We start from the raw sequence: 72,089 nt of genomic DNA on the forward strand, positions 1-72,089 counted from the left end.
CTCATGGGGGCCAGCAGCACCTCCATTGCAGCCCACTGCCAGCACTGCGTCACCAATGCCCACCATGTTCCACACCACCCCCTAGTGGTCAGCGCACGTCATAGCGAGCAGTCCAACTCCTGGTCAAACTCCCTCTGGAACAACCATCTGAGAGGACAATTTGCATATTAGGCTCTTATTATATACTAGAGACCCGGTGCACGAAATTCGTGCATGGGGGGGGGTGTCCCTCAGCCCAGCCTGCACCCTCTCCAATCTGGGACCCCTTGAGGGCAATCGGACATCCCTCTCACAATCCAGGACTGCTGGGTCACAACCGCTCACTTGACTGCCTGCCTGATTGCCCCTAACTGCTTCCGCCTGCCAACCTGATCACCCCCTAACCTCTCCCCTGTCAGCCTGAGAGACACCTAACTCCTCCGCTGCCGGCCCAATTTCCCCTAATTCCCCTCCCCTGCAGGCCTGGTGGCACCCAACTGCCCTCCCCTGCAGGCCTGGTTGCCCCTAACTGTCCTCCCCTGCAGGTCTGGTCCCCCCAACTGCCCTCCCCTTCAGGCCTGGTCTCCCCCAACTGCCCTCCCCTGCAGGCCTGGTCACCCCTAACTGCCCTCCCCTTCTGGCCTGGTCACCCCTAACTGCCCTCCCCTGCTGGCCTGGTCCCTCCCAACTGTCCTCCTCTGCCAACCCAGTCACCCCTAACTGCCCTCTCCTGCAGGCCTTGTCCCCCCTATCTGCCCTCCCTTGCAGGCCTGGTCCCCCCTATCTGCCCTCCCTTGCAGGCCTGGTCCCTCCCAACTGCCCTCCCCTGCTGGCCTGATTGCCCCCAACTGCCCTCCCCTGCAGGCCTGGGTCCCTCCCAACTGCCCTCCTCTGCCGGCCTGGTAACCCCTAACTGCCCTCCACTGCTGGCCTGATTGCCCACAACTGCCCTCCCCTGCCGGCCATCTTCTGTCCACATGGGGGCAGCCATCTTGTGTGTTGGAGTGATGGTCAATTTGCATATTACTCTTTTATTAGATAGGATGATATGCACTCATACTGCGGATACCAAAACTGATTCCTTTTTAAAAGCTGGGCATATGTAGAGGTGACCCATAGTGCCTCCACAACTTCCCTCTTCCTCCCAGAGAGATGGAAGGAGGAGGGATGCTCTTTGTCCTCTCAAGAACCACTGGGGATTGGCCATTAGGGAAACAGACCAGAAGAAATATTATGGTATTATGGTGGACTGTTAAGGGTTGGTAAGACAGACGGAATAAACAGGAAGGTGGGCACAGCAAGAAAGAAGACCTGTGATCATTTTATGCATAAGTGGCTGTTTTTAACACTATTCCATCTACTGCCTCCACACCCCATGCCTCAGATACTACTAACTATGCTCCGAACCGCAGTATATCAAAGGTTATGGATGAAGCCACATTTACAGAAGAAACCGGATGACGTCTATATATTTAGATTTTTCTTAAGTACAATTCCTTACCACTTGCCCTTTAAAAGTAAAGGTTGAATTGCTAAGTAATAACCCAATGAGATTGTTACTGCCTTTCTGGTCTTTCTATAAAAAATAACAAGTCTTTATAAATATTCAGAAACTTTGACTATATCAAAGTGACCAATAGAACATGGCAAATGAGAAACAGAAAATGTTTGCAAGACAATTGGCATTTCATTTTTAGAGAAAGCTGTTTGCTGACAGCAATGGTTTAGTATTTCTGCTTTCATTTTATTTAAAAGCAGACCCAAATGGAGAAACTGTAGTTCAGAAGAAAAGCCAGTATGAAAAGGAACCCAGTTCCCCCCTCTCATCTCCATACATAATGTATGCTTGTGGGAGAGCTCCCTGGGGGAACAAACAGGCAATTGATTGCAATGACTATTCTCTATTTATTCCAGTGATAAAATGAAAGACAGGACACAACGTTAGATTTTTTTTTATTAAGAACTTAAAGAAAAATTGGTTTATTTGATATCTTATTGCATCTCAAGCAGTAAACAACTTTGTAAGCATTTCTTTTATTTGAGGGTAATACCACTACTTAGTGAATTGATTTTTTTAATTATAGTAAATTCAGCTATTTATTTTCAATCCTGAAATTTTCTACTTCTACAGTTGCTTTTGCCTAGGGTAAAAATAAATGTGACAATCATAAATGGAGTGGGGAGGTAATTTATGCCTCCATATACATTTAATCAATCAGTCACAATGCTCATTATATATGTGCATTTGTATCTACTTTTATCTGTTAAAATGCTTTAGGCTGCTAGGAACGGAGAAGGCATTCGTTTTCTTATATAACAAGACTCAAAGTGGGGTGCCTCCAGGGTTGGACAGTTCCATGACTCAACTGTGTCATCAAGAACATAGTTTCTTTCCTTCTTTCTTCTGTGCCTTCTTGGGCATATGTAGAGGTGACCTGCACTGGCTTCTTTAGGGTTGCAAGGTGATTATCATAGGTACAGGTGTCTCATCCAGGACATCACCTGATTTCCAGCGGTAGAGAACACCGGATCTTCTCCCTGTGAAAGGAAACCTTTCCAGAACCCTCATCTCAGACCTCGAGTCTTATCAACAAAGACTGTGCAACCCAATCAAAGTGAGGAGGATTACTCTGACCAGTTTAAAGGACTCGGATCAACCCCTAACTTCCTCAGGAGGAGAATAAACCCAACAATATTTTGGATTAGTGAGCAGGAAAGATTGGGGTGAGATGTGCTCTAAGGTGGGAGCTGGCTGTTGAGGAGGCAACAATATTGAACATACATTGATGTAGGGTAGATCTATGAAGTGTGAATTAGTTTGCAAATGTTCATTGTGGTCCTAGGGATTCTAGCGTTTACAATAAGCAACGTAGAATTTGGGCATCGTGTTGTTTTATTTTCTTAAGAACTGTCAGAAAATATTTTATGTTATAAAATTGTTTTGCTTTCTCTCCTCCACTAGCAGGTAGGTACCTTGAGAGTGCAGACTGTGTTGGTCTTGTTCACAGCTGTATCTCTGACATCTAGAATAGTCACCAGCACATGGTGGCCACTCAGGAAATATTTGTTGAATAAATTATTTAAATTACAAGGAAGATATTATAATCCCTTTCCAGCCACACTGTACAAATTATGATTTAGAAATTATATGTTTTGATATTGCAAACCAAAAGTGTAAAGTGCTCCACTTTTCTATAGCCATGTGGTTCAGGTCCACCCTCTGAAATGGGAGAATAGCACCATAGTTACTGTTCATCCTTTCATTAGGATGGTTCTGTGACATGGTACAGAGAGAAGAGGTTTGAGGAGAACCTAAAGATGGAAGAACACAGCTACAAAAACACACCTGTGAGCACCACAGCCACATAAAAAGGCAGAGTGGTTACCTACAGTGGACCAAGGCTGTCAGAAACAAAACAGAAAAAATGCAAGTGCAGGAGACATTCAATTTCAGGCTAGTACAGACTAGTTTGAAAACTCTAAGTTGATTCATTCTCTAAACTTTAAACAATTTCTGATGCTCCTGCAAATTATGTCATGAATAATTGGAGAATATTGGGGAGAAATACCTACTCTAGCAGGGTTTTTTTATATGAACTATTGCAATTTACTTTGGAATATATATATATATATATATATATATATATATATATATATATATATGGAATATATGATATATATATGGAATATATGATATATTTTAGATATATAACCCCTGAAATTAGATTTAATAGTAATTTAATAGCATTAAAAATTTTATTTATCTATTTTTTTATAAAACATATTAAGTACCCTTAAATTCTAAGAAGCAAATTATCCCAAAAAAATCACAATTCCTCTTTTTAAGTTTCTTATGTTCTAGAACAGATGGTAAGACATGCATGTGAACAATTATAATTCAAGGTAATATGAGATAAATGCCTCAAGAATACTACAAACAAAATATTACAATAAATAAGGTAGAAGGAAAAGAGATATTTTGGCTGAGAAGATCAGAGAATGTTCCATGAAAGAGTGGCTTTGGGTCTGAGCTTTTCTGATGGATGCTGGGAGCCAGATAAAAGGGCACTCCCAAAGTAGTCCCAGCCACTGGATGAGACCAGAGTTCAGTTAGCTAGAGACATTAACTTAGTTGGTCTTCAAGTAGTGTTTGATGTTCCGCCAGCCTTTGCCCTTAGTTCTGTCCTGTTCAATGTTTTTATCAACATATTAGAAAAAGAATTGTAGTCTTTAATAATAAATTTATCAGTCCTTAATAATAAGTATAATTATTCAGATTTATTTGTAATACAAAGCAGGAAGAAATGGAGAAATAGAGAAAAGATCCAAGAAAAATTTAACTGGCTAGAATGATGAGATCTAAGAAGATAAAATTTAACAAATCAATGGAAAGCTCTTCACTCTGATTCCAAAAAATTACTGCCCAAGTATAAGATGAGAATTGCCATGGCTTAACAGCAATCTACAAAAAGAGAGTTGAGGAGGATTAGTTGGTTATATGTGAAACTAGAGGCCCAATGCACAAAATTCATGCAAGAGTAGGCCTTCCTTCCCCCGGCTACCAGCACTGGCTTCCCTCTGGCACCAGAGACCCAGGCTTCCCTCACAGAGGGAGGCCCCGCCCACCTGCCGCAGCCCGTTGGTCAGTAACCTGGGCCTCCCTCTGCAGGGCGATCATGGGGCAATGGCCAGGTCCCTGACCAATCACATTGCACCCGCCTTGGCTGGCCTTGTGCCAGTGGGTGTCAGCGTTGTCCCAGATGGTCATCCGGATGGTCGTTCCACTGTTCAGCCATTCAGTCGATTTGCATATTATGCTTTTATTATATAGGATGTCTACCCTAAAGCTAATGCAAACTACATTCATTTAGCCTAAAATTTGTCAATACACATTTTAATTAAATATTCTTCACAAAGTTCTATAAAAGGAAATGGAGATATTATGATTAATAAATATGATCCCTGTCCTTAGGGACATACAGCTTATGATAGATACAAACAAATACAATTACAATATAGTGCTGTAAATGTATAAATAAAGTGTAGGCCTCAGAAATAGCAAACAATCCCAGTGAACAAATACTGGTCAGATTGTAGCTGAGTTTTGTGCTAAATTTGTATGCACATGTTTTAAAAAGCTTTATTGGTCTATAATTCATATACTATATAATTCACTTTTTTAAAGTGTAAGATTGAATAGTTTCTAATATATTCACAAAGTTGTACAACTATCATCACAATCTGATTTTAGAAAACTTTCACCACCCATAAAAGAGACTCTATAACCATTAGCAGTCATTTCCTATTTCTCCCAACTACCAACTCCATCCCCACAGCCCTAAGCAACCACTAATCTACTTTCCATCTCTATAGATTTACCTATTCTGAATATTTCATAGAAATGGGATCATATAATATGCAGGTTTATTTCTGGATTCTCTCACTTAACAGTGTTTGCTGGTCCATCCATTTTGTACCATGTAACAGTATTTCATTATTTACATTGTTGAATAATATCCCATTGTGTGGATATACCATATTAACTGATCCATTGCTCATTTGATAGATATTTGGTTTGTTTTCATATTTCAGCTATGATGAATAATAATCTATATTCAAATTTGTGCCGATGTATATTTATTTCTCTTCGGTAGTCCTAGGCATGGATTTGTTAGGTCAAATGGTAACTCTATTTAACATTTTGAAGAACTGACAGTTTTCCAAAATTGCTACACCATTTTACATTCCCACCAGAAATGTATTAGTTTTTCAGTTTCTCTACATTCTTATCAGTATCTGTCGTCATCTTTTTTTTTATTATAGTCATCCTAGTGAGTGTGAGGTGATATCTCATTGTGATTTTGATTTGCATTTCCCTAATGACTAATGATGCATTTTTAAAATATATTTGTATTGGTTTCAGAGAGAAAGGGAGAGGGAGAGAGAGATAGAAACATCAATAATGAGAGAAAATCATTGATCAGCTGCCTCATGCATGCCCCCTACTTGGGATTGAGCCCACAACCCTGCTATGTGCCCTGAGTGGGAATTGAACCTGGGACCCTTCAGTCCTCAGGCCAACGCTCTATCCACTAAGCCAAAACGGCTAGGGTTGTGCATTAATTTATATACTCATTTCCTTTTGTTTGTCTTCTTTAGAAAAATGTCTACTTGGATCTTTTACCCAATTTTAATTTGGTTATTTAAGCTTTTACTATTGAGCTTAAGAGTTTTTTTATATATTCTGAATACAAGTCTCATATCATACATAAGATTTGCAAATATTTTCTTGTATTCTTTGGATTTTTTAAGCTTTCTTAGTATTGTTTGTAACACAAATATTTCTAATTTTATGAAGTCTGAGTTATCTTTGTGTGCTGTTTCAGTTGTTTCTTCTTGTGCTTTGGGTGTGATATCTAAAGAACCATTACCTGACCCAAGATCATAAAGGTTTACTTATATGTTTTCTTCTAGGAGGCTTATAGTTTTAGCTCTTAGATTTATGTCTATGATCCATACTGAGTTAACTTTTGTGTATGGGAGAAGGAAAGATCCTACCTTTTTTTGCATGTGGATATCCAGTTATCAGAGCATCATTTGTTAAAATGACTATTAATCACTTCTATCAGAAAACAATTTACCATGCATTTTAGAATTTATTTCTGGACTCTCAATTATTTTTCATGAATCTATATATCTGTTCTTTGGGCAGTACCACACTGTCTTGTTTTGTACTAAATTTTGAAATTGGGAAGTGAGACTTCCAACTTTGTTCTTCTTTTCTAAGATTGATTTACTTATTGTGGATAAGTTGCATTTCCATGGTTAGCTTAGGACAACATATTTTAAGATGGATATTGATAAAGTATAGAAGACCAGAGACATTAGACGAAAAATGTCAACAATTTGTGGTGTTTAATTTGCAAGATGAAATACAAAAATGGAGCATCAGAGATGACTTTATAAACTTAAAAGTTTGTTGTAATGTGGAAAATTATTTCAGTGAATTTTTATTACCCTCCAGATGGTGAAAATGACTGAGAGGGGACTTCATTTCATTGTAAGGGTGAGCTTTATAAGAACTAAGCTTAGTCATAAATAAATCAGATTTTCCCACACTCTAATCCACCCATCCCTGAAGAGATTCAAGCCAAGGCCAGATGGCCTATCCATCAGTATTGCTGTAGAAGAAATTCCAGCAGGGGGTGGACTATAATATGACTCCATGATATGTACTTGTGGATAGCAACAAGAAACTAGGCATTGTCACTGGGCATTAACTCAATTAATTCCCCATCATATGAGATGGGCAGTATTATTTTCCCTTTTGCCAGATAAAGAAAGAAGTTTAGGGAGTTTTAGTAACTTATCCAGCAACACATACACAGTTAAAAAGTGACAGAGTGTGCATTCAAATCCAGTTCTCTTTGATACCAAAGTCCATGCTCTTAACCCGCATAAACTGAGCATGAGTTATGGTAGCGGATATAAGAAGAAAAATAGATACGATTGATCATGTAAAAGAAAAGGAACAGGAGCTATTGAGTTTGCTAAATGTGATCACTGAGGGAAAGTATGTTGCCAAGGATGAGTTTGAGGTTCTAAGCTTTAATAACTGGGGGCAGTAGAGTCACTATTAATAGGAATATGGAAGTCAATAGAACAATCAGGTTTTAGTGGATATAAACAACACATTCATCCATTCAACAGTAGGTAATTGCTGATGCTCAAATTTAGGCTAAAGTCTACCAGAGGCCATGGTTGAACACTCTGATAGGTGAGTCAAGGGTAGTTTTGAGCCTGGAATTCAGTGCCCCTTGGAAAACTAGCATTTAGTTAGTGTGTCTATGCAGGACTCTGAGCCTGGCACCAAGCTCAGAGCTTTTATGGGGAGTATAGTATTTGGTATTTCTAACAAAGATCAGTGCAGATGATATTCTCTCCAGTTTATAGAGGAGGAAACTGAGATTCCAAACAGTTAAATAATCAGTTGCAGGGACCAGAGCAAAGATTGAAACCCAGTCAGTCTGACAGGGAAGTGCATGCTCCTCCAGGTGCTCTAAGGTACGTGCTGTGGAATCCAGCTGCTATTCCCTCTGGTCTGCCAGAGGAAGAGACAAAGTTTTTAGGCAGGCAGGAGCCTTCACCCACCCAACTCTCACCTTTGTCCCTTCCTTCTTTCCTTCCTTTTATTCTTCCAGCCATTCAAATATCCATTCATATTTTTTAAAAATATATATTTTATTGATTTTTACAGAGAGGAAGAGAGAGGAATAGAGAGTTAGAAACATCTATGAAAGAAAAACATTGATCAGCTGCCTCCTGCACACCCCCTACTGGGGATGAGCCCACAACCAAGCTACATGCAATTGACCAGAATCAAACCCGGGATCCTTCAGTCTGTGGGCCCACGCTCTATCCACTGAGCAAAACTGGTTAGGGCTCCATTCATATCTTTTAAAAAATATACATTGTGTATGTACTATGTACCAGTCATTGATGGTACAAGGAAGAACAAGAAAGAATTGATTCTTACCCTCATGGTACTTCCAGAGAAGAGAAAGATGAAAGACATAAGCAACCTAGGGAGTTAAACTATCTAAATGCCCCTTTATTTATTGATTCACAAGGAAGAGAAAATAATTTGCTTAATAACATTTGCTGTAAAATGAGAACCACTTAGGTTAATGGAAGGGCCCTAAATTTAATTTTAAAGCAAAATCAGATTCAATAAGAATTACTTATTTCTATTGAAATGGGCATTCCACATTGTAGTTCCTTTAAAACATCTAAACCAGTAAATGAGCAAACTTAGCAATCTTTTTTTTAACTGATTCAAGCGCTTTATAAATTTGAATTGTGTTGTATGCGAGTGTGTGTGTGTGTGTGTGTGTGTATGTGTGTGTGCTCACATTGAATATTCATATTTTGCTTCTGCCACTGAGGTTTCCACAAGGCAGCTAGGGTTCCTTGACCCTCTCTGGCAATGCCTGTGCTTGGCTGAGTTAACCTAGGGTAGAGACATGAGGACAAAAAAAGATGGAAGTGGAGTCCAAGTTAACAACCAAGTAAGAAAACCTCCCAGGGCCTGAAAATCCCGATTCTCAAGTGTTTTAGAAATATCTGAAATATGTCCTAAAATTCACCCTTAATGGGTCCATGGGCTATTTTTGGCCCAAGATACAGTAGCATAGAATTCATTGCAGAGAATCTGTTGGCCAGTTCCTGGCAATGCCTGGGTTCTCTGTCTTCCTCACTCAGTACCTCTCCCATGTGATACAGGTTCAGACATCTGGTAAAAACTATGGTTCCCACCTCAGGGACACTTGTGACATAGGATACATGTCCATTTTAATCACATAACAGAATTCAATTCTACAAAGAACGAACATTTTAAAAGGCAATTGGTGGATGGCAAGAAGGAGGGGGGAGTTATAGATAAATTAATAGACCCTCATTGCAGACTTTATATAATCACTAGAGGCCCAGTGCACGAATTCGTGCATGGGTGGGGTCCAGCAAGCCCAGCCCCAATTGGTGGATTGGGGCCAGGCCTGTCGGGAGGTTGGCCGGCCAGCTCACCCTGATTGGGGCCTGATCAGGGCTGGGCCAGATGGGGGGATGGGCTGTGGGCGATTGGCCAGTGGGCCCCACCCCCCAGATTGGTGGGGGGGGGGGACTGGTCAGGGGCAGAGCTGGCTGGGGGGAGGGGCCACAGGCCAATTGGGATGTGGGGGCTGATGGGAGCGGGACCGGCCAGGGGGAAGGGCCACGGGAGGTTGGCCTGCTGGCCCCACCCCCTGATCAGGTTGGTTCGCTGGCCGCAGTTGGAGTCATAGTGACCAATCATTCTGGTTGTTATGGCATTCTGGTCACTGGCTTTTTATATATATATAGATATGCTTAATCTGGTCAGCTGTAATCAACTCATCAAATGGAAAGACAAAATCAGAAAAATAAAATCTCTCTAATCAAAAAATATGTACTATTACTATAACCCTTTATTGTCCTTTTTGACCTACTCAATTGTGGAGGGATAACTAATACTACTGTTTTTTGTTTTTTTTTTGTGTTTCCAGCAAAGTTATTTTCCACAGAACATGTTAACTGATTAGAAACTATTTCATTTGAAATATACTAATATCTAGGGTGTCCCAAAAAAATGTATACACTCTTTAACAGCTGATAGTTCCATTAAATGTATTTTAATAAACACTGCCTTTATAATTATTCAAAGGGTGTGCATACATTTTGGGGATACCCCATATATTTGGGCTTAGTTTTATGTACCTAAGTTGTATACTAACTCAGCAGTTTCCAGGCTATAATACCAACAGGAGTCCTATGGTTGACTCTTACATATTATGAGTCAAACTCACAATCCTTATTTAGCTCACTTTTTCAAAGGGACCAGTACAAACATGTTTCTAGCAATTATGAGCAGTAAATAATAGTAGATGCAAATTGTAAGAGAAAACTCATGAGTCAAGGCCTTGACCTTCAGAAGAGCTCTTGCTCATTCCAAAATGGCCTTGACTTCCTCCCTTGGCTACTTACATGGAATTTGTAGACCCTCTTTTTTAAAATATATTTTATTGATTTTTCAGGGAGAGGGATAGAGAGATGGAAACATCGATGAGAGAGAAACATAATTCATCGGCTGCCTCCTGCACGCCCCCCACAGGGGATCAAGCCCACAACCTGGGCATGTGCCCTGACTGGGAATCGAACCAGTGTTCTCTTGGCTCCTGGCTTGATGCTCAACTGCTTTGCTACACTGGCCAGGCTAGACCCTCTATTTTGAAGCTTACAGGTGGATAAAGTCAGTCAAGCTTTGAAATCTCTCTCACACCTAATGAAAATATAAAAAGATACTTTCAGAGACACCGTAGGTTTATTTCCTTCTTTTTACACTTTAAATTACTTCCTTCCGACAGGACTGAAGGACCTTGTTCACTCATCATGAATGCCAGGCTTTGAGAATTAATAACCTCAGATAGGGACTAGTGACAACTTCATAGCACCTCGGGCTTTGCACTTAGGTGGGAAGGGTTTGGGAAGAAAAGGGGGGAGGGGTGTGTGAAATTATCCCAAGCCATTCCAGAGGTCACAGAACAGGAAGATCCACAGATCAAGCTGAAACACTGGAGTCACACAGTTTATTCAGTTCACTTAAAACACACAGAGGAAAGCAAGGGGACAGAGATGGGGTGAGTTCATAAGGGCGAGGTACACACAGGTAACAGCACCCCTACCTAAATTCTGGATGGTGAAGGTCCATATGCCCTCTTTCTCTGCACTGATGGGGTGGTTATGGGACCAGAGTTGAGGTTTCAGCAAGGGATCCCACAGGTGGAAAGCCCCTGGGCAATGATATGCACTGAGTGGCCAGATTATTATGATCTCTGAACGCATAATAATCTGGCCACTCAGTGTATATCCTATATAATAAAAGGCTAATATGCAAATTGTCCCCTCGACCAGGAGTTCAACCAGCAGGCAGGCCGGCCAACCGCCCATGTCCCCTCCCCCTGGCCAGGCTGGCTGGTCCCCACCCATGCACGAATTCATGCACCGGGCCTCTTTTTGAGTGGTCAGATTATTATGCATTCAGAGATCATAATAATCTGACCACTCAGTGTATATTTGCTCTATTACAGAGATGCAGGGCCAGGGACCATTGACCAATATCTGTAGCTTTCCAGTTAGCTTGTTGAACAGCCATAGATTTTTACCTGTATATTTTAAACACAGCTCTTGTGGGACCAGAATGGAACCATTTGAGGGTCACTAAAGAGTGGCTAATAATATAGGGGCGATGTGGCTGTCAGCCCAGAGGTAGCATGATCAAGCCTGGTGACTTAATATTTCCATCCATTTCTACCTATAGGTAGAATTCTTGTTTGTTGCATAATACAATCCATTTATTCTACTTGTCTTCAATATATTTTAGCATACGATATACAAAATTGCTTTCTATCTGTACTTAGCATATGCTTATATTGTCTTAGGAACTAGCTTACTATCTATGCCTCCAGTTTCTTAGGGATTTCATCATTCCACTTGTTTTCTTGTCCTCTAGAACAGAATTGAATATTCCAAATAATGTAGCAAACACATTATAACGTGTCAGTCCTGATGGCAGCTTTCATTTCCAAGTTCAGCAGGAAGCTGGAGAATTGAAAAACCACATGCAAACAAAGACACATCAGTTTTATCTCTCCCTCATGGACCTCACTATCTATCAAACCCAAGTAGCTGAGGCACAGCCCAACCACTTTTAGAATATGTGGTATCAGTAGCCACAAGCAATGTGGCTGCCTAAAAATGCCTTGTATCGCCAGCTAGCCTTCCCACATAGCTAGTGAGAGGAGCCTGGAAATACCTGACCCCCCGTTTTCTCTCTGACACCCCTACTCTCCTTGGCCTCTTGCTCTTCCCAGAATGCTCCTGCCTCGTGACAGGTCTGCCATGTTTCCCACCACACATTGTTCATGACACAATTCCAGTGGACACTATTGACACAGGGTACCATGAGGATGGCACACCCTAAAAGTGGGCATCATGCTGGCCCTACTCACAGCCTCTGCACTTGCAGCTCCTGGGCCTGAAATGCTCTCCCCAACATGGCCTTAGGTATTGCTACTTTTTCAAGTTTTTGCTCAGATGTTACCTTCTCACTGAGCTTTCTCATCACTTTATTTAAATTACACCCATTACTTCCACCTCAAATCTTCCTATCCTCTTTTCCTAGTTTTACTTGATAGCAATTAACTGCCCTCTAACATACTATATAAAATTTCCTACCTACAGTGGCATTATGTCTTACCTACTCTCATCTTAATCACACACACACCCCAAATTATAAATTCAATAAGAGAAGAGATTTTTGTTAGTTGTGTTCATTGCTGTACTTCTAGGATTAGAAAAGTACCTGCACATAGTGGCTTCTCAGTCAATATTGTTTAATATATCTACACCACCCCCTTATCGCAACTACATACATTTTCCTCCTACTGACTCAGCTTCCATACCAGGGTAGATGAGGATCAATCAATATGAGCCAGCTCAAAAACAGCTCCAAAAAAATAACTCTGACCAAACTAGCAGGCAGATTATAGGAAGCTGTGCAGGGTCAAGGTCAGACAGAGGCAGAGATACAAACTGTGATCCTGCAAAGGACCACACATTTGACTGGTCTATGAGGTTGTAGTGCCAGGTGGTTGGCTCAACAGGGATATTAGAATTGCTTTGAGGGGCTTTACAACTTATGTAAGATAGGACATTTTGCTCACTGGTGCCAAACATATTTGGTGACTGAGAGAGGTTTTTCCTTGATCTAAGGTGAGAGCTGTTATTCTATAGGGACTCATGATGGCTAAATAATTGGGGGTGTTGCCATTTCCTGAAGGGAATGATAGCGTGGTCCTTCTGGTAGGAAGATAATAATACTGGCCCATTCTCACTGAGATGTGGCCTTAGGATGTTTCACTAGAGGGAGTGCTGGCTCAGCACTGACCCTCCCACACACGCCCAGCTCCGTGCTCTCCAGCCCCAGGGCATGGATTTGAAAGAAGTCCCGACCAGCTGGGCCACAGCAGAAGCTGTTTTAACCTTCTTCCTTTACAAAATCAGGACTCCCTTTCATCTTTGGAGCTCAGGAGCAAGAACCAGCGTTTTGAATGCTGCTCCAGGCCCTGCTCTAACTCACTAATCAATCAAAGCAAGTCATTGTACCACCATCTTTGTGCCTTTTCATTTCAGTTCTTTCATCTGTAAAAGTGGAGCCTTGCTAATCGATCTCTCAGTAATGACAGAGAGATTAGCTGAAAAATGTGAATACAACTTGAGGAAATGTTGTCCTGCTATAATAGTGCTTCTTTATCCTTTTCCCACTGTTTTCACTCTTCTGCCTCCCTCCTAGACATCCAGCAAACCTCACCCCAGCCCTCACGCTGCCCCTACATAACCTGTGTCAGTTCAATCTCCCAGGACATTGACATGTTACAGTAAGACAGTTGGCTTATACCATGTGTCATTCTTTCCCATAGAAACTTAACCAAGTTAAATCAGAGAAATATCATTCAAATGTCCTAAATGAAATAATTTGTATATCTAATATGAGGAGTATTTTGTTAACTTGTTTTCTTTTTCTAACCTAAACCAGTGTCTCACTGAGGAAGAGAAACCCTTGTATGCTCAGAGCCTAGGATGGAACATTCCCCCAACACAGTGTCCGCCAACACTTGGCTCGAGGTCGCATTGCAGTTTTAGTTGTCTGGGTTAAGTGTAGGGTAAACTCAAACCCTCACTGTTTTCATGGAATAATTGCTAATGAATATAATCATGTTCCGATGTAATTTGTTGCATTTGCAAGTTGGCAGGAACCAAGAAGGCAGCTTTCTTTAGAAATGACTAGACCATGGTTATTAGGGTGAAGTCATTGGTTTACAATTAAGTCATTTTTTTCCCTACGGTTATAATAAGAGTGATGGAACCCAGAATCTTGTAGCTGACTCTTGGCAAAAGAAGGAGATCAAATTTTCAGAGTTTGGGCTGCCTTCCCCAAATTAAAGGAATAGTTTCCCACACCCAAGGCTGCTGGTGGGTAATGGCCCCTCATTCCACAGGCATTACTCTCTAGTTCCGAGGGCCAAGGCAGCTCACAGCACTCCCCAACTTGGAGCTGAAGCCTTGGTAACGCGATCCAGGGGAAGATATTTTAAATTTAAATACCAGGTTGGGTTTATTGTCACTTGTTCTGTCCTGTGCTAATAAGCAGAAGAACTTTCTTCAAAGGAAGAGAAAGAGCAGAGCCAACAATTTTGTGCTCCCACATAAGAAAAATATCTTTCCACTTGGGGTCAGGAAAAGTTATCAGCATCAGACCTCTCGGCATGGGATTTAATTTCCCATATCATTATTTTTGCCTGCATAGTCACTAATTTTTTTATGTTTTTATCTCTTTTCCTCTCTTATAAACAAAACATTTTACCATCCCCACAGACCTATTTTTGGCCAACTCCGAAATAATCTGTAAAATATTTAAAGCCCATCATAGGGGAAAAGTATCCACTGGAACGAAAACCATCAGATTCCAAGTAATTATTAACATTCTGTTGCTCCATTGAAGATTGTTTCTATCTGTTCTTGGGTTTAAGATGAAGAAACACTTGGAAGAACCCTGAAATGGGAACTGAGACTTGGGTCTTCATCCTGATCATGTCGTTAACTAGTTGTCAGACCCTGAGCAAGTCACTTAACCTAACGGGAGAGCTGGGTTATATACACATTCTAACCTCCCACAGTCCAAATACCCAGATAAGTGCACACACTCAAGTGCTTCTACCACACATTTTGCAATTGCACTTCTAGAATTTTCCTAAAACACATGCTTCAAGATCAAAACTACTGGGCAAATGGCATCTCCTCCTGCTTTTAAAACTTGAGATTTATGGACACCATGAATTGTGTCTAAGAAATGCATAGGAATATGCCCAGGATACCTATTTATATTTTATAAATGTTGAACACCACATAATAATCGAAGGGCGAATAAGCTGCAATACCATATAGCTTCATAAAGCAGTAAAGCTTCATGGTTAAAAGTGGAGGTTCTAGAGTCAAGTGGCTGGGGTTTGAATCCCTGTTCTTCCACTTATTAGCTTGGTGACCTTGGGAAGTTGATTCAACTTGGTTGTGCCTCCACCTGCTCATATGTTAATGTCTGTTGTAAGGATTCAAGTAAATAATACATTTATAGCAATCAATTCAGTAATTGACACACAACAAGTATTCAATAAATGTTACCTATTATTTTTACAAACTGAGAGTTGGGTCAAAAAGAATGAATGAGACCCATATCCATGGATTATTGCATTAAATCTTTCTTATGACTTAAAATCTGATAAAAGAGTTAAATAAAACAGTCAAGAGTGGCCTTTGTTAGTTTATTGATGCCTTAGTTATTTGTTAGTGTAAACATTTTATAAAATACTAGAGGCCCAGTGCACGAAATTTGTGCATGGGTAGGGTCCCTAGGCCTGGCTGGCAATCAGGGCCGATCAGGTTCCCCACCTCCCTGCTTCCCACCTCCCAGCCTCCTCCTTCTCTTGCTCCCCCAGCGCCCTGCTGCCACTGCTGGTCACCCACCATATTCTGCACTGTCCCCTGGTGGTCAGCACACATCATAGCGAGCGAGCGAACTCCCAGTCTCCTGGTTGAACTCCCGAGGGAACACTTTGCATAGTAGCCTTTTCTATATATAGATAGGATTATCCAGGGTTAACTGTAGTCATCTGGGCTCCTGCTGTGCAGATGGTGAGGACTTGACTAGTAGTGCTAAGTGGTAGTTGGAAATGGGAATTTTTCTTCATGGAGTTTTTTGTAAATAAGATTGGAGGGGCACGTGTTATCCATTTATCAACCTAAGCACCTTCATTATGGAAAACATGCTTATTTGACCTCGTTGACAACACAACATTTTTATGTTATTTACTGTCAGTACTTTTTCTGTGCATAATTTTTCTTCCATAGTGGTAGTCATGCAACATTATATTCTACTATTTTTATTAACCTTCCTTTTTTTTCTTTACCTGAAAACTGGCCTTTGACCTGATTTTAAGGAACCATTTTCTCTTTGTAAATAACTAGGTAAAATAAAGGCATTGTGATTCAGAGAGACCAGAAAGGGTGGGAAAATATGTGAATGACTTCTTCATCCCAGTGGGAACCTGGATGGAAACCCTCTTTTTGGAAGCCAAGAAGGCAAAGTTCCATTTTTTTTTTCTTGGCAAGACACTTTATGAGACTCTGAGTGTCTTTGGACTCTGCATTTTGGTGGCTTGGAATGAGCCTGAGAACACTTTCATGCCCCAGTGATTTCAGAATCTCTCCCCTAACGACAAAGACTTCAGTTTCTAGTGTGCAATCTAATATCTCAAGGCCAAGTAAAGCATGTGTTTGCATCCATCTCAAGTTCTCTTTCACTGTCCCTCACACCCCAATGTTTGCTATAACTTTCACAAAAAGAGGGCTTATCATTCACAAGGTGATTTACAAGTGTAGGGATAACCTCAATATCCCATTAATATTTCTCTCAAAAAAAGGGTAGCTGCTACTATAAAAATTGCATATTATTTTTTATTCTAATCTTTTCTCTTTGGTGGAATATATTGTGGGTGGCTCAGGATCCCATATGCCATTGGTTCATCTACAGTGAGACACAGTTTTTTGTTTTGTTTTTTGTCTGGACTAGCCCAACTGCAAAGAGGAAAAATAGTTTCTGTCTTAAGGACCATGAGCTCTGGCTATATGCAGTATCAAACCTGTGTTCTTTAGTTTGTTGGCACTCAAACTTGTACCCTTACTGATGGTATAAATCTCATAAGTTGGTCACCCCCTGAAAACAGAATGTTTCAGCTGGCAGATCACATGGGAGACTTGAATGTGATCAGGAAACTTGAAACTGTGCTGTAAAGCTGGATTTTAACTTTTAATGCTCTAAACAATCATGACACCCATTGTTGAGCTTATCAGCATGTTAGTTACCCGGAAGGCAATGGAAATACATAATGAGAAATGATGCAGGGAAGCCCATTGTTCAGTTAAACCAAACCTGATCCTCCGAATTAGGGAGGCCTGTGGACTGAGTTGGCGAAGATTTGGAGTCTCTCCTGTGACCACCAGGCCAGCGCCAGTGATGTGGCCTCCCTCTTACTCTACTCTTAACTGCAGACCCGAGAACATTCTACAAATTCCCCAAAGCACTCTGAGATAGGACTGGAGCATTTAAAGAGGGTCTTACTAAATGACCAAGGATAGCAAAAGAAATAGAATAACACACAACCATATATGTCATCAACGTTGGGCTTACTCATGTCCCTCCCTCCCCAAACTCGAGGCCTGCACCCAGGTATTGATGTTATCTTTCCTCTCTACCCTGCAGGGAAGCTTGCTTGGAGTCCTGCAAGCTCAGACCTAATCACCAAGTTCTGGCTTCCTGCCCATGAACTCATGTTTCCTCTGCATGTTTGATACTGGAACATGTCTCCCAACCCTGCAGGCAAGACCAGCTTTATTTACAGGGCATGGCTTTCCCACAGCCTCAACGGGACAACCATATCAGAATACCACAGCCAAATATTGAGAGAAGAACACACCCAGAGGCAGGAAGTTGTTTTATTATAGATGGTCATTGTGATAATACAAGTGTCAAGGCCAGGGTGCCTGGGTGCTGAGGACCAATGTGCAGCTCTAATAGAAGGAAGCAGTCTATGGTATGGAGCAAGCAGAGCAACTCATAAAGTACACACCAGGGGCCTCCAATTTCTTTAACCAGGACTCTTGATGCATTCATGTGGCCATTTGGAGAAGGAGCTATTATTGTTGTTGGTGTTGTTCTTGTTTCTCCTGGGGCTGTTTCTGGTGGCTGCTGTTTTGAAGGCAGCTGGATCACAGCTGTGCTTCTTGCCCCCCAGGATTACTCTGAGCATGAGCCCTGGAGGGCGACATGAGAAAAGTCACTTCACTTGACAGAGGAGAGGATGGATTCTTACTTTGTGGCCCAAGAAAAGAACTTTAGCTGTGTTGCTTGCAGGTTCTGAGACCTGGAGAGAGAGAGAGAGAGAGAGAGAGAGAGAGAGAGAGAGAGAGAGAGAGAGAGAGAGAAAGAGAGAGAGAAATTACAAGCTGGATCTCAGCATTCCTTTTGCAATCCCACATTCCATTACCCCATGTTCAACTCAGTTGGCTTCCAGGAGCCCTCCCAAGAGAAACAGCTGCTTCATACTTTAAGGAGGAAATGTTAAAAGCTCTTGAGGTTTAGAATTTTGGAATCTGCAGGGCTGATAACTTCCTGTCTTCTTATGAAAACAAACAGCATTAACTCTTCTGTTTCTCTGTACAAACACAATTCCTCAATAATTGCTTCTCTTCCAGACTCAGTTCTGTCAAGGAAGCAGAGATGATACCAGATAGCCTGGAATGAAGTTCTAGACGCTGTTCATGGAATTGCTTCTTGATATTACAGCCTGGGTGCGGTTGATTGTGATGCCACAACTAAAAAGTGATACAGTTGTAGAAACCAGATGGTTTCTGCTCCAGCTTAAAAATTTTTCTATCTCAAAGGAAACTTTGGTACAAAGTGTCAATGTAACAGAAGTGACAACTGATTTGGAAATATTAATTGTTAACTTAGAATAATTAATTGCCCCATAGTAAAAAATACATTGTTGGTTGACTTTGCTATAGGGTGCTTTAGTAAGGCAAGTTACAGAACCAGCAGTATAGTTTTTAATAACATAGATTTTTTTTTCTTTTGTCAAGAATTAAGCTGTGAAGCATATACTTGTCCCTAATTTTCTCTCTCTCTTTTTCTCTTTCTCTCAGTTTATTCTTTCTCGTCCTCTCCCTGTCCCTGTCTCCCTGTCCCTTTCTCTCTTAGATTACCCATATCCTTGAAGGTTGAATCAGAAATAAGAGCTAACAGGAATGTATAGATAAGTAGAAGTCTTTTCATTTTTATTTTTCTTATCATCATACAGTTCATTCATTTTCCTCTAGATTCTAGACAAGTATATGCTTCACAGCTTAATCTAGAGTCTAGATGGTCTTCTTTTTTAAAAAGCTATTTCCATTACAATTGTTTTCTTTCCCTCAACTTCTGCCTCAAAATGTTTATGTAATGGGATAGATAATGTTTTGTGTATGTGCTTTAAAACCAACAGTAGGTATTTCTGGGTGATGAAAGTGAATCTGGAATAGCATCAATACCATTCATTTGGGTTATTTTGCACATTCTTCAGTAAAGGAATTCATCCCAGGACTGGTTTATTCTGGATATAACTACTAGTAGTTTCTCATCAGTAGCCTTTAGTGTCAAGAACAAAATGATTTCCAATCCCCCTAAATATTTGCAGATCAGATCAACATAAAGCAAGGGACTGTTTTGTAGTGATAAAGAAAATACTTTAAGGAAGAAATTACTTTGTCAACCACGGTCAGGTTTGTAAGATATATCTAATATGACTTGTAAACAAACAGATGAAAGATGGTCAACCTTGGAAGCATTATTAATACTTTTGTAATGAAAAAATAAATAAATTAGTTTTAAAAATGAAGTGATTTGTAAATTAAGCTAAAAGTTTGCATTGCTACTAGTTTGCAGTATCCAAAGAATATCACACATTTTTTATTATTCCATTCACTCATTTACTAAATATTTATTGAGTTTATTGGAATACAAATTGCTTCTGTTCTCAAGGAGTTTACAATCTAGTAAGGAAACAAATGAACAGTCCCAATAAAGTGCTGCTGAAAATAAAGGAAGAAGGCCAAGGGCAAAGCCATGGAGTATTTGTCCCTAAAGGCAATTTGCCACACTCTAAAGTCTAGTGTCATAGGCTCAGAAACCTTAGCAGAGATTGTGTCTCACAAGTAGACTCCCACTGGCCAAGGAATTACAATAGTTACTAGTAAACTAGGATGCTAGTTTATTAATTTGTCCTGAGAAATAGAACTGCCCAAGTAACTAGGCCCATGATTTTCAACTGGTGTGCCACAGTAATTTTTAAATCATGCAATACTTGGCTATCTCTTCAGGGACACTGACCTTTTTCCCCTGAGATTGTCAAATAGAAAAATGACAACAACTAACACCACAATGACCATCCACTATGAATGAATCAAAACTATACCTATTTTTTGTCAGATTGACAATAAAAGTATATTTTCTGATGTGCTTCAGATTTTAGCAATTAGTTTCTGTGTGTCATGAGGTGAAAGGGGTTGAAAATCATGAACTAGACCACAAGTCCAATAGCCAGTCACCTTAGGCAGCCACAGCAGGAGCTAAGTTATAATCAGAAGGTCTGTTGTTAGGCATGAAATAGGAAAAAGAAATGTTGGATAAAAGATAATAAAATCTTTATGATTTATAAGAAATTATAATAATACCAGGCTCTAATTATGATGACAGCCTAAAAAATCCATCTCCTAAAGTGGGCAGACCCAACACTATGGTGGGACAAAGCCAGGCTCTGGGCAAGAGCACTTTCTGCAGTGGCCGGTGAGCTCCAACATGGGCACCACCAAAGTAGACTATTCAGCTTTGATGGCTGGCTGAGTCACATGGTGTGCACAGTTATGGCCATACCTAGGGTCTAACATCTAGCTTTGTGGGGGCCGAAAGCTTATACAAGTTTGTGGGACCTCTTAAAGAAACAATACATCTTAATGAATAAAAATTAGGTATGTAAGTGAAGATTTAGTTGGAAGATTTCTATGCAAATGGGGCCCCATTCACTTAGAAAACACATCTCTGCAAACCAGCTGTTAAATTATGGAAATACTCCTATACTAGTGGATAAAGAACTGCTGTCCTGACTCCTGTCTCCCTGGCTACCCTGGCCCCTCCCTCCCTGGGAAACCCTAGATCTCGCCACATTCTAGCAATGAGAGAATTAAGGCCTGGAACTATGGCATCTGTTCTGACCATGGTTATTGGTAGATATTTTTAACAGATCTCTCTTTTTAAGGCACTCTATGTATATCTCTGGTCTAATGCATTATGTATTGATTTTGCCACTTAACTCTCAAGATTAATCCTTATTTCAAATTCTTGGCAGAAACTTCATGGTAACCCCTCAATAGTGACAGTTAATAAAGGTCAGAAATATTTAAAAATCTATACTGATAACAGGGTAATATGCAAATTGGTCGGGACACCGTCACAGTAATGACTGATCAGCAGGCTGAGTGTGCAGCAGGCGCAGGTGGGCGGGGACTTGCAGCGTTGGGGACAAGGGTGGGGCTGCAGGCGCGAGGAGAGGCCTCCGCCACAGGCCTGGCCTGGGGGTGCGGGGGGCAGAGCCACGGCAGAGATGCCTCCCAGCCGCAGCCCTGGCTGGGGGTCCACAGGCACACAGAGAGGCCCCACCGCTGCAGGCCTGGCCCAGTGGGCGGAGACTTGCAGCCTCAGGGATGGGGGCGGGGAATGTGGGGCCCAGTGGAGGGTGGCCTGTACTCCCTACACGGCAGCGGTGGCTGTGAGCGGTGCCAAGCGGAGCCTGTGGGCCAAGCTAAAGCAGCGCCTGCAAGCCATCAGCGCAAAGGAGCGGCTGCACTAGTCCCACCTCCTGGCCCAGAAGGTGCGCGATTGCAGGGACAGCCTCGGTGGCAGGCCGGATTGATGTCCTCCTGGCCGAGCCGCACCGGTTTGCGGATCTGTGCAGGCGCAGGCCTTCGGTGCATGCATCCTCTCCCCCACCCTCACGTGCGAATATCCCCCAGCATGCTGTCACCCACGCGCATGTGCAACAGTCCCTGACCACGGTGTGCACGTTCCCCCTGATCCTCCGCCGCACTTCCGTCAACCCCGGTGTGCCTACATCCCCACACAATGTGCACACATCCCCTCCGGCACGCTCACGTCCTTTGGAGCGTGTCTGGGTGCTCGGGCTGGGTGGCTGTGAGATGACAGTGAGAGGGCAGAGTGATGACACTCTGTTCCCATGGAGGCCAGTGCAGTAACAAGATCGCCTCCATGGGGCTAATGCAGGTGCTGAAGTGGGAGTAGGTGTGGACAGACACACACCTGGTGGGCACAGGGTGGCCCTCGACGAGGTGCCTTCGGTCAGCATTTGAGGTCAGGAACCCAGAGGAGGCGAGGAGGTCCGTTCTCTCAGTGGAATGGCGGGAGAGTCGGGGCAATGCAGAGGAGGAATGTGCACTCAGGGTGCTGGTGCCCATGAGCGAAGGCCGCCCTGACTGAGCCTCGCTCGCTCGAGGCCTAGCATGCTCCTGCCGGGTAGCGGGTGACAGGATGTGCTTTTCCGAGTTAATGAGAGAAAATTGATTCTCCCGCTGCCCGCGAAGGTGGAAAGCGGAGTGGGGAGCCATGTGGGGAGTGAGCGAGGTTCACTGTCTGGGGGTTCCAAACCCGCCGTTGGTTCCTTTCATCACTGACTAGAGATATACAGGGTGTCCCCCCAAAATGTATACACACTTTGAATACCTACTAATTCCAATGGGTTTAAGTATGAAAAGAAAGAAACAACAATGGAGCTGTCATCCGTTAAAAGTGTGGGCCTAAACCGGCAGTCAGATATCCCCCAAGGGGTCCCGCATTGGAGAGCGTGCAGGCCGGGCTGAGGGCCCCCTCCCCATGTACGAATTTCACTCACTGGGCCTCTAGTTACTTTTATAATGCTCTATATATTGCCAAATAATGAGGCTGAGTAGAAGCCTTTATCTCTTAAGTAATATGACCTTCTGGGACGTTCCCAACCAGAAACCCTAAGGAAGAAACCCAGTAAGGTAGCAATGAGACAAGCTTCCAAAAGACCAGAGGAGAAAGCAAGATGGGTATTTCCTGTTTGGTTGGCTTTGGTTTTACTGTGTTTTGTTTTGTTTTGTTTTGATCAAGACTCAGTGCAAACCTTTTCCCAGGGGAAAGTTGAAACATTATTAAAAGAAGAAAGAATGAATGCACAGTTGAACAACAAACAGCAAAAGCATTCTCTAAAATTATAGCTCTTTGGGGACATAAAATTGAGAATTCATTCCATGGGTACAAATCCTCAAAATCTACTCCCTTCTGATTTTGGTACATTTGGGGAGAAAAATATATATATTTTCATATGTTTATTTTTAAAGAAGTAATTACTATATTTGACCAGGAACTTCGTTTTCCACAAATCCATCATCAACTTGGTTTAATGTTGCTCTTTAGAAATTTGCAACATGCTCAACTTCATCAAGTTAAAAAGGATAGTTTATTAAAGCAGTCACTTTCCCCCGGGGTCTCAGAAGGAGATTCATTGGCTCTAAAGCATCTCCATATAATTTATAACTGTGTGTTTCCCAAGGGGGAAGATAGACAGAGGACACTGTGAGAAAATATGCTTCTTATTTAAGCTATGAAGTGTTGATAGAACTATCTTCTGACAGTCAGTGACAACAACTGGGGGTGAGAAAAGCAAGCAAACGTTGTCTTTTTTGCATTCTGTCCTTTGAAACTGATCTGTGCAAGATCTGCAATTAAGACTTAATATTTTACATACTGAGAAAACGTAATGTGTGGTTAATCAAAATTTAAGAATTAACCTGTTACAAAGCCTGGCTCACAGTGAATGTTTGATGAATGAATGACTGAATAGATAGATGAGTGAATAAATGATTACATGAAAAGCCAGCAAAATAGCTTTCTCTCTGAAAAAGCTCACAGATTGAAGAAAGAAATTTGAATTTAAACTTACTGAATTTTTTTCCTTTTATAAAAATAATAAAATTAAATATGCAGCTGCAGAGAGTGCATTTACATATCAGAAATTCTCTAAAATACATGAAAAATCAAGGAAATTTTAAAAAACTAAATTTACATCTTTTATTTATTACCTACCAAAAAGTAGAGTAGTTCTAGAGTAGTGGATGGCACCTTTGCTCACTGCGTAACCGGCAGTGTAATTTCTAGGAGAGGTAGTGCTGCTCAGAATGAATGCTAAGTGCAAACACTGCAGATTGGTGTGTGTTTACGTGTGCACACCCACTCATGTGCAGGGGTGCCCTGATAGGAGAGACCTGTGGAACTGGGAATTCATGTTTCAGAGCTACACTCATGTGCCAACAATCTGTGTGATCTGAATCAGGGTGTTCAATGCTTCTACGAGGCATCAGGGTTCAGTGGGAAAAGCAAAGATAGGCTTTAAATCCAAGCATGTAGGGATACCAATCTGCAGCTTACCAGCTTTTGACCTTGGCCAATTTACCTTACCTCCCTGAGCCTGAGTTAACTCATCCTTAAAGCGGTGATAATAAGACTTACCTCTCCATGTTGTTACTGAGAAACTGAGGTAATAACAGCGAATACTTATATAACATTTGATACATGCTGGGCATGGTTCTAAGCACTTTATATACATTACCTCATTTAAACCCCAGAAGAAACCTACGAGACAAGAATCTCCCTTCGCAAATAAGAAAAATGGAGGCAGACAGAGGTTAAGTTCTTGCCCAAAATATATGGCATTGGCCTGTGCATAGTAGATTCTCAGTAGATAATAATAGCCATTATTTACTGTCACAGTTCTAAGTGCTTTACATTCATTCATTCTCTCATTTGACCCTCCAAGCAGCCATATGTACTGAGAATGGTGTCTGCAGATAGCAGGCATTTGATAAATACTTGTTAAATGAATGAATGAATCTTCACTATACAGAAGAATTAACTGAGGCTTAGCTAAGTAAAGTAACTTGCCCAGAGGAACACAGCCAGAATACGCAGAATAACCGTGAACATGGAAACTATGGTCTTGCCTTTCTCTTGCTCTGTTTTGTTCATTCCACTCTTGTCATCGGCCTGAGCCCTAAAAACCTTTGCTCTGCATCCCCCAATTTCTAATTCTGGTTAGCAGAAGGAAAAATATTAGAAATCATACTCTGAACTATCCATCACTTAGCTATGACTTCTTAAGAGTTCTTAAGTAATCAGACATTTGAGGCTTAGGGTTGTATTTGAGGAGAAGAGGGTGGTAATGAGATGGGTGAAGAAGCATGGGATCCATTTTAATATACAATTCTCACATACTGCAAATAACAAGGTCCAAGATATCTTAGTTTTCAAAGAGAACTAGTTTTAAAAAATTAACAAAAATGTTACTCAAAGTTTTATACATGGAGTTGTAGTTGAACATTAATATTGAATTAATTACCTTTACATGCACCATTTTACAATATTGATAAGAGGGCAGTGCTTCCAACAACTAGTTCTTTGATTTAGCATGAAAGAACAATGGGTAATTGCTTTCAACTTGGTGGACTAATTATTGAATGCTGTCATTCTTGGTGTTTCAGTACCTTGAGGTGATTAAGCATGTGTAAAAGCTGAAATTGAAAAGAAAAGCTCATTACCAAATACTAAACAACTTCAATAACTTCTTGCCAGTCTCTGAAGGACATTCATGCCTTGTTATGACAAGAAATTATTCATAATGTGTGCCTCGCATATAGATTGCATCCTTTATTTGAAACAATAAGAGTCATACTTAGTAGCTGATGGAAATAAATAGACAGGCAAAATTTAAAAGGGAGAAATAAGACCAACCAGGAGGCCTCTATAATAATTGCTTGTCACTGTAACATCAAATAGTTCATCTTTTTAGGAACTTGCTATGTGGCTAGGCCATTATGTTCTCTGGATGGGAGAAAAAACACACACAGTAATTCACAGAAAAGCAATGACAGGATTCTGCTGATTTACCTAACAGTATTGACTAGACAGGAGAATTATGGGTTGCGAGCTAAGAGTGATTCTTTATTTGGAATTGTTTTTGCTATCGTTTTGCCCAATTAGAATTTTTCTCATTTAAAAAAATACCAATAGCCTTGAAAAATATCAAAGAGACTGCCACCAGTGTTTTGATCTCACTACGAGTGCACAGCTTTTAGATTCATGCCCAATTACTCACTTACTGAAACCTCTGCTGTTGCTGGGAGGAGACAGGGAAGAGACGCTATGCTTTAGTGCCCCTTGCTGGTCAACCTGAAGAAAATGTAAGCGTCATGAATGCTAGAGCCCAGGTTTAACAAATGATGTGGCACACATTCTATTCAGATGGGTAAGAAGCTGAGTTGATTTAATCTAAACATCTATAGGCAGTCTTGAGAAACATTATAAAGAGGAGATGATGTGTCTGGAAATGCACACATCCTCCTAGAGAGGAAAAAGTTCAACATAAAGACTAAGACATGTTAAGTCTTAGTCTAACTTCAAAATAAATCCAGGTAAATACATTCCTGTGACATAACAAACTCTTCCTAAGTCCACAGTTTTGCTTGATTATGCCTCCAAAAACTGTCTGGCCTCTTAAGCCATAATAGAAATAGTAGATACCAAAAATACTCCTTAGTGGAATTCTCAATTCAAATTCCAAAAATGATACAAAAACTTCTTTCAACAAGGGGAAAAAACATAGTTACAATAATGCATTTGATCATTGGCAATTATATTATGATTTTAACAAGTAGGTTCTGATTATGGTGAATTTTTTTATCTGTTTTCCATTTGTTTAGGATGTGGCTATATTACTTTTATAATTTCAAAACAACAGCTACAACATGACTATACTAACAAGCTGGCTATCAAAGCTAATTAATTCTTGGGATGCTATAGTGAGCTATCAGACCTAATACATCAATCTTACTTAAAAACATCACCAGAGCTGGTCCTAAAATTCCATCTCCTCCCCACAATGTACACATCAAGAATTTGAGTTCCTAAGATCCAAACTCTAAGGGCTGGCAAATAGTCTATGCAGGCAGACTGAGGCATATGGAGACAAGTCCATGTGGTCACTTGGAAGATGTATAGGCCAACCCCAATGTCTCAGTCAGCAGATAGATCCTGACAAACAGGCACCAGAGAGAAATTATCCTTCAAAACCTATGGAGCTTTAAGGGACCCAGAATAGCCAAAACAATCTTGAAAAAAAAAAAAAAAAGAACAAAGTTGGAGGATTCACACTTCTTAATTTCAAAATTTACTACACGGCTACAGTTATCAAAACAGTATTTACATTTTACTGGCATGAAATGGACATACTGTATAGATCAATGGAATAAAATTGAGACCTGAAAATAAACTCTCACATTATGTTCAATTGTTTTTCAACAAGATGTCAAAGACAATTCAATAAAGGGAATGAATAGTCTTTTCAACAAATAATACTAACATAGCTGGATATCCACATGCCAAATAATTAAGTTGAACCCCTATCTCATACCATATAAAAAAAACCTCAAAAATTATCAAAGATCCAAATGAAAGAACTAAAACTGTAAAACTATTAGAAGAAAACATGAGTACATCTTCCTAAAATTAGATTTGGCAATATTTTCTTAGATAAGATCCAAAAAATACAAGCAACAAAAGAAAAAAATAAATACATTGGACATCATCAAAATTAGAACTTTTGTGCATTAAAAGACACTTTCAAGATAGTAAAAGGACAGCACACGGAATGGGACAAATTTTTGCAAAATTATATGTCTGATAAGGAACTTGTACGTAGAATATATAAAGAATGATTTCAATTCAATAACAAAAAGTCAAATTAAAAACTAATTACTAATTTTAAAAGGGGCAAAGGATCTGAATAAACATTTCTCCAAGGAAGATATACAAATGGCAATCAACACATGAAAAGATGTTCAACATCATTAGTTATTAGAGAAATGCAAATCAAAACTGCAATGAAATGCCACTGTACACCCACTAGGATGGCTATAAAAAAGACAGACAATATCAAGTGTTGACCAGGATGTAGAGAAATTGGAACTCTCATTCCTTGCTGGTGAGAATGAAAAATGGGCATAGCTACTTCAAAAAAGAGTTTGACAGTTCCTCAAAGGTTATACATAGAGTTCCCATATGACCCATAAATTCTATTCCTTGATATACATACCTTAGAGAAATGAAAACACATGTCTACACAAAAACTAGCACATGAATGTTCATAGCAGCAGCATTCATAATAGCCACAAGGTGGAAATAATCCAAATGTCCACCAACTGATAAATGGACAAACAAAATATGGTACATTCACATCAATGAACTATTATTGTCATCCAAAAAAGGAATGGATTACTGATACATGTTACAATGTGGATTAGGTCTTGCAAACATGCTAAGTGAAAAAAGCCAATACAAAGTCCACATATTAAAGAAAAAAAAAGACAAAGTCCACATATTGTATGATTCTACTATGTCAATCTGATGGGGCTGCCATAACAAACTACCACAGAACTGAGTGGCTTAAATAACAGTTCTATAAGCAGGAAGTTCAGGATCATAGTGTTAGCAGGTTTGGTTTTTCCTAAGGCCTCTCTCCTTGGCTTGCAGATGGCTATCTTCTTGCTGTGCCCTTCTCTGGCCTCTTCTTTGTGCACACATGTCCCTTCTATGTCTGCCTCTTCTTATATGGGCATGAATCCTACTGGATCACTAGGACCTCACCGTTATGATCTTATTCAATCTTAATTACCTCTTTCAAGGCACTATCTCCAAATACAGATACATTGGGGGATATAATTTAGTCCATAACATCCAGAATGGGCAAATGTATAAAAATTTGTATGAAATGTCCAGAATGGGCAAATCTGTGATGATAGAAAGTAGATTAATGGTTTCCAGTGATTGAGGGAATGGAAGGATTGGGGTGACAACTAAGGAATGCAAGGGTTTCATTTTGGGATGATGAAAATATTCTGAAGTTGATCATGCTTGGTGAACAACACCGTGATTATACTAACAGTCATTGAATTATCCTATCTAATAAAGAGGGAATATGCTAACTGACCATTACACCCTCACAAAGATGGCGGCGCCCACAGCCAATAAGAAGGGAATATCATAATGGACTGCCACCCCCTCAAAGATGGCAGTGCCTACAGCCACAAGATGGCGACACCCAGTCACCTCAGCCCTGCTGGAGCAACAGGCGCGCAACACGGCTGGGCCCGCCCCAGGTGGGTCCAGCCGCTCCACACGCCTGCTCCCAGAGTCCCCCAGCCCCTTCAACCCCCCAGCCACCCAGGGTCAGCCCAAGGTGCAGGCAAGCCTTGGATGGCAGCTGCCCAGCTGCCCAGCTGCCCAGGGCTGGCCTGGGGTGCATGTAAGCCTCAGATGTCGGCTGCCTAGGGCTGGCCCAAAGTGTAGGCAAGCCTCGGATATTGATGCCCAGCCGCCCAGGGCAGGCCTGAGGTGCAGGCAAGCCTCGGATGGTGGCTGCCCAGCTGCCCAGGGCCACCCAAGGCTCAGGTAACCAGGGCCAGCCAAGGCTTGTGCTGCCGGCAGTGGCAACAGCAGAGGTGTGATGGGGGTGTCGCCTTCCCCTGATCACCGGGTCACCTCCTGCCCCTGAGGGTTCCCACAGTGTGAGAGGGGGCAGGCCGGGCTGAGGGACCCCCCATCCAGTGCAAGAATTTTCATGCACTAGGCCTCTAGTATCCAATAAAGCTATTGTTGTTTTTAAAGCCTACGGGGCAGGAAGGTCATCAGTTCAGGTTTTTTTAATATAATTTTTATCTTTATTGATTAAGGTATTGCATATGTGTCCTTACCCCCTCCCATTGCCCCCCCACCCCCCCACTCATGCCCTCACCCCCTGGTGTCTGTGTCCATTGGTTAGGCTTATATGCATGCATACAAGTCCTTTGGTTGATCTCTCCCCCTTACCCCCACCCTCCCCTACCTTCCCTCTGAGGTTTGACCATCTGATCGATGTTTCTCTGTCTCTGGATCTATTTTTGTTTTTTTGTTTTGTTTTGTTTTGTTTTGTTTGTTTGTGTGTGTGTGTGTGTGTGTGTGTGTGTGTGTGTGTGTGTGTTTGAGTCCAGCAAATAAAGCTGTCGTTTTATTTTTTTTAATTTCTTTATTGATTAAGGTATTACATATGTGTCCTCATCCCTCCATTAACCTCCCAAACCACCCCCCCCCACACACACACACACACTCATGTCCTCACCCCCCTGGTGTTCGTGTCCATTGGTTAGGCTTATATTCATGCATACAAGTCCTTTGGTTGATCTCTCCTCCTTTCCCCCACCCTCCCCTATCTTCCCTCTGAGGTTTGGCAGTCTGATCAATGCTTCTCTGTCTTTGGATCTGTCCCTGTTCATCAGTTTATGTTGTTCATTATATTCCACAAATGAGTGAGATCATGTGGTATTTATCTTTCTCTGACTAACTTATTTCACTTAGCATAATGCTCTCCAGTCCCATCCATGCTGTTGCAAATGGTAAGAACTCCTTCTTTTTTACTGCAGCGTAGTATTCCATTGTGTAGATGCACCACAGTTTTTTAATCCACTCATCTGCTGATGGGCACTTAGGCTGTTTCCATATCTTAGCTATGGTGAATTGTGCTGCTATGAACATAGGGGTGCATATATCCTTTCTGGTATTCTAGTTTCTTGGGATATATTCCTAGAAGTGGAATCACTGGGTCAAATGGGAGTTCCATTTTTAGTTTTTTGAGGACACTCCATACTGTTCTCCACAGTGGGTGCACCAGTCTGCATTCCCACCAGCAGTGCACGAGGGTTCCTTTTTCTCCGCATCCTCACCAGCACTTGTCGTTTGTTGATTTGTTGATGATAGCCATTCTGACAGGTGTGAGATGATACCACATTGTTGTTTTGATTTGCATCTCTCGGATGATTAGTGACTTTGAGCATGTTTTCATAGGTCTCTTGGCCTTCCTTATGTCCTCTTTCGAAAAGAATCTATTTAGGTCAGTTGCCCATTTTTTGATTGGGTTGTTTATCTTTTATTAAGTTGTATGAGTAGTTCAGTTTTTAAGATGTATAGAAGTCCACTCCTAAGCATGGAGTTCAGAGCCAGGAATAGATTCCTTAAATACATACAGGGAAGAAAGAGCCCAGTTCTCATCCTAAACATTATGCATTCAAGGAATTAGGGCAGAAGAGCAGGTATCAGACCTGGAGCATATGGTCAAGTCTGCCCTGACTGCAAATATAGCTTGAACCTGAGTCACAAAGCACTAGTCTGGAGCCCTGTAAGCTCCTATCCAAGGTCAGCATTCATATTAAAGACCAAATAATGACCTTCCAGCCTGGGGAGAAGAGAGTACCTAAAGCTGGGAACTGGGCAGGCTGTGAGGCAGGGCCTGAAGTCATCTCTCTTGTGTTCTTGCCTTTCCTCTTCCATTTCTTTAGAATTAGAATGTTCAACTTTAGTGAGCATGTAATCCTTTTGGTATTTTTCTTCTCTCTTCTGCTCTGTGTTTATACAGCATAGGTCTGCCAACTGCAGTTATTAAGCACATATGCTACACTGTCATTATCAGCTTACTTACCAATCTGCTCCACTGGGCTTCATGCTCCTGGAAGATGGGAACTGTTACTTTTATCTCTGTACCCCAATGCCTCACCCATTGCCAAGCACATAGCTCCAAAGACATTTGTTAAATAAATGAATAAGTGACAATTGGCTTTCCCATTTTTAACTTGTTTGAATGTACTTACTTCCTGCTTATGCTAGATTAAGCTATTTTTGAACTAAAGAAGACTCATTGAAGCACTGAATATTTTTCCATCGAGTTGACATAATTACCAATAACTAGAGGCCCAGTGCACAAAATTCATGCCCGGGGGTGGGTCCCTCAGCCCGACCTGTACCCGCTCCAATCCGGGACCCCTCGGGGGATGTTCGACTGCCTCTCGCAATCCAGGACCACTGGCTCCTAACCGCTCACCTGCCTGCCTGCCTGCTTGCCCCTAACCACCTCTGCCTGCCTGATCACCCCTAACCACCTCTGCCTGCCTGCCTGATTGCTCCTAACTGCTCCCCTGCTGGCCTGATCGCCCCTAACCACCTCTGCCTCACCCTGCACCCAAGACCCAGGATTCCATCCTCTGGCTGGTGACAGGCACCCATGACCTGGGCTTCCCTCCCTCTGGCCAGCCACCGGCACCCAGGACCCGGTCTGGCTTTGCCCGGGCAGGCCGCAGCCGCAGGGGACCGTGGGTGGATGGCTTCACCAGGGCAGCAGCCCTGGCGCCCAGGACCATGGTGCAGGCAGCTTGTCCCTCTCCCAGGCTGCAGCTTGGCTGGTCCCCATTTCTTTCTCCCCAGTGTTGAGTGTCTGAGCCATTACAGCATGAGGGTGTGAGGGCGTGAGGGCGTGAGGGTGTGGCAACCATTTGCATACTAGCTCTTTATTATATAGGATAATGGCTTGATGTTTATTGAACATTTCTGGACTGGGCCCCATGTTAAACAATTTATATTCATTACCTCATTTGATCCTCACAAAAAAACCCTGAGTATGCAGTATTACCTCCACTTTAGAGATGTGGAGACTGAGGCTCATAGAGATTAAGTGACTTGCCCAAAATCAATGTGTTAAAAGTGGAGCCAGAGCTCAAACCTCAGACCTCCAAATCCCATGCACCCTTCTCTACATAATTACGACTTCTTGATATTTTGTTTTGCCCAGTACCCTTGTCAGAGGTAAATGAAACAATAAGCAAGAGTTGTGGTTGGAGATTATTCTTGAAGTTGTAAGGCCCTGTATGAAGGGTTCCTGGCTTCAAAAGTTAGAGAAGCCCTGCCTGGATCCAGGATCACGCATTGCTTATTCACAGACTCAGGCTGTAATGTTCTGAGACTACCATATCCATAGGCAAAGATCACTGCCCAAGCAGCCCCTGTGTCGAGAAGGGGACCATGAAAGAAGGCGTGCATGAAAAGTATGGGTGTGTCTCTCTCTGCCTTGACCATAAATTCGGTCTATAATCAACCAAAACCAGAAAACCTTTTCAGATTGTTTTCACTGTCTACTGACTCACAGCTTCCAGTTTCCATTTTATCCTCTTTCTTTCCCCGTATACATTTTAGCTGCACTTCACAGAATCCTGCACAAAGAGAGAACTTGATCCGAGTTGAATGGTTACCAGAATGGAACATTCTGACATTTCAGAACCAGCTCAGCTTGAGGTGTTTCAAAAAGGCATGCATCAAATGTCGAGAAAGTTGTTATAAGAGATTCAACAGCTTTCACATTGACCTCAATAAACAACATTGAATGTTTGCTCATCTCATGGTTACCATGTCCCAGTGCAAACAGCCTGGTATTTTTCCTATTCACCTCTGTTACCTTGGCCATGTACATGTTATGACTGGACGACATTCAAGGATTGTTGTCTATGAGGGGGGTGGGAGCTGTTCCTGCCTAAAGTGGGGCAACTCATGTTCCAGGAGAATTTTGAGTCACTCAAACCAATACCTGTGATTAGAAAATTTAGAACCAAAGTTAATCCACCATGCTCAGGGTGTTTATTGTATCTAGAACTATGCCAAAATTCTAGGACGGGACAAGGTTGCTGATGCCCATTGTGTAAACTGTCCTCAAATTTCAAATAAGTTGTGTCAACAGATAGAGAGGAAATTCAAACATCTACTTTCAGAGCAAGAGCGAAATGCCCCCAACTGCCTACTGTCCTCACCAATGCACACGGGTCCTGAGCTGCTCCTGTTGAAGGCCCCATAAATAACACATCCTTCTCCCTCCCTGGCCCTGGTTGCATTGTTGCTGCCTATCTCACCGCCTGTCACTGTCCACTCCACGAGGCAGGGCTAGGTTTGTCTTACTCACCACTGTGTCTCCAGAACCCAGCACACCAGGCTTAATTCATGATTATTAACTACATAAGTGAATTATAATAAATTCGATGAAGAATAAATGGCTGGCAAAAAGACGGCTGGGATTTGACTCTCCTCTCATACAGAAGATCTTGGATCTCACAGAGGGTGCTCCTTACATCAAGAATGAGTCAATTTATCACCTGGGGAGAGATTTTTGTTGGGGTGATAAGTCTTTTCATCATTTTAACACCTTTTAAAAGTACTGTAAAGTCTGACTCTTTCAATTATTCTTTCCCTGGTTTTTATTTCTGAGCAAAGTAGCATGTTGAAGAACCAAAATTTTTCTTTAGTTCAGGATTAAACATATGTATAGCTATTTGAATGATACAATGCTTTGAAAATACGAAAAGAACAGAGATTGGAGGATACCATTTTCATAATGTTACTTTCACTTTTCATGAAATTTGAAGAACTTTAATCTTTCAACTATGAAATATTCATCAGAAAGGATTCCTATCTGAATCTAAATTATCTTTAAATAATTTATCACATTAACCACCTTATAGTTGCCTCCTTCTTCCCCCCAAAATCTCGGAATATAGTCTATACACTTGATATATAAACATAATAACATCAATCAGTTTCTTATGTGCCTTGTTTTGAATCTACATAATAGTAACACCCCTAAAAGGGCTTTGTAAATATTAATGTGTTGTCCAAAACTTCTACCGTTGGTAAGCATCAGGAAGATTTCTAGCTGATATCTGACAAAAGACAGGCAATGGTAAATCCCCAGACAGAAAGTCACGCTTCCATCACTGTATTTCATCCAGACTCAGATCTCATGGGGGGGCAGTGGGGTGCTACACCACCCAGCCTTCCCCAGTTGGAGGCATGTCAATGTGACATTTACTTTCTATCATCATCTGTTGACTCCGTTAGGTCCTTGCCTTCCTCCCACTTATGAAACATGTGCCTATCTGCCTGGAAGAGAGGAGAGGTAATCAGAATAGTTCAAGCACCAAATAGAAATGCAAACTGGGCAATTCCAGTAAGTGGAAGCAGAACATGTGAAAGCTAAACCTGGGAGAAGAGAGAGGATCGGATGCGTTTCACAGTCATGGTGAAGGATTTGCAGATACAGGTGGCAGAAGCAAATTGCCTGTCAAGATATTCACTTCATAACGAGGCCAGCCATGTAGAACAGCCACCGCGCCAAGAAGACACCGCTGCTGGCCCGGATCTTGGGGGCTCTGAGCCAGGCTGCAGGGATGACAGTCCTGCCCTCCTCAGCAACAGCCACATCCCTGGGGGCGGGGACAGACAACAGGGTAAATGCCACCAGCTATCCCTTCATGCTGCCACTGCCAAACCATCAATCAAAAAAGGAATAGGAATAGGAGGGGGAAGGGAACTGAAGTCAGGCATGGGAGAAGGGTATAGGCAGAAAGCACACAGGGAAGAAGAGCACCCATTTATCTTCAGCATCCTTCTGCATCCATGGTTAACAGTCTAGGTCTACAACAAGCAAAAGGACAGAGGGTTGAATAATTCCATGTCGTGGCCATGCTTTTCTCATATTTTCCTCAGCTGGGTGCTCTCAGATGCCCAGGAAAACACTGCACACTTCTCCAAGCACACACCTTCTCTCTCTCTCTCTCTCTCTCTCTCTCTCTCTCTCTCTCTCTCTCTCTCTCTCTCTCTCTCTCACACACACACAGACACACACACGGACACATATACACTTCCCCGTGTTTTACTTGTGTCTGTTCATCTCTGTGCTTGAAACAGAAATGAGAGTAGGGAGGCTGCAATGCGGCCAGTGTACTGACCTCCTTTCTCATCATTTAACTCCTTTATCAGAAAGCAATTTTCCTGGACAGCAAGGCAGTATCACTCTCAAAGTCAAGATCAATCCAAAACCCACTCCTTCTCAAGGAGGAGAACCTGTTTTTCCTCCTTGAGCCACGGTTCTATTCCTGGTGGGTGACTTACATGGAGAGCAGAGGCAGAGGCAGTGCCATGTCGGCGGTGGCCCCTTCGGGGGCCATTCAAAGCCAGGTCTCAGCATCAGGCACCCACGCTGGCTTGGCAGTGCCAACATGGGAGGCTAGGCTAACCGCAGGACCCACAGCGGCCAGCTTTCAGAAATATCTGCCTTCAAGTCACATTGTCCCAGGGACCAAGATGAATAACACAAAGCTCAGTGAATGGGGGTTTCAAGCTTAGGAAAAAGGAGATGCCAGGGACATAAAACTAGGTAAGCATCGAACTCTGTAGGAAAAGAAAAATCTATGACCTTAGGACTAGCGCCTTGGGGAGAAGCAATGGAGACATGAATTTGGAGAGACAACTCTGAAGAAGTTGGGAGAGACGATCAGAACCAGTAGAAAGCCTTGCAGGGAGCCCAGGGACAAATTCCTCGGCAGAATCATTGACTCCTTCGGGGTACCTGGCACAGGGCAGGTGCCCAGGGAAAACCTGATGAGTCAGTGAGTGGCTGCGCAGTGGCTGAAGCTTCCACTGGGGGGAAAAAAACCACACACACAGAAAGTTGTGGACTGAGTTTCGTGTTCTTAAAAAGCCTGTTCCTGCCTTTTGAGAGCCCGGCCTTCTTGCATTCTTAAGCATGCCTTCTAAGCCTGTGTCCTGGGGAAGCAGCAGGCAGTTCTCAGGTTCACTGAGCTAGAACGGCATTTTGATACAAACAGACCTGGGCCCGCTGCAAGAGCTATGCACTTGGCAGGAACACCACCTTGAGTTCAGACAGAAAGCGCAGCTGTGCCTCGTTGATAATGTAATCACCTGCCTTACATTTTTGGCGGAGAGCACCTGTGCACAGCCCGGAGCGTCAGCCCAGGGCAGCCATTGCGATGGAGGAGATATTAACAGCTCTCATTAAAACGGATGACTACAGCCGTGCCCAGGAGTGCGGCTGCAGTGAGGCGTCTGACTGCATTGCCATGACACGCCTCTGTTTTGGGAGTTCATAACTCAACCATAAAAATATGCTTTGTATTGAACTGAAACGTGAAAATAAAACTATCGTGGGGTAAAGAGAGTTTGACATGTAGAGCCGTAAAAGTATGCAAAGTTGTCCATTCGCATCTGTACGTGTTCAACTCTGTATTATACCGAGCGTGACTGTTTCCCTGGCCCTGTCTGGACAATGGAAATAGAAGACTACATGAGGATGGAGGATTTGCTTCTGAGCTAGCTCAGGGACAATTTGAGTGTCTTAATTTTTATGTATATCAGGGATGCTAAGAGTTCTATTGGGCAGGGAAGTGACACTTGTATGCCAATCAGTTTTCCTAGGTGTGCACTTATGCGTTTTGTTTATTGGTACCTGTCCAATAAACAAAAGCTCACAATTCCTAGGGCTCCACCTGGAATCCATTGGCTGGATCTTGCTCACTTTCAACACATCTCCTTTCTCTGATGAAAAAGTACCCCGAAGACATGGATTTCACAGACAGTGATTTGAAAGAACTGTGTTAACTTTTATTTTAACAAAAAATGTTGGGAAATGCATTCCTGTCCTCTGCTAGGCAGGTTAAAGTTTGATGATCTATATATTTATAATCTAGATGTATATTTAGAATATCGACAAACCACTTTTCTTTAAAAGTATGGGGATTATGTCCATGGAATAATACACAGATTACTTTGTAATTTCTGCTTTTCTAACAAGTATTGCTTGGTTAGATAAAGGTCACCATTGTCTTCAATATCCTTCCTACATGATAGGAATTATGTTAAGGCAAGAATCAGATCATGCTACTTCTCTGCTTAAAATCCTTCAGTGGCTTCCTATTGGACTTAATGTTATGTTCTTTACCATCACCCAAGAGGGCTGTGTGACCAGCCATGAAGAACCTGTAGCCTCATGTCATAGCCCCTCTCCCATGCTTTAGGCACTCCACTTAATTTGACTTTTCCCAGCTCCTCAATTGCACCAACCATATTTCCCCACCTCAGAGACTTTGTGTTTATGAATCTCTTCCTGCAATGCTTTTCTTCAACCCCGCTTAGAATAGTTGGCATCTTCATATTCTTCTAGCTTATACGTCACTTCTCCTGACTACTCTGTCTGAAGTGAGTACCTCTCCCAACAGTTTTCATCTCAGGCCCCTTTTGGGTGTTTTTGTTGTTGTTGTTTTAGAAACTTAGCACAATTGTTGTTTTACTAACCTGCTCATGTACTTGTCTTTTGTCTGTGTGCCATCTAAAAAGTATGTTTCAGCCCTAGCCAGTTTGGCTCAGTGGGATGAGTGTTGGCCTAAAGGGTCCCAGATTCTATTCCGGTCAAGGGCACACTCCTGGGTTGCGGGCTCAATCCCCAGTGTGGGGCATGCCAATTAATGATTCTCTCTCATCATTGATGTTTCTATCTCTCTCTTTCTCCCTTCCTCTCTGAAATCAATAAAAATATATTTTAAAAAAGTATGTTTCAAATACTTTTTGAGGGTGGAGACCTTTGTCATTTTTGGATTCCCAGTGTCCAGCCCATAGTAAGTGCTCAGTTAATATATGTTAAGTCAATCAAGTCTTATATGTAAGATGATGCAGAGTTTAAGCTTCTGTTGGTTGACCCAGTAGCTTTAATCTCTTTGCAGTATAAACAAAAGAATAATTCTTCCTCAATCTTGACATAACCTCACACTTTGCAGGAAGGATTCTCATACCAGATGACAATCTTCAAAATTGGAGAGACAACTTCTGTTCTTTTACATCTTTCTCCCTCTTCATAGCATCATAAAATAATACCTAATTTCTGTAAAGAGTTTATAGAACTAGGCAAATCTTGTGCTTCTAGGAGCCAGGTACCTGGCTTGATTTACTTTGAGCTCTGGATACTGAAATAATAAAAATAAATCCTGTGTATGTGAAGAAGTAAGTGTGCAGTCAGTGTCATCTGTTAATGTTTTCATAAGTTTTTCCTGCATTATTTGTGATTAATTATGATACAGCAAATAATAAGTTTAATGATGACGGTGGTGCTGGTGAGGACGTCTAGGATTATTTGCTTACTCTGTACCATTCACTGTACTGAGCATTTTATTTATATAAAGTTAAATATAATATATATAAATAAATAAAATTCAAATATAGTTTATTGTCTCGTGTCTAGTATAACATATCTCATTTACATAGTAACAATAATAATGGTTATAAGAAGAACAGCCACAAAATAGACATCGCCAGAAAAGATAAAGCTCAGTACTTTGGAAACCTTAGAAAAATAGATATGAGAATATTGATTACCAGTAATGTTCCAACTGGGCCTGATTCTCTCAGAACGTTGAGCCACATCCTGGATGTGACTGGCAGCTTGACCATGCAGCTAATAAAAAGCATTTGGGATCCAAGCCCAAGCCTTCTGATGCCAAGTCAGCCACTGTGACTATGTCTGGGAAGGCAGGATTAACCTTAGTCACAGACAAACCAGGTAGTTACAAATTGACCTACAATTCTCCAGTTGAACTCCTCAAGTACTAGATACTAATATTTTTGAATGTCAGGCTCTAGAAGTTTCTTAAAAAAATCTGATCCCATATTAGCAGTAACAACAGAATTCAGAAAAGCTGTAATTGTCCATAATAACTTTCTCTGAATTACTTTATCAGATACTTTCATCTCTGCCACTTGCTGAAGTTTGGTTGGCTGTAGGGAAAATAAGAAGAGATTCAGATGGAATAAGAAAAGTGTTGCATAGAAATGTGACCTTTGGCACATTACTCTCTAAGCCTCAGTTTTCTCACCTGTAAAATGGGAATAAAAACCTATCTTAAGGAGTCCTTGAGACAATTAAGATAATGCATGCAGAGCACTTAGCATAATGTATAGAAAGTGCCCATTGTAAGCTGCTGCTATGGTTTTTGTAAGTATTATCCTATATAATAAAAGGGTAATATGCAAATCGACCTATCAGCGGAACAACCAGTTGCTATGATGTACACTGGCCACCAGGAGGCAGACGCTCAACGCAGGAGCTGCCCCCTGGTGGTCAGTGCACTCCCACAGGGGAAGGACCACTCACTGGAAGCCCGGCTGACGGCTGGTGAATGCAGCGGTGGTGGCAGGAGCCTCTCCCGCCTCCACGGCAGTGCCAAGGATGTCTGACTAAGCCATCAGTGGGACATCCTCTGAGGGCTCCCAGACTGCGAAAGAGCACAGGCTGGGCTGAAGGACACTTCCCCCTCCCCCCGAGTGCACAAATGTAGTGCACCAGGCCTCTAGTTATTAATAACAATTTTGATGTAAAAGAAGGTCTAGGCAACCAAAAGTCTTGTTTTGCTTTGTTTTGTTTTTAAAGGGAGACTGTGAACACTGGAGACCTAGTAAGGAGCAAAAGAACATGGGTAAGGTAGCAGAGTAACTAAAAGCCCACCGATTCCATAATTCTGGATAGAAAAAAGACTCCCATCAAGTCTCTTCACCTCTCTGAGCTTTGGTTGTCTTATCTATAAAAGAAAGATAATACCCACTCTTGCCACCTCGACAGATTGTCAAGGACCCAAATGAGACACGTGTATGAAAAAGCACTTTCAATATCATCACAGGAATGTTAGGTATTGCTTCCACACATGTTCCACTTAACGGACTATTGTTTCAATCAAGTCAGTGATTCTCAACCCTGGCTGCACATTAGAGTCGCCTGGAAGTTTCTAAGAATCCAGATGCTCAGGCCATACCCCAGACTAATAAAGTCAGATTCCCAAGTGATTGCAACATCTAGCCAAGGTCAAGAGTCAGGGACTAAAGTATTTCCTAAACTTGCCTGATGATAAGGAGTCCCGGAGACCCACCCTACCTAAAGAATCAGCTTTCCCAGGGAAGGGGCCGGGGGTCTGTATTTTCAACAAGCACCCCAGCTGCCTCTTCTCAGCAGGCAATTATGAGAAACACTGTGTTGAATCATGGTCTGAGAGTTGGAAGGGATATTGTTGAAAGTCTTCACACTTGATTCATCTCTCAGCCATGTGAAACTTTATGATCCCATGAATGGAGGTGAAGTGTGTTAACTACGTGAGCAATAACTAACACAAGTGTTAGCAATTTCTTTCTGCAGGAGTCATCCCTAGCCCCTTTCTAGTTCAGGAAATCTTGACTGGTGGAAAAGGCTTTCAATGTTTTGAAACTTTCCTTGATCAAACAATTTGGAATGCCAAGAAAGGCATCAGAAAAAAGAATTATTTCATTTAAAAATAAATGTTTGTATATTGTGAAATAAAATAATAAACTCAGGTTTGGTGTGCACAGTGGGAATGGGGCAGACAACTAAATTTTTATTTATTCCCCTCTAAAAAGGACATATTGCAGAGCTCTGTAAAGCCTACATTATTACATTTAGCTCTCATGGGAAAATTAGGCAGATCAGGTTTAATGTAAATAACATACAGAGAAGCTACTATGAAACCTGGCAAATATGGGGGCGGCAGGGGGGGGAGGGGGGAGAGTTCCTTAACTGCTAATATCCAAGTTGCAAATCTCAACTCAACTCTGATTGGACATGGCGACAGCTATTTCCACTCCTCCTCACTATTTTGAAAGCATCAAACTCTGCCAGAACCACTACTCTAGCAGTTCCCACTGAACATTCTAACATTTCTTTGAAAAGTTCAGTCTTGCAGAATCCCATTTTCTCTGGGGCCACATCCACTTGCCTAGGTAGTTAACTCTAAAAGCTTTCCTCCTTCCTATTTCCTGCACTGTTTGGGTCCATCCAGCCTTTGTCTCAGCAGTGTTTGGTCATAAATATTGTCAGTATTTACAAACTGTGTTTAATTCTAAGCTTGTTAACAAGAAAGATAATAGAAATTGATTTTAATAAATATACAGGTTCAGCCCTGGCTGGTGTGGCCCGGTGGTTGGGCATCGTCCCATGCACCGAAGAGTTGCCGGTTCAGTTCCAGTCAGGGCACATGCCCAAGTGACAGGGTTGATCCCCTGTTGGGGTGTGCAGGGGACAGCTGATCGATGTTTCACCCTCATATCAATGTTTCTCTCTCCCTCTCCCTCTCTCTAAAAATCAATAAAAACATTTTTTAAAAATAAATAAATGCATACATATGTAGGTTCAGAACATTTGCATTTTCCTTCATAGTGGCTTTGTGAATCGTATTCACTTCTGAACTTTGCCAGATAAGGCATTTGGGAATAATGATGCTGGATCTGGTCTGGATTTTATCTTTGGAAACTCTATCAATTGCTCAGTGGAATGAGTGCTTGTTTTAATGTGCATTCACCATGTCAGTTCCTTAGCATCGCCTTTTATTGTTGATAGTGTTTTAATAGAGAGTCAATGTAGCCTAACTTTTTGTGATATGAAATAACACATTATTTCTGTATTTTTTTTATTTGGGGGTAAAGTCCTTATGATTAATAAGAGGGGTTATTGTAAATGGTTGGAGTGGGAAGCCATGGAGGAGCTGGCCGAGTAGCAGATCTGAACCCGACTTTCATGGTGAGTGAGCACACGATGTCTTGAATGAGGGCCGTGGGCATGCCAGAGTGTGTGCCCTCCCCATCACCTGGTTCTTTAGGTTTCTATTTTATATTTCAAGCACTTTGTTAATCGTTTGTATTCTATATTGCAAGGTGGAGCAGGGGAAACAGAGAGATGGTAGGAATTTTTTAAAAACAGAAAATATCGCTGCTGATGGCTTTTCCCTACTATCAGCTCATTACAAGGCTCATTTCCCCTAGCTCTCACGTTATTTAACTCCAGTGTCCCTTGACTTGTGTATATGGGTGTTGGACATTTAGTAGGATGCACAATGTTTGCACAATCATTGATCAGAGGATGCTAATTGGGTTAGTCCACTAGGGTTACGGTAGCAAAGCACCATAGAAGGGTGGTTTTGACAACAGAAATTCATTGCCTCACAGTCTGGAGGCCAGACGTCCAAAAGAAGGTGTTGGCAGGGTAGATTCCTTCTGAGGGCTGTGAGGGAAGGATCTGTTCCAAGCCATTCTTCCTGGCCCTCTTTCTAGTCACATGGTGTCCCCCTTTTTGTAAGGACACCAGTCATATTGGTTTAGTGCCTATCCTAATGACCTCATTTTTGTTTGATTACCTCTACAGAGATCTATCTCCAAATAAGACCCCATTCCCAAGTACTGGAGTTAGAACTTCCAGATATGAATTTGGGAGTGAGGCACAATTCAACCTATAACACCAGTATTACACATGATTACTTTTTTTAATGTTTATATTTTTATCAAATCAGAGCTGAGAAATTTAAATAGGTTTGTGGGGGTGGGGCTTCATTATTTTGATGGTCTTTGTAACAGTACTTCACTGGTTGATCTGAGCTCCTTTCTGCAAGTTGGTGGGAATCTCCCACAGTTCTGAAAGAAAGCCTATCACGGGTTAACTGTAGATCGTTGTCTAGTCTAAGGTCGTTACCTGGTGTATGCTGAACTGCTGGTTGTAGTCTTAACTTCAGTGCTCCTGAGAGTCAAACTCTAAAACAGAAGCTACATCCAATGGGGAAGAATTTCTCTTTTGATTATTGGGCAAGTAAGAGGATGGAGAGAGAGCGAGAGAGAGACCTTCCTTGTATAGATGAGGAAATAGAGGCCTAGAAAGAGAAAAGAGGTGGCCAAGGCCACAAGACTACTTAGTAGCAGCCCTGGAACTAGGATTTGGACCTCCGAACTCATAATGCCATGCTCTTTCCCCACACCCCACGATCGGTCCTCCACACCTGTATTCCCCCATCCATCAAAATTGCCCACTGCTCACTGACAACATCTGACTGTCCCTATGCCACTGTTCAACTATTCCTAATAAATTTGTTAAGTAAGTACATTATTAATGCCTGTGAACAGGATGAGAAATGTGGAGTAATTGTTTTTCATGAAGCCTATCAAACCAAATATATGTCTAATTTGTATCAAGTGGTAGGTTTCTTTACCCTTAACATTTTAGTTAAAACTTGCCTTATTAGTCGTAATTATAAAATACATGCTTTAAGATGGGGGGAAATGTTGTCTGAGGTGTCAGCTAATGCCAGTTAGTGATTACTCTTGAGACCAAAAGACAGGAAGGGCCTCTACCTTCTGTTCTACCAGGTGTTGGTCATTGCATCATAATTGATATTTGAGGTTTGAGTTTTAGAAATCACCTACGTAATTCGGCCACTCTGCAGATAAAGAAACTGTGGCCTGGGCAGTGGCTTGTTCAGAGCCACTCAGTTAAAGAGATGTGCGGACAGAGAGGTCCCTTTTTGTCCCATTCAATAGCTCTGGACACCCCATATACTACTGCCAGCGGGTATTTATTTAGCCCATGTGTAAGTACTAGAAGTTTAATCTGGCTTCCTCGTGAGGATAAGAGAAACAGTGGCCCTAGTATTCTTTGGTGGGTGACTTAATGTTTTCCCATGTCATGTAGCACTGTTAGTCACATTAATAATATTAATTTTAAAGAATTGACTGTGTCTTCTAAATGTTATATAATTTAATGTTACTATTCTATGACTCTTTACTAAGGTTACTTATAACTAAACTTACCTGTGTGAATTTTGTGGGGAAATGGCATGCATGCTAACTTTTAATATTTTAAAGTTCTATATAAGAACTTTTAATTAAGAGGAAAGTTTTATTTTAAAATCTTAAAATTTTTCCCTTTAGATTTCTTACAAGTTAGTGGTGTTCAAAAACTCTTTTTGGAGTTATTAAATTGAATTCAACTATATTAAACCCCAGCTATGATTTTTTTTTTTGGGGGGGGGGGCGGATTCTAAAATCCTGGTCAATAAGCCAGCCCTACTGAGTGGTCTCAGAGGTGCTCCAAGCTGTAGGTTGTCCGTACCCTGTGAAAGCTAATTGTGCAACATTAAACTTATTGTGTTCAATTGATTTCTGGATGTTTCCCTGCGGATGTCTTGGAATAGCCCTCCCTTTCCTTTCCTTGAGCCAAGAAAACTCTGAACCAGAACAATTCAATTTCAATTTGTGGAAAAGCTATATTCCGTGCTCCAAACACAGCGCTAAGAGAGTTGTGAGGGGGGCGGGAGCCAGGGACATTGTGACCACTTTTGTATGTTACTAAAAACATCTGAATTTCTAGGCAAACGCTCTGAGATGAATTTACAAGCTTTGTTTCGGCGGAGGATTTGCCTGAGAACCTCAAGAGCAAAGCCTGCTTGTGTGCCATAGCGATTGTGTTATATGTTAAGCATTTGGAAGGAACCCCAAGCAGGCCTCAGGAAGCAGTTCCTGCCTCCTGACTTATCATCCCGAAGGCTATTTGTTTTAGGGTTGATAATCCCTGGGGCTACAAGAGTGTCCCACATCTGCCCTGAATTGAAAACAGATTCCCATTAAGAGCCTTACATCAGTGCTGCGGATTCATTCGATCTGAGTCAGAAAGGAAGTCGGAGAACATTCGAACATATGGCCTGATAGCAACACAGCAGCCCCTTCATGGAGGACCAAGACTGCAGGGTATGTAGGCTGTTTGTTCGCGATTTTTCAGACTGTCTTTCTGTACAGAAATGTCTTTCTGCCCCTCCGGCGGGAACAGTTGGGAGAGGAGATCGTGGCTAACAGGTACAAGGAACTGTCCGTCTCGGGGCTTTTCGGGGGCTACCAATGAATTGATCAAGATTCCAAGAGGTTAGGAAGCCTCCGCGGCTTTAAAGTTTCTCAGCCAGGTTTTGCTGGTGTTTGTGACTTATCATTTATATCCGATATATTCACATAATTATGTAGATATTTATATGAAAGCTCCCCCCTGCCAAGACTCTAAAATGGTTCTGGAAGCCAAGAAACGTTTTTACTGTTACACAGCCAGCGCTTTTCCACCCTCTGCTTATCTGGGAAATTATTTGAAAATATTTTCTGCACATGCTAAGAATGAAGGATGTAACTATGGACTTCGTATTCTAAGCCTCCGGGGACCAGACTCTCTGATTAACTATTTAGCGTTTAATATCCTACTGAAGTTGTCTTCTCGGCTTGCTGGACAACTTTGCTCCGTCTTCTCTGTTGAAGCAGTATATTGTAGAGTGTGAAGGTCTCTTCCTTTTTAATTGAGGAGATTAGATTCGCTCATTAAGAATGATTAGATAAAAGAAAAAGGCACAGCGGTTATGAACCAGGGTCTGAGGGCCAGCAGCTTGAGGCACAGAGGCTGAGCCCACAGCCTGGCTCCTGGGCCCTTCTGGCTCCTCTTTCGCTTCTGGACTCGGCTTTAGTGATGGAGGCCTTTCGGGGATACTTCCAGAAGTCTGTTCTGCTCACCGTCTTCTCAGGGAAGCTGAGGAAAGTTGATAGCCAATAGATACTTGTTGAATGAAAATAAAATTAGGAGACAGCATCCTAGAAGAAACGTCTGTTTGAACATATTGAGCTAGCGAGCCTCTCTGTGGGTCAATTTCCACTCACCTTCTTGGTAAGGTTGACACCCAAACTGGAGAATAGAGGGTGATGGGTAATGGAGAGAAAAATGCCAGTCAGAGCAACTGTGCGTACAATGTGTGATTCCAGGGCTGTGGTGTTAATGGGTGAGGATCTCTGAAAGAGGCGTGTTGAGAGGCCACAGTCATGCCCTACCAGCATGTGCAGGAGGCTGAGGGATGCTGGTCCCCAAGAAATGGGACAAACGCAGCTGGCCGCCCTCCCTTCCATTCGGAGCAGCTGTGCTCATCAAAACTGTGCCGACGCTACAAAGCCTGTTCTTGTGGCGTGTGTTTCCCCAGGTGTCAGAAACAATACGTTCAGGACAGCCCAGTTGGCAGGTAAGATCCTCAGTCCAAATGCCAAAATGCTGTTCCCTCTTGACGGGTTGCCCACAGTTCTTGAAAGAAGGAAGGTTTTTCAGATGCCAAAAACTGACTGCAAACTGTGCCATGGGACTCTGCCCTCTTAATCCCAGCAAAACAGAGGCTTCCTTTTAGAAAAGGAAGCACATTCGGGGTTTTGTGCTGGAGGGTGCAAAATGATGTATTGATCAGCTCAGACAGAAAGGGGAATTATCAGGCTTAGACACGTCGCTTCTGTCCAATCTAAGGAGATGGGCGAATGAGCCTTGAGATCTATGGAAACGGTTCCAGTTCCGACCAGCTTCCTCTTTGGGAGAGGAGTGTGTGTGTGTATGTGTGTGTGTGTACACATATATTTAACTAACCTTCTTAATCTTAACCCCAGATGTGGGGGAAGAAAAAAGTGTTGCAGAAATTGCTATGGTGAAGTCTATATCATAAATTTAACTATTACCTCAAATGAAATCCATCTCCAAATAGTTCTGACACATTGTGAGTACCAAAATAGTGTCTTCATTTAGAGAATGTCCTCTCCCCCTGCCCCATTTTTGAACATCAGGCGTGTCACTGAGGGCAATGCCACCGTGCCAGCTCACAGCCTATTGCGCTCCACAAGCTTTGTAAGCCATTGTTTGGAATTCAGAACACACTGTCCCTCAGAAACAAGGTTGGGCTCCCAGCTCAACTCCTGAATGCAAATTTGTCCCCAAATATAGAGAATTTGTGACAAGTTTCTGGAAATGGACAGAAAGAACGGCTATCATTTTGTTTAACAGCACTCAATGAAGAATAAATTTGATAGTATACTGCCTTTGAGAGCATTTTCAATATCTTCAAGAAGTAATTTTTTGACTTCCACACCATTCCTTTCTTGATCTGCACACTAGCCACCTGTCCTCGGTGCTTTGTCTCCTGCCTCTCTCTCACGCGGTACTCTGTGTTGGAGTCCCAGCAAATTATTTGCACATGCTCCTCTACTTGTGGTTTCTTTTACCTGGAATGTCTCCCTCCACTTCTGGTTCCCGGCAACTTCTTCATTACTTCAAAGATTAACACAGTGAAAACTCCTCTGTGATGTCTCAGTCAAACTCCCACCTCTCTCCTCCCTTAGCCACAAACCCCCCATAAGAGAATTTTGGACACAGCTTCAGGTGGTTTCTTCACGAGCCTTCCACAGTGCCAGGTGCCCGAGTGTAACATCTTTCCCCTAGGAAACGTTAGCAATTTTCCTCCCACCTCTCTGAAGCACCTTGTAAGTACCACCATGTATTTCATTCAACACATTATATTATAGTGTCTTATTTACATGTTGCCCCCTTTCCTAGGCTTGAGAACTCCTTAAAGATAGAGATTTCCACAGAGCTTATTACAGTGCCTGTAACATAGCAAATAATTAATCAAAGAATGGATGGATAGATGATTAGATGGGTGTCTTTGAATGGATGAATATGTGATTGGATGGATAGATCAATGAATGGAGGGATGACTATATGGATGGATGGAGTGAGTGAGTGAGTGAATGAGTGAGTGAGTGAGTTGTAGAAAAAGTTGGTTTCTTTATAGAAAGGTGAAGAGATATATAGAAATTTCTATGGAATTCTGAATGGGCGTTTTAAGGGCATGCTATTGTTGGAATTATACATTACTAGAGGCCCAGTGCATGATTGAATCATGCACGTGTAGGGTCCCCTACACGCTTTTGCTTTCGATCACGGGGGAGCTGGGTGCCTGTCCGCTGGTGCACCAGGCCTTTTAGAAGACTCCGCCGCGGCAGAGGCTTCTGAAAGGCCTGGTGCCTGAGGGGACAGGCACCCAGCTCCCACGCTTTTGCTTTTGATCACTGGTGCACCAGGCCTTTCAGAAGCCTCCGGCGCGGCGGAGGCTTCTGAAAGGCCTGGTGCCTGAGTGGACAGGCACCCAGCTCCCAAACTTTTGCTTTCGATCGTGGGGGAGCTGGGTGCCTATCCGCTGGTGCACCAGGCCTTTCAGAAGCCTCCGCCCAGCCGGAGGCTTCTGAAAGGCCTGGAGCCTGAGTGGACAGGCACCCAGCTCCCCTGCTTTTGATGGTCTGCGGCAGGACGTGAGCTCGCTGCCCCAGAGGCCCCTTCTGTGCCGCAGCACAGCCATGGCGCAGACGCTGAGCTCGAGCCGCCACTGGCAACGCGAGCTCAGCATCCTGCCGCCCAATCGGCCACCCCAAGTCCCGCCCCCCTGAGCCTCCTGGCCAATCGCGGGCATAGTGAAGGTACGGTCAATTTGCATATTTGTCTATTATTAGGTAGGATTACTGCTTCCACTGATATGTGACGGTAGAATTTTGAGTAGTGGGAAGAAAATTGAGTTTATAGTAAAAACATTTGGGTTTTAACTCTATCTCTCTATTTTGTAGTGATATGGTCAAGGGAAAGGTACTTACCTCTCTATTTTGCTTTTCTTCATCTGTAAGATAGGAGTTATATGTACCTTTGAGGAGTTGTTGTAAGGATGAAATGATAATCCATCTAAAAGATCTAACCTAGTGCTTCACCCATACAAGGCAGAAGATCCATGGTAGTAAAATATTTATCTAAGTCTGAAATGCCAGACATTGGACTTTGAGACCAGAAAAAGGAGCCCCTTCTGTCCAGCCCTGGACTTGCTCCCATTGCAAGTTGCTCTCTTCATTTTGACCCAGCATGTCAGTAGCATGGCTTACCTTTTATCACCCACTTCCCATATCGCTTGGGTGATAAAAATAAAATAAAATAAACTTAGAAGTGTGAAAGAAAATAAGAAGGTTCCAGAGAAGTGTGAGTAAATATAATAAACAATTTTCCCAGAATAGAATTAAGTAAGCTGTGAAGGAGGAGGAGGGAACATTGGACAAAAAGAAAATAAAAGAAAACAGGAACAGATGATGAGAAAGCTGTTTGGTGGCAGGTAGTGGCAAAGAAAAAGGAAGAGAAGAGAACTCACATTGTTGGGAAATTCCACTTTCAAGATTATAAAAGCAACATCTATTAATTCATATATATATATTGGCAAGTGCATGCCTGTGCCCCTGTAACCCAAAAAATGCCTTATATAATTTCAAGCGCTTCATATAAGTAATTATGATAGGAATACATTCCTAACTAATGCTTACTATCTCATGTACCAGGTGCCAGGCACTGTTCTAAGCTCTTTCCACATATTAACTCATTTTATCCTCACAACAACCCTGAAGGTAGATACATACAATCTTGATTTTACTGACAGGGAAAGAGGGCACACAACCTGTCCCATCACTGGGACGTGTGGGAGCCAGTGTCTGAGCCCCGGCAGTCTAGCCCCAGAGTCTGCACACTCACACGTCCACTGATGTGGATGTCCCCACAGCACTGTAAAGGCCACTTTGGTGAATGTCTCTATGGATATAATTTACAAAGTACAGTTTTAATGCCTGAAAAGTTAGAATGGTGGAATGTAATGGTGTGGAGGGACGCTTGGTTCATTATACCCATACCAGCCCCGCTGGGAGTGTACAGGGAAAGTCAGCCTCAGGGTCACTAGTCGGCATCTCTGAGCACAGACACGGGGCAGGGCCAGAGATTTAGCTGCAGGCATAGCACCGAGGGGGCATTAGGACATCATCCTTTGTTTCAGATAAAGTCCATGGAATTCTAAAAACGTTGTTCCTGAAAGTTTAGACATTATTATGTTGACACTCCAATAGTTTTCCAAATATGAAAATAGAGACAGTTGTACTTTGTTTTTATAAAAAGAATCATCAATTTTTCCCCTTTTTTAAAAAGCAAAAAATGGGCAGTCTTTGAGCACTCTGCTCATGTTTCCTAGATTGGGTGGGACACATCCGTATGTTCTAAAGTAATTACTCTTACGCTACCCCTGAGCTACACTCCTCCCAATTTGTTCTCAGCAATCTGATTGCATTGTCTCCTATCAAAAAGAGAGACATGCGTAAATAGTTGGCACATTTCACAAATTTCGCAAATTCTGATCTGAGGTTGTATTAGATAACCAGAAAGAATGTCAATTCTCCCCTCTTCTACCTGTTTGAATTTTTACAAGCATTTCTATAATTAATACAATCACTATGCAAGTGCTACAAAGTTATCTTACTCTCTGGCTATTTTAGGCATTCCTATTTTAAGCCACTTGCATGCCCCACTGATGTTCCAGGGCATGGCTTTTGAATGAACAGGTAGGTAGGCTTGTTGGAGAGGTTGCCGGAAGTTGGGCCTGCCTCCAGTACATCCCCTCAATGACCCACTTTTGACTGCGGAGAACAGGAGAAATAGTATTTGACACCAAGAATCATAGACATTAGGAGCCACTAGGAGCCCCTAATGGGAGTCTCCTTCTCCTTGGATGGCAGTGGAGGGAAAGGGAGGGAAGGAGGGAGAGGAGGTAGTAATTGGATTGGCTAGGTCTTTGTCTCCACTTTTTTCTCATTACAGCCTGGCTGGAGAACGTCTTACCCAAAAGCCTGTTCATGTAAAATTCAATCCCCTTTGGAGCATTTCTGCATCTGTTCAGGTGCCCTGGAAATAAACATTAAATTAAATTAAATTTTAATTTCATTTAAACTCTGAATAAAGGGCTTTACATAAACTGACTAAAAAGAGCTTAATTATCCAAAAGTAGGTCAAATAGAAAAAGGCCTTTTCAAGTACCCAAATTAATCCCATCATTTTTTTAAACGCTGTAAGTTCAATAAATGCCTATTAGACATACAAAATTGAGTTAGATGTGCTCTTAAAGGAAGTTATATTTTTAATCATTAAACTGTTCCAAAATGTCAACAAAAATACAGGGCACTAAATGATGTCCAGATTCTTAAAAGGAGGTGGAATTTTAAGCAAATGCTTCACTAGGCAAATGGATATTTAAAAATACTGGTTTTAGGCCAACTAGTTCCCTGGCAGTGCTATTGTGAAGATGAGAATCAGTGAATATAAATCTCCCCATCCAGTAGCACATAGTGGATACTCACTAATATGTTGTTGAATGAATGCTAAATAATTCTGTGCCAACATAATCAAGCCAGCTCCTCTCTCTCCTTCAGCCCTAGTTATACTTTATCATGGGTTATTTCACACATTGCATGAAAACACTTCCTGGAAAGAAGAAACCCCTAGAAAACAAATATTCTCAATTTCTAAGACTTGTTTCCTGACTTTTTACAGAAAGGTAATATTGGAATTATGATTGGGTTGCTCTAAGAATTAAATAAGATCATATTCATACATTCAGGCATTCATTATTTTAAAAATATTGACTGTATTTTCAATGCAGTAGTATTGTTCTTATGCTAAGGAGATGTAGGTGAACAGGGCAGATGAGGGCTCTGCCTCTGTGGAACTTATATTCTCCCAAAAAGCACTGGTGTGCAAGTCCTACAGTCACCTAGCACTGCACACCCCTTCAGGGTGGGCAGCGAAGGCCTTGGAAAGAATAGCCAGCTTAGAAATCAAACTGACACGCACTTGAGTCCAGGCTCCACATCTTGCCAGCTGAGTTTCCTGGGAAAAGTTTCTGAGCCACAGTCCCTGTCTATAAAATGGGTATAATAATCCCTACCTTGCAGGGATTCTGTGAAGGTGAAATGAGCCATCTTGAGTATAAGTATCTCACACATAGTAGATCCTCACTAAATGGTAATCTTTTATTACCTCAATGAAGAAATAAATCAAAAGAGGGTCAAAAAAGAAGAATGTATTGGAATAAGAAACATTGAGCAGCAGTTGCTTCCTCTGAGCCCATTCTACAAAAGAGGTCCCTTTTAAATAATTTTGGAGGTAGCGTGCTGAAAGTGAGAGTGCTGAAAGTGAGTAGAGCATAGGAGAAGCATGATGACTGGCTACATGTAGCAGATTGAACATATGCTCTTTGTCTACACTCCCTCCTCAAACCCCAGTAAAATGAAAAGAAGGGCAAAAATAAAACTACAAGAATAATAAAACAGCTGAGGAGGAGGTTCAGGCGCTACCCTGAAATCAGGGGAACTAAGTGAAAATGTATGTACTAAAAGACAAGATTTCTCAGTTACCTTCCCAAACTCAGCTCCCAAAACACTGGCAGTTTGGGTTTTTGCACAGCCTCTCTCTACCCAACCACCACCACTGAGAGAGGAGATGGGAGGATTCCTCTGTGTTGAAGAAGACCTGCCCGACAGTGAAGATCTGCAAATACTGATGTAAAGATTCCCTACAAGAATCTGGGCCTCTATCAGATTAATCACAGTGAGGCCTACAAAAAGCCCCACAGTGCAGAGCTTACAATCTGATTTCTGGTGCCTCTACCTTAAATAGGAACAAAGGATCATCAGACAATAGAGAAAGCTGTGGGCATGAAAGACAGATACCTACACAGATGAGTGGGGAAAATGAACTCAGAAGCAATAGAGACAATTCATGAAACAGAACTGCATCCAAAATATACCATGACTATTCTATGAGATACAGTGGGGAAAAAATAAAAATAAAAAATACAATAAAGGCCAGCCAGAGAAGCTCACCGGTTGAGCATTGATCTATGAACCATGGAGGTCATGGTTCGATTCCTGGTCAGGGCACATGCCCGGTTGCAGGCTCAATCCCCAGTGTAGGGTGTGCAGGAGGCAGCTGATCAATGATTATCTCTCATCATTGATGTTTCTCTCTTTCTCTCCCTTTCCCTTCCTCTCTGAAGTCAATAAAAATATATATTTTTAAAAAGAAATGAGAAGACAATGACACAAACAAACAAAAGCACTAAAAGAGCTCAGAGTAGTTGTGTCAGAGAAGGAAGATGAAGAAGAAACTGCGTGTGAGGAGAAGGAGAGTAATGCCTTGAATACTATTTGACATCAGAATTTTTGCTTATTAAGCTCTGTCTAAATATAAGTATGATAAAAAGCATAGAGCTATACATATGCTTTTTATCAAACATAAATATATCAAACTTTGATGTACACATATTTTAAATATATTTATTTTTAAAATTTTTATTGAATTTATTGGGGTGACATTAAAAGTATATAGGTTTCAGATACAATTCTATAATATATTTTCTGTATATAATATTGTATGTTCACCACCCAAGTCAAACATCTTTAAATATATACTGTAAAATATATAAAGATATATATCAAACATAGACAAATACCTTTAAATGTGTTTATATATAAGTATATATTTTAAAATCTTTTATCTGCTTTAAATATGTATTTTTAAAAATATGTATAAGTACATATATAATATATGTACTTAAAGGTGTTTGGTCAAGATTGTGGTGAGGAGTCGGATGTGGTACCTTTTCCTTGGGTGTCCCTGCCCGGAATCTACAGCCCAAGGCTGACCCTCCTCCCAGCTCCCCTCTCCCGGTCCTTAGAACCTGGTACAGCCTCGGCTTCAAAACACAGCTCGTTTTTCTGCAGAGAGGACACAGCTAGAGTTGTATCCAGGGAGCACCAGCAGACAGGGGAGGACACCCGGAAAGATCCAAACCACCCGCTTCCCAACTTCATCCGGGGACCTCACTCCACTGGGCTTTCTGTGCTTGCAGCTGAGCCCCAGTTCACTTCTTCCTTATTCCGAGACATCAGCAGCTGGTCAAACTAGTCCAGGACTTTCCTCCCGCATGACTGAATGGGCTGAATAAAGACGAGGAGACATTTAGAAGAAAGAGATGATTGCAGAGCAGCTCCGGCCTCCTCCTCACCCCCTCCCCACTGGCAGCTGTGGCTGCTATCCTGCAGCCCCCTGGGCCCTGCGACAGCTGCCACCCAGGCCCGTGGACTCCTGCCACATACCTTCCGCCCAGGGAGCTCGGCCGGGTGGAATGCAGACAGGGACACTGTGGGGAGGCAAGTGTGTGTGTGTGCGTGTGCGTGTGTGTGTGTGTGCGCGCGCGGGCACGCGCGCGCGCGCGAGTACATGCATGCACATTTGTACACACTCGCATCATTACCTCACATGATCATAGCTCTTCTCTACGTGGTCAGAAGCATGTGTATCTACCTGGGTCGCATACTGGGCTTTCCTCATCTACATTGAGTCTTGGAATAGATGAGACAACACAGAAAACACTGAGTTGTTTGGAGGGGGCATTATTCTTTCTACATACTTTTTTGAAGTGCAGTAAACAGTGGGTACCAGGATGAACCATGAACTCCAAAATGCCCAATAACCTGTGGGTTAGCTACAGTTTTTAAGAAATGGCAGTACCAACTCAGGCCAGGGGACAGAAGTCATTCCAATTGCCAATATAGGAGCCTGCCAGATTTTCCATTATAAGAACCAATAGGCAGACTATTTTTTAATTATTTTTCCATTATATAAAAGTAATCCACTTTGCTCTAGTTGGTTTGGCTCAGTGGATAGAGTGTCGGCCTGTGGACTGAAGGGTCCCGGGTTCAATTCCGGTCAAGGGCACTTGCTCAGGTTGTGGGCTTGATCCCCAGTGAGGGTGTGCAGAAGGCAGCTGATCAATGATTCTCTCTCATCATTGATGTTTCTATCTCTCTCTCCCTCTCCCTCTCCCTTCCTCTCTGGAACCAATAAAAAAATATATTTTAAAAACATTTTAAAAATAAAAGTAATCCACATTCAATGGTATAAAGTTAAAACTTGGAAACAGGTGCAAAGGCCATAATTGTGCAACACAGAGGCACCCCCTATTTGCCTCTTTCAGTCTTCTTTCCCAGCCTTTTCCGGAGCTTTGAAATTTTTTATTTTATGGACAATTTCATAAACTTTTTCCAATTAAAATTTCATCAAATGCACTTCCTCATACTATTAAAAAAACACTTTGTAAGCATCTTTTTTTTTTAAAGACCGTGTAATACTCCAGTTCATGGTGTGGCATAATTTGCCCAATCATTCTTTTTTGTTAGGCTTTTAAAATTATTTCAAGATTTTCAAATTACAATGTTGTGATGAACTCTTAGCATATAAATTTGTCCTCATTTCAGATGATTTCCTCAGAATAGATTCCCAGAAATGGAGCTGCTCAGTCAAATGGTATGAACATTTTTAAGGCTAAATAAATATTTTTTAGACAGATTGTAAAAATTTGGGTTTAATGTTTAATAATATTCAGATTTCGTAGACCAAAATGTATAAACCATCAAGCGCATGCCCATGGTCCAGGTTAAGAAAGCATATTATTTCTACATCTAAAGCCACTCTGCACCTCTTTCCTATCACACCTCCCTCCCTTCCCTTCAGAATTACCTGTTGTTCTGAATTTGTATTGGCACAGATTTTTTAAGGAATACAACTTCAAGAATATACTAGTAGAGTCTTCTGTTAGAGAATAAGAGAGAGGAAGATTGAGAGATAGAGGGGAGAGGGAGAAGAAGAGGAAGAGGGAGAGAGAGGGAGGTGTGTGTGTGTGTGTGTGTGTGTGTGTGTGTGTGAGAGAGAGAGAGAGAGAGAGAGAGAGAGAGAGAGAGAGAGAGAGAGAGATTGATTTGTTTGGCCTGAACCATAATGCCCTGGAGTAATGTTCTGAGGAAATAGGAGGCAAAGTCAAGCAGCTTTGTGTCTGATCTATCTTGTATTTGTGGGATGCCCATAGGAGAAAGGCCATTCATTCACAGGAACATACGTGATGCTACATCCTCCCCCACCACCCACCCTTCTTCATAGGTTTCAGACACAATTGTTGAGCAGCGTAGCCAGGCCTTCAGTAGGGCAGCCTGCACTTGAATTCAGCCTCTCTGGCCTTAGAAAAGTCACCTAACCATTTCTAAAGTCCCTGGAAAATGAGGATGAAGCTAATTTTGTGGCACGGGTTAAGTGAGAGGGGCACCTAGCACCCTACTGAGTATATAATACTACTTCATAGTGTGGTGCCTGGTGTTTGGGGGCCCAAAGAAAGCCAGTTCCCAGAGTGGTATCCAGCGAACCCTTTACAAGTTTTGCTGAGGGTATGGTATTGACATTACACTTGTTGTTTTTCAAAAAACAGTGAGAAACTATGTTTTTTTTTTCTCCTTTCCACAATTTTCCTTGGGTTCCAAGATGTCAGGGTAAGGTTTTATACCGGTAATTTCAGCAGAAGTTCCTCCCCCCGCCCCACCTTTCTTTACTTTTCAACTGAAAAGTGAAATGGTCTGAGCATGTATCATATTGACAACCCTGAACTTACTTTTCTTATGTTCTAACCATTTGAGCAAAGAGGCTCCAACAGTTCAAAGTCCAAAACACCTAATGAAGGTGGTCAGATTCTGGATTATGGGTTTGGTGGCCTATGATGAGCAGGTGCCTCAGATTCTTTCTCTATTACCTGAACCTCTGCATGCTTATATGGGCGAGAGCTTGGAGGGGTTATATGAGTTAGGGTTAAAGTTTACCTCTAGAAGAAATCTTCATAATAATCTAGCGCTAGTCAATGCTGGTTAACTTCCTTGCATCAGGAACATCTTTTTAACATGATTCTCTCCTAAAGAATATGTCCTTCTTCTAAAAAGTGCATATACATACATTCACATAAAATGTTTACAAACATCAAGAGATCTGAGACCTCCCCAAAGCCAATCCATGCATCCTCCACTAAGAAATACTGGTCTTGTTAGGGAGCTGAGAGACCCAGGGACACGCCCACGGTCACACCAATGTTTAACAGTAGAGGCAGCACTACAGCCCCGGTGTCCTATTGCCCAGGGGGCTATGCCACCTGCCTCCCCTCCACCTGTTGTTAGAGGCAGCATGCTGTCCTGAGAGCCCACAGGGAAGTCCAAGGTCAGACTTCAGGTTTGGCCAGGAGTGCAGGTGCTGGCCTTGCCCCAGGCTCTGATGCCATCAGGATGAGCTGAAGTCCCAGAGCACACTCCTTTCTCCTCGAGGTGGTGTGGCACACCCGAAACAATTCCTTAAGAAGCCTGTCCCTCATGCCTACTTAGGATGCGTAGGGCAATTTTGTGGTGCCAGTGGTCCAGTGTGATCCTTCCTCCACTACTGAGATCTGCAGTGTGGTCAGGGTCAAGGGCTCCTGAAGCCCTGGAAAAACTCAGGGGCGGGGGGGGGGGGGGGGGAGTAGGAACAAATATTGAGAATCTGCTAGCACATTACCATCAAGTGTTCTAATCACGGCTCCCATCTTTGCTCCATACTCCCCAGCCCTCTTTCCTTCTGGGAGTGCTTTAGACCTTTTCCAGACTCCTTTGGGATGTGCACACCCCCTGCCACCCATGGGCACAGTGTCCCCTCTTGCCCCCTGCACTGCCCAATAACACTCATCAGCAAGGTGACTTGCTATTCCTGAGTGGTGGCCTTCTGGTCTGTATTAAGTTAGTGGTAATGCTTTCTCTGAATGTCTGTATTAGTATTTAAAATTATTTTATCTTGGGTCTGTTTTTCAAGTGGAATGTTTCTTTATTTCCTGCTTTGTGTGCATGTGTGCATGTAATTAGTGTGTGTGTGTGTGTGTGTGTGTGTGTGTGTGTGTGTGTTTATTCCTCTGTTGTTTGCAACCCTCCCAGTTGGGGATCATTTGTAAATTTAGTTAATGAGCATTTAACACATTCCCTTTGATGAAGCTGTTAAAGCTGGCATCCCACCAGACACCTCCCCCTCTCCCAAGCATTTGTGTTTACCTATTCTTAACTACTTGGTTATGGTTTCTTGTTTGTTGGCACAATATCAAACTAACCTTTAGTCCCCCGGGAGTGGGGGTGGGAGTGGGGGTGAGGGTGGATGGGAGCAGGGCTTCAGTTTGCTAAGAAAAAGCTTAAATCTGTATTCAAAGCAATTCTATGTTGCTGGTGGGCTTTCATTTTCCCTGAGTAAAATATGCTGCAGACAGAACAAACACTTTATGATCACCCTAGCTGGTCAAGCATGTGGCAGCGACATAAGCTATAGCTGTGGGCTTTTGCAAGAACAAATACCGAACTCAAAACCGGCGGGCTCCAGCTGTCAGTTTTCCTGGATTTAATTATAACTCCAGCTCTGAAGAGGGCGTGTGAGTCAAGTGTGCTTTCTCAGTCACTTAGAGGAAAGAAGTGGCAGAGCAGCCCTGGGATTTGCTTAGAGGGAGATGAGCCCTCATCACCGGCCCATAGAGTAGAGGATCATGGGAGCACACTCAACCTGTCACAGTCACAGAAACACAGTCTGTCCCCATGTGATGTATTTTAAAAGAAACCACACACAGATTGTCTCCAAAACCAATTCTTTAAAATGGATTCCAATTAAAAATATAAAACAAACCCAGAGAAGGATTGAATGATATATATTCATCTCCCAGCTTAGAAAAATCCTTCCATCACTATTTCTTACCTACTTTATGTGAGTCCCTCACCCACCTCTCCCTGAATTAAGGAATGATATTTTAGTTCTACAATTTCATACCTCTCCGCAAATCCCATAACCCATGTCAACTCTAGAGTTGACACAGACATACACAGAATACACACACACACACACACACACACACACACACACACACACACACCAGTTCAGGGCCAGCAGAAATAAGGCCTGGTAGCAATTAGATTGAGATTTCTAACCTGGTTCTCAGCAGCTGGCCCAGAGTCCGTGCTTCTAAATGTGAACACAGCATGTTGCCCAAATTATTTACATCAAAGCGCTGGCTACCACAGGAAGCAGGGGCCAGGGCGATGGCCCCTTCCAGCCTCTAGAGTCTAGATTACTGGAGAGGCAGTTATCTGCAGGCGGCTGAATTTCACATGTTGTGCAATTTTTCTATTTTACTGTTAGGGGGAAAAACAATACAAGGTCAGTTTTAAGGGATGGATTGTTTGGGTTGATTCCACCCCAGGTCACCTGCCATGATCCATAATTTCAGAAGCATTTTAGACTTTGAATAGCAGACAAGAAAAGAGGAGGGAGGGAACCGCTGGTGTTGACTCAAGGAGGGGAAGGATGGCTGACCCTGTGCAAACATGACCATTGGTCCATTCATGTGTAAAGGTGTGATCCCACCCAGTCCTACCTGGTTTCAAATGCCTCACAGTCTTAAGCCCAGAGCCTCTCACCTCATTTTTGTCAGTGTTTTCCTTTCCTGTTGACTTCAGGGTAAAAGGCAGTGAAGTGGGTAGAGTCACCAGGCCTGTCCGGTGGATTTGTCTGGGTGGGGCCACCGGGGAGGTCACAGCAGCCAGTGGTAACCTTTGCCATTGTCCAGCATAAGCTTAAAGAGAGGCTTTTAGACAAAGGCTTCTTTTTAAGCCTGATTATCTTCAGAGTCATAGGTCAGTGTTACTGGAATACATTTGAGAAATAGGAACCTAAAAACAAGCACAATGAGTATTGCATGTTGGAACGTGGGAGTAGGATCCATAACCAGAGACTGGTTTGATTCCTGTCCTGCCAGCATGCACTCCTTATACAGCAACTCTGAATGGAATGAAAGCCACAGATTCTGGGGGGAACTTCTATGTTTCAATGCAATGTTCAGTTTCTATCTGTGATTACAAGCAACGCCCTTAGATTTTTAGTCTCTGATTCCCAGATATACGGCAAGTTAAGATCTCCCCTAGTTAAGAACTGGGAATTAATTTAAAAGTTGTTATTACAGATCTTAAGATGTTTTTATAAAATAAAAGGTATCTTGTTTTCCAGACTTCCTTTTTCCTTGCATTATCTTCTCCCCTACCATTCCTGACATTTTCCTTTCATTCTACTTGTGACGTCAGAGCCAGTGGCCCAGAAATGACCATCATATCACTACTGCTTGTAGAAGAACAGGGTAGCTAACTTTTTGTGGCGGTGTTTTGTGGTGTTAACTTTATTGGTGTTTTTAGACTATTGTTTGATCTATGTTCATGTTCTCTCAAATATTTCTCATGTGGAAGAGTGAATATCTTAAAATCCCTTGTGACTGTGAGGTCGCTTTTTGGCCCTCGCATGACTGGCCCCCACTGGGAAATCTTCAGAAGATCTTAGTGTGAGTGTTCTGACCCATGTGGAGCCAAGTCACTGGGAGGATCCGCCCCCCACACTTTAAGCAGGATGGTGTCACACAGAGGGGAACACCACATGACATTTCAGTGTCTTTTACATATTGAATAAACCTGAATTTCTGCAACTTAAGAGCCTTAAAAGGTTATCAAAGCTTGGTCTATTTTTTTTTCTAGAAGTTCAAGATAGTTTAAATTCTGCTTAGCAAAATTCAGATTACAGCAGGAAAGGGGGAAAAACGTTTCACTTTATTTAGCCTCTTGATATGGCTGTGAGCCAGTGAGTTTCTCCTGTGGCCTGTTTTATCTTGCATTCCTCTCACTGGTTTGAATTATGACCTTACTGGGCCAAGGCTACTGAGATTTCTCAACCTAGAGCAACTACTAGTATGGAAAGTTCGGTTCTCATTCAATAAACTAGGAAGCAAGAGATCCCAGTAAATGTGTCAAAAATGATCCTCTTTCATACCCTTTTTAATTCTCTTTTTTAAAATAAATATATTTATTTCAGAGCGGAAGGAAGAGAGAAACATCAATGATGAGAATCATTGATCGGTTGCCTCCTGCACGCCCCCCACTGGGGATTAAGCTCTCAACCCAGGCATGTGCCCTGACCAGGAATCAAACTGTGACCTCCTGGTTCATAAGTCAATGCTCAACAACTGAGCCACACCAGCCAGGCTTTAATTCTCCTTCTTTGTCAAAATAGGAAATACGGTATTTTTATTTCTATTTTACCTTATGATGCAACTTATTCATACCTCTGTATTGCCTTTCTGGGCAGTTGAGCTTAAATCCATTTTCTCCATTTCTAGAATGAAGGATTTTTTTTTGTAGTTAAAAAGCTTTTTAAATAACAGCATGCAGTTGAGGAAAATGTTTTAAGAGATAGAAAAGTGAAACTTATACTCAGTTTAAGGTTTTAAAAGACCCACTTAATAGGTAGAATGTGTCACTGATATCATATTAATTCCCATTTCTTCTACTTACCTTAATCCTAACACTTCCCCTTCTCTGAGCCATCTTTCCCAGATATGGGGGCTCAGAGACCATTTTACCTGTGAGCATTTTACCTCTGCTTCACCGACTAGAGTGGACATCTGTAATTGCCACTGCTGAGCTCTCTTCTCCCTTTTCTGGTAACAAGATCCAGGTCTCCTTTGCAGCCCACTGATGCCTGCTATTAGTCTGCAGTTGAGTGGGACTCCACCTCCAGCTCTAAGGTTGCCCTGCAGTGAAGGCCTGGCCATTCATAAGAGCATCAAGTTCCCACCACCTCTCTGCTTAGTTCAGGCAGGGACCAAGCAGATCAGAGTTAATCTCAGGATTTTTGCTGGAAGTGCTGAAAAAGATGTACTTTCTGCTATGGTTTCTGAGATGGTTGATTTAAGTATGGAGCTGCTGATGGCCATCTGCTCACCATGCAGAGAATGTCTGTTGAAGATTAAGTCAAACCAGATAAAAGAGGTTAGGTAAAGAGAGACACAGATAACCAAACACAACCCCAAGCATTGGATCCACCACTGCTATTTCAGTTATGGGACCCAATAGGTTCCCCTTAGATTAAACCAATGTATGTAGGGTCATTACAATATGGAAATCCCACAGTCAGCTGGCAGCCCAGGCCTAAGCCTTGCTCCAGCTGTGTTTAGTTTTATAAGACCTATGATGGGTATCAATATGGTATTAATAATTCCCCTTCCTACAGCTGTCCCATCATCCTCTTTCACACTAATGCCAGCACCACTCCCATTCACAACATCAGAGCCCAGGAGTTAGTCACAGCAAGCCTTCGGCATCCACGATGTCCAAGGAGGAAGAATAGCACAGCTCCAGTAGCTGCTGAAAGAGCTCTTCAGAGTGTGAGTTTGGGTGAAGCACAGCAGGCTGGGAGGTGTGAGGGGCAGGACCACAACCCAAGAAGCAGTTATCCTAGGCTGGGGCTGGAAGAAGGAGAGGACAAGGAAACCCTAACTGTTGAGGAAAAGAGTGCAAAACCCAAGGAGGTGCTAGTCGCTACATGTGATGATGACGATGATGGTGATGATGGTGGTGATGATGATGATGACAACACAGAGTAGAATCAGGGAACACTGTCCATACTGATACCTATTATAAGTCTTACAAAACTAACTGTGACAACCCCAAGGGGGAAAAACACCTAAAAACTTGGCTTGACTGTGTACAAACCAATTACAGTCACTTATGTGGAATGTGTCCCATTTATGCCCAATTACCATTAGACGTATAATGATTATGTACTTCATTAAGTATGTGTCAGATTAATTTAATTTCTCAGATTGTATTTGATGGCATCTATAAACATGATATATTTGTGCTCTGGCTTCCTAATATTTTTATGACACGTACAAATTAGTCATCTGCCTACAACTTTTTAAAAACTTATAATGTCCCTGCCAGCATAGCTCAATGATTGAGTGTCGACCTATGAACCAGGAGGTGATGGTTAAATTCCCAGTCAGGGCACATGCCCAGGTTGTGGGCTCAAACCCCAGTAGGGGGCATGCAGGAGGCAGCAGATCAATGATTCTCTCTCATCATTGATGTTTCTGTCTCTCTCTCCCTCTCCCTTCCTCTCTAAAATCAATAAAAATATTTTTCAAAAAAACTTATAATGTAGAAGTATTTCTACTTGAGGAAATGAAGGATCACCGATTGATAAATAAAGAGCACTGTTCCTTACTAACAGGGAGGCATCACCATCGTGTCTTGTGCAACTCAGACCCCGTGAAAATCAGGTGGTGGATATTTGCCCATATTTGTTTCAGGCAAAATTCGTTGAAAGGGAATGTTAGGAAAAACCTTTAAAAAGGGCGAGAGGTTAATGCAAAGAGGAGGCCATATGGTAGAGGGGGAAATGCAAGGAGTAGAGTGAGGCAGACCTCCTTGAGCCTCAGTCTTCAGATGTGAAAATGGGAGTCATAATGCCCACCTCACAGAATTGATGTAAGGATTACATGGGCAGGACTGTCCAATAAGTGCTAGCTATTCTCATCTTTAGAAAATGGTGGAATTCAGCCTGAAGATAGTCTGGGAAAGGGGGGAGAAAATCTTATTCTCTGTCTGAGAATTGTAGTTCCCTGTATGAAAATGAACATCAAACTCCTACATATCAGGTTAAACCATGTGAAGTTATTTTCATGGGTCAAAAATGATCCAATAGCATTAATTTTGTGTGGTTCAATCTAATAAGAGGAATAGAATTTATATCCTCACATGTGTCCATCCTCATCACCTCGAAATGATGAGAGCCATTCACCCCCTCTGATGAGGTAGACTGAGCTTCCCCAAGAAGGCTAAGCAAAACAGGCTCGGGGATGGGGGTAACAAGAGATGGAGAGACAGGCAAGATGTGACTGATCTATTACATACTGCAATACTCTTTAAAATGAAATAAAAATCAGTACTGGCCAGTGTTTCTCAGTGGTTAGAGCATCACCCTGTGCACTGAAGGGTCTTGGGTTGATTCCTTGTCAGGGCACATACCCAGGTTGGGAGTTCAATCCCCAGTCGGGACACATGTGGAAGGCAACTGATCGATGTTTCTCTCTCACATCAGTGTTTCTCTCTCTCCCTCTCCCTTTCTCTTTCTCTAGAATCAATGAAAAACAAACAAACAAACAACATATCTTTGGGTAAGGATTAAAACAATCAAATTAAAACCAAAAATAAGGGCTAAGAATAAGGAAGCCACAGCTTGGGGTATGCAATTCTTACTGTAATTGTTTTCCTTGTTGCTGGCTTCTCAGGGAGCAGTTGGGGATTCAGTAAAAGGGAAAGGACTGAAAAATCCAGATGTGGAGCAGAAGAAAAGTTTAGAACCAAGAAAAATAGACACTAGTATTTCAAAAAATTTGGTGTTACAAGTTCCTCCTGAAAAAGAGCAGCTAGCACCTTTAACACTTGTACTGAAAATCAGGCAAAGGAAAAACACTGAATAGGAAATATGGAACAGGAAGGAACTGCCTTTGTAAAATGTACTTAATGAAGTGTTTAAGTGTTACTTGAGATTAGAAGGCACACAGAACTATCTTCCGTGATGATCTTTTCATAAAATCACGCAGCTGAAAGTTTCGTCTTATTTCCTGCCTCAGGGAGCTATATAACTAAACCACCCCATTTGAACAATTATCCAATTTAGTTTTTAAGGTTTTAAACCATGCTCTGCCTGAGTTCTGAGCTTGCCTGTCACCCACAGCGGGCGGAAGGTGACACCCATGTACCCCAGGCCCCCACCCTGCTTCATCTGGGATTTGGGCTAGTAAAGCCTTCCACAGAAACGGTTTTCTTTTCTGCATGGACATTATTACAGATGTTAGCAGCCCTCGGCCTTCCGTCCCTCCCCGTGCATGGCTTGTGGGCTCTGTAACTCATGCCTAGTCCCTAGAAGGCTCTGCACCTGGAGGAAAGCTAGAAAGGATGCTCAAATGCTGAGTCTGGAGGAAGCACAGTCACCCGGATGTGGCTGAGTTTTGGCAGCTCCCTTCTCTCTCTGGCAAGTTAGCATCAGGGCAGAGAAACAAGGCAGATAATGTGTGCATTCCACCAGTCCTAGGCTCTGTGCCACGCTGTAAAGGGCCTATTTAAACCAGCAGCAGCCCAGAGAGGTACAGCAGATCTACCACCATCCACAATAACCTGGTAGGGCTCACTGAACCTGGATCCTCTGTGATCCAAACCCTGCGGGTGGTCAGTTGTGCAGGCAATGCCCCTTCAGATGTGCTCAAAACCAGAGCACCCCGGGACTAAAGGTGAACAAAGACACCGCCTTGTCTCCCCAGGCATGGCTCCTTGCGTGCTGCAAGAAATCAGCAGCCTCTGGAATGGCCCCGATTGGTTTACAATTCTGTCGGATACATGCCTGGTGTGAGCAAGGGTCCTCGGGCTGCTTGCTTTCCCTTCCTCAGAAAGGAAGTGCTGTGGTTGCCTTGCAAGGGTTCCAGAGAAGTATTGGGATTCCACTTGGCTGTCAGGGACACTGGGCAGCACTGTGAGCGGCACCTGGCACCCCTGCCCCTCTCCACAGCTGCTCACAGACACCGAGCGCGGAGCAGCAAGTCCGGGGGGCAGGGAGAGGGGAGGAGTTTGAGATGCTCATTTATGCCACTGACACTAGGATCCAGATTTTCTGAAGTCTGTGTGCCCCCACCTGGTAGCCTGTCCAAGAGGCACAGTGAGTTAGAATCCTTGGGAAGCCTTCAGCTGGCACCTTCCCATGTCCCAAACCACTGTGCTCCCGATTCCTGCCAGCTGTTGTTATACAGTCCTTACCTGAATAAAGCCATGTCAGGATCCTGGGAGGAGGAGAAGGAAGGTTCTAGTCCATTTCGGAACTTGGGAAATACGTGCTATCCTCATGGACTGAGGGAGCATTAAGATTCATCAGGGAGCAAGAGGAACCTGAGAAAGAGCCCTTGGCCTAATTTGGATGGCGGAATGTTTCCAGGAAAATGTTGTGAATTGCAATTGGGCCCTTGGCATGGTTCTGCGAAGACCGAGGGGACTCTGTTCTCTGAAAGGCATGGCGTGTCTATGTCTGCCAAACCTGGGCTGGCCCCGTCAAAAAACAGTGCTCAGGCGGTGCTGGCCGCTCGTGCGTTCCTGAAGTGGTGGGCTTACACTCTGCACCCAGAAATTTCATGTCAGTGGCTCTGGATTCCTTGGCAGATATGTTGTTGGCCACAGGAGAAGGCAGACAAGATGACATACGAATGAGGCCACACTGCCAGGAAACTATCACCGGGTTCACCATCAAATGAAGAAGATTGGTGGTAGAATCCAGACATGGTTGAGAGCACAGACTTTGGGGTTAGAATTATAGAAATCTTGGATCTTTCCCTTACTAGCTCTGAGATCTGGACAAATTACCCAACCCCTCTACAGGGATGGGTGATCGGTCTCTTTTCACCAGGATATAGGAAGATTAAGTAACAGTTGGTAAAACGCTTACTTATAACCCTGCCTAGAACATAACAAGATACTTGAAGCATGGTTACCGCTGTTGCTTTTTGTATTATTCTTACACAGAAAGGATTGCATAAGGCATGGAGTTGCTAATGCCCGACCACTAATGGCCCACGATTTAAGTAATACTTGATAAATGGCAGTGAGGAGCTATGAACCTCAACTTCTCTGATCAAATCCCAAGCCCTTGCTTATAATGGAGAAAGAGGATGGTGAGGGGAAAAAAAAAACAAAAAACTTGAAGTTTTAATTTCCCTTATATCTTATTGGGTGGGAAAAACACCAATTTTCTTTCTAAAGTGGCTCAATAACAGTACAGTATCCTAGCCTGGATTCTCTGCTACACATTGACATTTACTTTTTCCAAAGACTGGGGGTTAAGACCCACGAGCACAGCCATTTTGCTAAAATGCATAGAATCTGGTTCCCACCTTTGAAATAGGCAAAGAAACATGTCATGAATGCTGAGTGAGTCCTTTGTACTAATAAAACATTTTCACACATGCACACAGAATGTCGGCTTTACATTGCTTTACATTGGTGAATTCCAGTCTACTGTCTCTGTTTCAACAACATAATAAGAGAGAGCATTTTAGATTTGGAAAGGTCTGAGATTGCGTCTAATCCAACGTCTTCATTTTACTGATGAGGAATCAATGGCCCAGGATGATGAAATCAATGAACCTCAGAAGTCAAGGTGACCCACTTGGGCTTAAATATAGCTTTAGGGGAAGCAACCTGAGTTCTGATGCCTCAGGCGGCAGGCAGGCTCTTTACAGAGGCATTTTCAAGCCTTAGATAAAAGAGCTCTGTTGACAGACATGGGCATTCTCTCTCTCTCTCTCTCTCTCTCTCTCTCTCTCTCTCTCTCTTCTTGCTCCCAATTTTGCTTTGTCTCCAAAATTCTGATCCGCTCCTTCGGAGAAAGAGCTGAAGTAAAATCAACAATCAAGGCATTTTTTGGAACAGAATAGATCCATTATTCTTGGGGTGAGCAGATTCCAGATTCTGATTTCTGTTCTTAACTCGACCTCTTCTCCCTTGGAGAGAAGGAGAAAATGGAGAAAAACTGAAACAAACAATATCAGTAACAAGAACTCCTCAGGTTCCTTTTTAGTACCATCGACTGGGCCGAGAGGCGATGTCTCAGTGGCCTGCCGTGTGTTCTGAATAAGCTCAGGTCACGCAGAGGTGGAGGCAGGTGGAAGTGAATAGTACAGCATTGTTCTCTGCGTGGCTTCCTGCATCAGACAGCAGTACTTCACCGCCACTGCTGTGTTGCCCATAGCTTGCCCCATAGTGAAGTGACTCACTCTGACACGGGACAGTCTGTGTCCCTCCCAGGCAGTCGTGCAGTGGTGACAAGGACGCTGTGCAGCTCTGGTGACCTCCTTATAAGGAAGCCAAGCGCTTAGAGTTCTTCTAAAACAATGAAGTTCAAAGTTCCATTTTATTCTCAAACCACTCATTGCATGTATTGACTTTATTAAGACATTTCTTAGTTACCTTTAAAACCTAGTGGACATCCTTCTTATTGTAAAGGAGAGAATCCTTGTTAAAAAGCAAATTCCCATGGCAATTTGCACATTCTGAAATACATTCTATATTAAATAATAGTAACATTTACTTAGTATTTACAGTGTTCCTGGACGCTTTGCACTGCTATCTCATGTGACTGATCCTATGGGCTTCATGGTATTCATCGTCCCATTGTACGGATGAGAAAATCGAGGCTCAGTGGGGTTGAGGAATGGACTGCAGCTTCGTCAAGCTCTAAAGGCAGCACAGTGGGACCTAGAGCCTCCCTGCGTCCTACACACAGGGCGCTCAGTGCCCATTTGGCGGCAGTTTGGCAGTTTGGAGAAGGGGGCAAAGGCAGGAGGAGCATGCTGAGAACAGGAGTCACTGCCTGGGGGCTCTCTTTGGGTTCATCTTTATGCCCTGTTTGAAGGATTTGGGGAATTTAGCCCAATATTGAAGACACACATTTCTGTCCTTATCAAGAGTCTGATGAAGAGCCAGAGGTCAAGAAGTCAAAGGTCTGCAGCAGCAGAGGCTTTGCCCTCGGCGTGGGTTCACCTGAGGGAAGAAGGTCTTTCGGGAAGACAGCTGCTGTGTGCTGCATTCCTAAAATGTCTAGCATTTTCACAGGGCCAGGCCTGCTCCTCCAGAGGGGAAGGGCCTGCTGGCAGAGGACACTGATCGCAGCCTGTCATGTGAACCAGAGTTCATGGGTCACAGAGGGTAGGACTCCGGCCACTGACCTTAGGGAGCTACAAAGGAGAGGCCCCGCGGAGCGTCACGCCCAGCCATCACTTTGGAAGCCATTTTCTCCCTTAGTTTGTTTATTTTCCTGAAGAAAGGCCAGGGTGAAATAGCTTAGACCAGTGGTCGGCAAACTCATTAGTCAACAGAGCCAAATATCAACAGTACAACGATTGAAATTTCTTTTGAGAGCCAAATTTTTTAAACTTAAACTTCTTCTAACGCCACTTCTTCAAAATAGACTTGCCCAGGCCGTGATATTTTGTGGAAGAGCCACCCTCAAGGGGCCAAAGAGCCGCATGTGGCTCGCGAGCCGCAGTTTGCCGACCACGGGCTTAGACTAAAGGCACTGTGTTTTGAAAGCAGTCAGTTATGGGTTTATGTAGTAACCTACTTTTATTTGATTGTGACAACGCTTTACGATGAGAGCAGTGAGACTTACCTTAAGGCGAGGATTGTCAAATTTAGACGAGAAATAAATAAATGGTGTTTAGTTAAATTTAAATTTCAGATAAACAATGACTGATTTTTTGCTATATGTATGTACCATGCAATATTGGGGACATATATACTAACAGTTGTTCATGTCTGATCAAGTGACCCAATTGAAGCATCAAAGTAACACAGCAACAATACCTTTGGTAAAAGTTAATACATGGCTATAATTTACAAGTTGTAAGGGAAATAACATTTATTAAAAGAAAATACAATGAATTGTTGACTTGGAACAAATGTTCCCATAATTTTTTATTTGGCAATTTCCCACTTTAAATAAATCTATAAATTTGCTAGCAGAGAACCAATAGATAATCAATCATATTTTATCTTGGGTTGAAATATTAAGTAATTCAGAAGTAAAGCATAAAGAAAAAATTTTCCCATACAAGCTCTGAGATCTGGGCTTTAAATTTAATCTAAAGTAAGCATCTAGATTACTTTAACAGTATCCTCCTATCTAATAAAAGAGTAATATGCAAATTGACTATTACTCCAACACACAAAATGGCTGCCCCCATGTGGACACAAGATGGCTGCCACAAGATGGCTGGCAGAGAAGGGCAGTTGTGGGTGATCAGGCCTGCAGGGGAGGGCAGTTAGGGGTGACCAGGCCAGTAGGGGAGGACAGTTAGTGGTGACTGGGCCAGCAGAGAAGGGCAGTTGGGGGTGACCAGGCCTACGGGGGGGATAGTTTGGGGAGGACCAGGCCTGCAGAGGAGGGCAGTTGTGGGGGGACCAGGCCTGCAGAGGAGGGCAGTTGAGGGGGGGAGGGCTAGGCCTGCAGGAGAGAGCAGTTAGGGAAACCAGCCCTGCAGGGGAGGGAAGTTGGTGGTGACCAGGACAGTAGGGGAGGACAGTAAGGGGCAACCAGGCCTGCACGGGAGGGCAGGTGGGGGTGACCAGGCTGGCAGGAAAGGGCAATTAGGGGGAACCAGGCTGGCAAGAGAGTGCAGTTAGGGGTTACCAGGACAGCAGGGGAGGGCAGTTGAGGGCGACCAGGCCTGCAGGGGAGGACAGTTGGGGTGACCAGGCTGGAATGGGAGAGTAGTTAGGGGTGACCAGGCCAGCAGGGGAGGGCAGTTAGGGGCAATCGGGCCAGCAGGGGAGCAGTTAGGCATCAATCATGCTTGCAGGGGAGTGGTTAGGGGGTGATCAGGCTGGCAGGCAGAAGCGGTTAGGGCCAATCAGGCAGGCAGGCAGGCGAGCGGTTGGGAGCCAGCAGTTCTGGATTGTGAGAGGGATGTCCCAGATTGAAGAGGGTGGTGCAGGCTGGGCTGAGGGACACCATCTCTCCCCCGCTACACACACCCCATGCACAAATTTCGTGCACCGGGCCTTTAGTACAGGGTAAATGTTTAGGTGTGAAAGGAGGGAATTTATTCAACAAATACCTACTGAGTACTCACTCTATGCCAGACATCATTGAAGGAGTTTGAACTTCTTGCCTGGCTGGTGTGGCTCGGTGGGTTGGAGCATCGTCCCGTGCACTGCAGGGTTGTGGCTTCAATACCTGGTCGGGGAGTGTCTGATCAAAGTTTCTCTCTCAATCTTTCTCTCCCCCTCTCCCTTGTCCTCTCTCTAAAAATCAATAAAAACATACCCTCAGGTAAGGATTTAAAATAAATAAATTTAAAAAGAAAGCAAGAAAATGAACTTCTCTATCCTCTTGGCCTTATACTCTTGAGCAGTGGTTCTCAACCTTTCTAATGCCAGGACCCTTTAATACAGTTCCTCATGTTGTGATGACCCCCAACCATAAAATTATTTTTGTTGCTACTTCATAACTGTAATTTTGCTACTGTTATGAATCGTAATGTAAATATCTGTGTTTTCTGATGATCTTAGATGACCCTGCTAGCGGTTCTCAACCTGTGGGTCGTGACCCACAGATTGAGAACCACTGCTGTAGAGCCTAAGACCATCAGAAAACACAGATATTTACATTACGATTCATAACAGTGATCTTAGATGACCCTGCTAGCGGTTCTCAACCTGTGGGTCGTGACCCACAGATTGAGAACCACTGCTGTAGAGCCTAAGACCATCAGAAAACACAGATATTTACATTACAATTCATAACAGTAGCAAAATTACAGGTATGAAGTAGCAACAAAAATAATTTTATGGTTGGGGGTCACCACAACATGAGGAACTGTATTAAAGGGTCGCGGCATTAGAAAGGTTGAGAACCACTGCTCTAGAGAATGGTTTTTATGAAGATGTGTGCATTTTAAACTATAGCCAATTCCGGGATGCTTAGTTATATTCTGTGGGGCAATCTGACATTATAAAGATTTCTTTCTTATAATTTAGATTTTAGAGATAGATATTTATTTTTCAGCATTTATTGGTGCTACAAGAATTATACATCCTGATATCATTTCAGCACATTAAGAAGTTCTCAGGGGGTGTAGGACTGAAAACTGTATAAACTTAAGAAGCCTTTGGGGTAAAAGGTCAAACTGAATTGAAAGGGCACAAGAAGCAAAACATTAATTTGGGATGCTATCTTTAATTACAAAGTTGG

This window comes from Cnephaeus nilssonii, assembly GCF_951640355.1.
Source record: "Cnephaeus nilssonii genome assembly, chromosome: 9".
Lineage (NCBI taxonomy): Eukaryota > Metazoa > Chordata > Mammalia > Chiroptera > Vespertilionidae > Cnephaeus > Cnephaeus nilssonii.